The sequence below is a fragment of the Rhinoderma darwinii genome, chromosome 8 (genome assembly GCF_050947455.1).
Source record: "Rhinoderma darwinii isolate aRhiDar2 chromosome 8, aRhiDar2.hap1, whole genome shotgun sequence".
Lineage (NCBI taxonomy): Eukaryota > Metazoa > Chordata > Amphibia > Anura > Rhinodermatidae > Rhinoderma > Rhinoderma darwinii.
The window spans coordinates 26,880,993-26,953,081 of NC_134694.1; the positions used below are offsets into that span (position 1 = coordinate 26,880,993).

Here is a 72,089-nt window from a genome sequence, read left to right on the forward strand (position 1 = left end):
TTTGTCCGTAATTGCGGACCGTAATTTCGGTTCACAATTACGGACCAATTTATTTCTATTGACCACGGACACTTGGTTAGAAAGCCTCCGCAAACGATAGGACATGTCCTATCTTTTGTCTTTTTATGGACCGTGTGGGTCGTTGTCCGCGGCTGCCCCTGCCTGTAATCGTGGACCGTGATTACGGGCACGGACGATTGCAGGAGGCCTTAGGCTTCATTTACAATTTCATATGAACAGTCTGCGTGTGAGAGGTATATTTCATGCTGAAAAAGAATTCAAACCCAATCAGCAGAATGCAGAAAAGCATTTGTTTTGTTTTTGTTTTTTTTAAAAGCTTCTATACCTTTCCCCGAACATGATCTGATCCTCTTCTTGAAAGTATACTGTTCCTACAAAGACCAGAATTGGATCTCCTAAATGGGGCTGCCATAGGAAGTAAGTCAGTGAAGATTGAGGCAGTGCCCAGAGTCTGGGTAAAACTCAGTTTTGCACAGGATGGGGGAGATTTATCAAAATTGGTGCAAATGTAAAGTGGAGTAGTTGGCAATAACAACCAGATTTCTCTCATCTTTCAATTACCCCTTGGAAAATTACAACACCGGCCAGATTGGCACTTACTCTACTTTTCCTTTGCACCCATTATCTCCCCATATACACTACCGTTCAAAAGTTTAGGGTCACTTAGAAATTTCCTTATTTTTGAAAGAAAAGCACAGTTTTTTTCCATGAAGATAACATTAAATTAATCAGAAATACACTCTATACATTGTTAATGTTGTAAATGACTATTCTAGCTGAAAAACGTCTGGTTTTTAATGCAATATCTACATAGGTGTATAGAGGCCCATTTCCAGAAACCATCACTCCAGTGTTCTAATTGTACATTGTGTTTGCTAACTGTGTTAGAAGGCTAATGGATGATTAGAAAACACTTGAAAACCCTTGTGCAATTATGTTAGCACCGCTGTAAACAGTTTTGCTGTTTAGAGGAGCTATAAAACTGACCTTCCTTTGAGCTAGTTGAGAATCTGGAGCATTACATTTGTGGGTTCGATTAAACTCTCAAAATGGCTAGAAAAAGAGAGCTTTCATGTGAAACTCGACATTCTATTCTTGTTCTTAGAAATTAAGGCTATTCCATGCGAGAAATTGCAACGGTGTGTACTACTCCCTTCAGAGGACAGCACACACAGGCTCTAACCAGAGTAGAAAGAGAAATGGGAGGCCCCGCTGCACAACTGAGCAACAAGACAAGTACATTAGAGTCTCTAGTTTGAGAAATAGACGCCTCACAGGTCCTCAACTGGCAGCTTCATTAAATAGTACCCGCAAAACGCCAGTGTCAATGTCTACAGTGAAGAGGCGACTCCGGGATGCTGGCCTTCAGGGCAGAGTGACAAAGAAAAAGCCATATCTGAGACTGGCTAATAAAAGGAAAAGATTAATATGGGCAAAAGCACACAGACATTGGACAGAGGAAGATTGGAAAAAAGTGTTATGGACAGACGAATCGAAGTTTGAGGTGTTTGGATCACACAGAAGAACATTTGTGAGATGCAGAACAACTGAAAAGATGCTGGAAGAGTGCCTGACGCCATCTGTCAAGCATGGTGGAGGTAATGTGATGGTCTGGGGTTGCTTTGGTGCTGGTAAAGTGGGAGATTTGTACAAGGTAAAAGGGATTTTGAATAAGGAAGGCTATCACTCCATTTTGCAACGCCATGCCATACCCTGTGGACAGCGCTTGATTGGAGCCAATTTCATCCTACAACAGGACAATGACCTAAAGCACACCTCCAAATTATGCAAGAACTATTTAGGGAAGAAGCAGGCAGCTGGTATTCTATCTGTAATGGAGTGGCCAGCGCAGTCACCAGATCTCAACACCATAGAGCTGTTGTGGGAGCAGCTTGACCGTATGGTACGCAAGAAGTGCCCATCAAGCCAATCCAACTTGTGGGAGGGGCTTCTGGAAGCATGGGGTGAAATTTCTCCCGATTACCTCAGCAAATTAACAGATAGAATGCCAAAGGTCTGCAATGCTGTAATTGCTGCAAATGGAGCATTCTTTGACGAAAGCAAAGTTTGAAGGAGAAAATTATTATTTCAAATAAAAATCATTATTTCTAACCTTGTCAATGTCTTGACTATATTTTTTTGTCATTTTGCAACTCATTTGATAAATATAAGTGTGAGTTTTCATGGAAAACACAAAATTGTCTGGGTGACCCCAAACTTTTGAACGGTAGTGTATTTCTTTAAAGGATAGAATATGCCGTAAATATTCCGTCCCAGTGGTCAAACATTCACAGATCCTGAGTCCTGATGTTCCGTGCCCTCTCTTGCAGAGGTGGACTCCGGACCTAAGTTCTTAGGATCGTTGGGGTCTCAGTGGGCAGACCTTTATTGATCAAACATTTATGGCGTATACCTATGTGCGGAAGACTGCTACACAATTTATATGCATATCTCCAGGTGTCTACCAAGAAAATGTAATGAAGGAGAAGCAAAAAAGTGCAAACCAGTCATATGTGAAAAGGACACAAAGCCAGATCGATACAACTATTAAATGAACTATTGTCATAGTGTGAGAATTTTTGCAATAAAATGCTTTAACGTCTTAACAACTAGTGTTTTGGTCCGTAACCCCTTCCCTCTTTGGCCACTTTTGACCTTCCTGACAGAGTCTCATTTTTCAAATCTGACATGTTTCACTTTATGTGGTGATAACTTCTAAATGCTTTTACCTATCCAAGCGATTCTGAGATTGTTTTCTCGTGACACATTGGACTTTATGTTACTGGCAAAAGTTGCTCGATACATTTAGTATTTAATTGTGAAAAACACAAAAATGTTGCCAAAAATATCAAACATTTTCATTTTTCTAAATTGAAATGTATCTGCTTGTAAGACAGGCAGTTATACCACACAAAATTGTTGCTAATGAACATATTTTTCTAGGACGTTACAAGGCTTAGAACTTTAGCAGCAATTTCTCACATTTTCAAGAATATGTCAAAAGGCTATTTTTACAGGGACCAGTTCAGTTGTGAAGTGGCTTTGAGAGCCTTAACTTTTAGAAACTCCCAATAAGTCACCCCATTTTAAAAACTGCACCCCTCAAAGTATACAAAACAGCATTTAGAAAGTTTCTTAACCCTTTAGACGTTTCACAGGAATTAAAGCAAAGTAGAGGTGAAATGTACAAATTTTTTTTTTTTTTGTAGAAATTCATTTTTAATCAATTATGTAATATTTATTGCCAAGGTTCTGCAGTTTTAGGAAATATCTCACATGTAGCCCTAATGTGATAATGGACTGAAGCACCGGCCTCAGAAGCAAAGGAGCACCTAGTGGATTTTGGGGCGTCCTTTTTATTAGAATATATTTTAGGCACCATGTCGGGTTTGAAGAGCTCTTTCAGTGCCAAAATAGTGGAAACCCCCCCACAAGTGACCCCATTTGCGAAACTACACCCTCAGAGAATGTATCTAGGGCTATAGTGAGCATTTTAACACCACAGTTTTTTTGCAGAAATTATTGGAAGTAGGCAGTGAAAATGAAAATCGACATTTTTTTCAAAGAAAATGTAGGTTTAGCAAATTTTTTTTCATTTTAACAAGGAAATAATTTTTTAACAATTCTTTTTTTCCTTGAGTGGTAAAACATAAAAAACAACTATATAAATAGCACACAGTGAACCCCGTAAAAGAGGAATCACTGTTTTTATCCCACTCCACGTAGTTGTTTATAGTCTGTAACCATGAAAACATCTACATGGGGACTGTGTACACAAAATGGTAGGAGATTTTAAATCAAGACTATTTCGAAAGTTTCTTCATTTTTGTTTTAGATTAATTAGAGCATTACAAAATTGGTTACAAAAATTCATTTTTAAATATTTTTTTTCCCCCTTTTATGATAGGAAGATAAAATTATATGGGATGTATTAAAGGAGCCATGCACTAATAAACGTAGTTCAATCTTTATCTTTACTCACAAGACTTCAATCAGTTGTAAATAGCACAATACAAGATCCTGGAAAGATAGTACAGAATCATGCCTGACTCTTCCCGGCTTCCTCTTTTCTGTAATGCAATTGGGGAAGTTGGATAGCTTCATTTTTTGGGGGCTGAAATAAGGGTAATGATTTCTGCCAAAGATTTGATAAGATGAGCTTTCAATGTGGCTTACAGGTGTGGACGAATCTTCTAATACAATCTTCCATTAGAGCCAGTGGGTGGCAAACTGGGAAACTGCCCGAGACTCCTATTTCCTAGGGAACAACATTTACCATTGACCACTTCACTGCCCTAAGGCTGGGTTCACACGACCATGTTACGTCCGTAATGGACGGAGCGTATTTCGGCCGGAAGTCCCGGACCGAACACAGTGCAGGGAGCCGGGCTCCTAGCATCATAGTTATGTACGACGCTAGGAGTCCCTGCCTCGCTGCCGGACAACTGTCCCATACTGTAATCATGTTTTCAGTACGGGACAGTAGTTCCACGGAGAGGCAGGGACTCCTAGCATCGTACATAACTATGATGCTAGGAGCCCGGCTCCCTGCAGTGTGTTCAGTCCGGGACTTGCGGCCGAAATACGTTCCGTCCATTACGGACGTAACATGGTCGTGTGAACCCAGCCTTAACCACCAGGGAATGTAAAATGGAACCCCTTCACAGCCTTAGATCACCAGGGAATTTACAATTAACCCTTTCCGTACTTTCGTTTTGAAATGAGAAACTGTCTAAATATGCTGAGCGGAGGCTCTACATTGCTTGTTGCGCAGGCCGCCATTTTCTATAAAAGCAGTCCTTTGTTGCATCACAACATGATTTCTCTTTGCAAATACAAAGTCTCACCTATGCCACTTAATAAACACACTACTGAATCATAAAACCCATACAGGGGTGTGCATACCATAGAAACAGGCCATGCAGATGCTATGGAACCCCTAAAAGACAGGGGGCAGCCCTGGTTAGTCCCATCCGCTCTGGGTGGTAAGAACTTTAGCAGGACTCTCTTTTTTAGAGGAATAAGAAGCGGCTGGAGAGGGAGACAAGCACCAGGCCCTTATGCCTGGGGTGGGAAAAACCGGCACCATAATGGGGGATTCATTTTAATCTTTGCTACGAGGTCCCTTCTCTTCTATGTACGTCATTTAAGGTAGCTACGTGTTTATTTCACTCTATGATATGCTAGAATTAAGACATGGAAATCTATCAATGGATGTTAGTGGAGCATCCGGCACTCACTTGTGGGTTGACAGATCTTCTACATAAGTTAATAGATAAGAGGATGTTTCGCCTTTTAAATTCCTATGTACATTGTTGATTTTCTTTTACAGTTTGTCAAGTATAGGTCATTGAATATGGAGCACAATCCTCCCAAGACTCTTCCTCCATCTTTTATTTTTACCAGAGGTTTTTTTTTTTTAACTATTTGACTGTCTTTAACCCTTTAATGACCAGCCTATTTTAAACCTTAATGACCAAGCAATTTTTAAAGTTTTCCCATCGACTCATTCCAAGAGCTATAACTAATTTCATTTTTGCGTCGACATAGCTGTATAAGGACGGACTATTTTTATTTTTGCGTGACAAGTTGTGTTTTCTAATAGCACCATTTTGGGGTACATATAATTTATTGATTAACTTTTCGTAACTTTTTTTGGGGTGTAATAGAAAAAAAACGCAAACACTTTTTGGCGTCCTAAACTTACGCCGTTTACTGTGTGGTATAAATAACACAATAACTTTATTTACCGTGTTGTTACGATTGCAACGATTACAAATTTAGATTTTGTATGTTTATTTACACAGTAAAATCTCTTTTTTTTCAAAATTATTTGTTTTTCTGTCTCCATATTTCAAGAGCCATAACTTTTTTATTGTTCCGCTGATACAGTTGTATGAGGGCGTTCTTTTTGCGGGATGACTTGACGTTTTTATTGATACCATCTTGGAGTACATGCACGTTTTTGATCACTTTTGATCACATTTTTTTAAGGCGTCATTAACAAAAAACAGCAATTTTTCCATTGTTTTTTTTATTTTTTACGGCGTTTGCTGAGCGGGTTATATAATGTAATAACTTTATAGTTGGGGTCGTTACGGACGCGGAGATACCAAATATGTGTAACTTTTTTTTTGTCTTTTAATAATAAAGCAGTTTGTAAGGGGAAAAAGTGGGTTTTTCATTATTTTTTTCACTTTTTAATTTATTTAACTTTTTTTTTTAACTTTTTTTTACCAGTCCCACTAGAGAACTTCATTATGCGATCGTCCGATCGCTATTATAATACACTGCAATACTTCTGTATTGCAGTGTATTACTGCCTGTCCGTGTTAAATAGACAGGCATCTGCTAGGCCATGCCACTGGAGCTTCCTCCCTCTCTCCAAAACGACTAAGATGCGGCGCTCACTATTGAGCGCCGCTTCTGAAGGGTTAAACGAGAGAGAGCAACACTGATATCGATCTCGCCCGTTTCAGCAGGGCTGCTCCCAACCCTCAGCTTCCTCCAGCAGCTGAGAACAGGGAGATTTAACGGCTCCCTGCTCTAATATATTTATTCCGATGCAGCGCCGTAAAAACACTTATATAAACATAAGTAATAAATAATAAAAATAACTACAATCAAAACAAGTGTAATTCAGTCACTAGGGGGGGGCACTTTTTAGCAGACAAAATGGACGTATTCCCTAATTCTTTTAGTGTATTTAATTAAGGCTTTGTTCACCCTGCCATCGGAGGCTCTATTGGCAAGTCCTGGTGGACTTGATGGGAAGAATAGCACTGAATGCATCACTATATTTACCAACAAAACGTCAACACCTAAAATACGTGAGCAGGTGGAATCCGGCAAAGTGTTGTGGCTTCTATTTTGAACGGAGACACAACGCAAATGTGAATTTCCAGAAGGTAAATAAAAAGACTGGCACCGCTCTGACTCTTGGAGCACTAAAAGTCCCAGCACCATACATGTAGCACAGTCCTTACAACAGGTGGTGCTCGGTGGTATTTAGGATAAGAACTGGCAATATAATATAAGCATAGAAATTCCACGCACTCACCATTCAGTAAAATCTTCTTTTATTGAAGCAGATGAAGGGCAGCATGGATGTGTGGCACGAGCAACAACGCAAATGTGAGCATAGCATTAGATGTATAAAAAATGATTAGCATAAGGCTGGAATCACGCATGCAGTTTTGTGGCAGTTTTCTGCACCAAAGCCAGGAGTGGAATAAAAAAAGGATAAGTATAAAGGATATAGATATAAGATATACGTCTCCTCTCTTTCGGATCCACTCCTGTGTTTGGCTCCGAAAACGGTATCAAAAACTCCATACCTCAAAAACTGACAATAAAAACTGCATGTGTGATTCCAGCCTAAGGCCATGTTCAGACGTGGCTTAGTTTTTCCGCTGAAAATGTGGCTGCAGATTCGTTGCAAATTTGCAGCAACATTTGCATATTTCACAGGTAATTCAGACGTTGCAGATATCACAGCAGACTTGCTGCAGATTTCAGTTTTTGCATTGCAAATGCTGAAATCCGCAGTGAAATTCCACAGCTTCTCCGCAGCATAATGTGCATGCTGTGAAGGGAAAATTCTGCACCGCAGCCTAAATTCCGCAGTTATTCCCTGCAACGTCTGAACTAAGTTTCCTAAAAATGTATAGAAACAAATGTAAAAAACGGCTGCTGCAGAATTCTACTGCGGACTGTCCACAGCGGAATTCAACAGCAATTCCGCCACGTCTGAATGTGCCCTAAATGTAAAATATATTTAAAAGATTTTCTAACTTATACAATCTTACAATTTCAAAAGAAAAGTATGTCATGTATGTGTATGTCATTGACATTTCTGTTAGGGCATGACCACACATGGCGGAATTCCTCCGCAACTGTCCGCATCAATGCCGCACCTAATCCGGGTTGCGGATTACGGCTGCGGATCTGCACAAAATGTGCAGAAAATTGATGCGGACTAGCTGCTGCGGACTGCGGGAAAAGTGCTTCCCTTCTCCCTATCAGTGCAGGATAGAGAGAAGGGACAGCACTTTCCCTAGTGAAAGTAAAAGAAATTCATACTTACCGGCCGTTGTCTTTATGACGCGTCCCTCCTTCGGCATCCAGCCCGACCTCCCTGGATGACGCGGCAGTCCATGTGACCGCTGCAGCCTGTGCTTGGCCTGTGATTGGCTGCAGCCGTCACTTACACTGAAACGTCATCCTGGGAGGCCGGACTGGAGACAGAAACAGGGAGTTCTCGGTAAGTACGAACTTCATTTTTTTTTACAGATACATGTATATTGGGATCGGTAGTCACTGTCCCGGGTGCAGAAACAGTTACTGCCGATCGCTTAACTCTTTCAGCACCCTGGACAGTGACTATTTACAGACGTCTCCTAGCAACGCTCCCGTCATTACGGGAGCCCCATTGACTTCCTCAGTCTGGCTGTAGACCTAGAAATACATAGGTCCAGCCAGAATGAAGAAATGTCAAGTAAAAAAAGCAAGACGCATCCGCAGCACACATGACATGTGCATGACAGCTGCGGACTTCATTGCGGAACTTTGAATCTCCATTGAAGTCAATGGAGAAATTCCGCCATGAGTCCGCCACTGCTCCGCAACAGACAGAGCATGCTGCGGACACCAAATTCCGCTCCGCAGCCTATGCTCCGCAGCGGAATTGTACGCATCGTGTAAACGAACACTGCTAAATTAAAGTGAAAGTCAATGTAGAAACGGCTCCGCTGCGGATTAACGCTGCGGAGTGTCCGCAGCGGAATTTAAGTGCAATTCCGCCATGTGTGAACCCGCCCTTACCCCGAACAAATGTATCTGTGGTAACTTTTGTGGAAAAGCCTCCACCTTACAAATGCTGGGAAATAAATTAGTGTTGACGTAAGCCAAAAGGGCATTTGGATTTTTGGGTTCATCCATAAGAAGTTAAAATAAAAGAATAATAATAATAATTTTAAAAAAAACTTCACTGTTTATTATATTCACTGCATTTTCTCAAGAGACGAGAGGTGAAAATTACGGGCGCACAAGCTGGACGATGTCCTGTATGTGTATATACTAAACTATTCTGATTACATTCATGTCTTTTCTAGAATGCATTATGTAATATCCAGCCCTGACAGGACAATGTTTTATAAATGAGAATATGGCATGCTAGTCTGTAATCTGGCATAGTATATTTGGGCCCCTCTGGTAATATGATAATTCCATGCAGATCCTGCGAGCTCCAACATAAAGGACATACATTCAGTAACTTGATATGATGAAGTTTCGAAAATGATGTTCGTTTTTTATTCATTGTGACAACTTAATTGTGCCGTGAACCAGAATCAGATGAAAGCCCTTTTCATAAATAAGATCAAGTTCAGATCATTATCAAGAAAAGTTGCTAACTCTGTTTAAATTAAGAACATCATTTTGTCCCTTGATTTGAAGCTGGCGTTCAGTATTCCAAATTTTATGGGAAAATAAACACTCAAAGGAAAAAAAGATTGTTGATCTATTATGGTGTATTGGAATCCTTTTCATATAAGACAACTGTTACGGTTCTCACCAAAATGGATCTTCGAGCTGCCATCTGTTTGTCACTGGTTAAACTGAGGTGCAGTGTCTAATGGATCTCCCCGTTCTTCACCCTTAACCCCTGCAAAGGGGTATGAGCTCGCTCGATCAGACTTTCAGACTTCCAGGTCGTGGTCCCCAGAGTAGTCAGCGATTGGTGGCAGGTACGCTGCAAGGAACATCTGGATTGGAGGCAAATGCAAAGTCAGGAACCAGGGGTCATCACAGGAGAAAACGGTCGGAATGTGTCAAGCTAGAGGATGCTTAATCAGAAGATGGGCCAGGGGTCGAAGAAGTGGGTCGAACAACAAATTCAAAGGAGTTAGACAAGCGCAGAATCCAGTGACTGGGTCAGAATCAAAAACGCAAGTAAAGTAGCTCAGAAGAATGTAACTTATTCACAGGCAAGGTTGAGCAGCTGGATCCCCTATTTTAAAGAACCCGCTCCGTGATGTCATCAGAATTGGTTGGTTGCCATGGAGATGTGCTGCATCCTGCGGGTGTATTCAAAGCACTGGCGGCCGCGAGCAGGAGAACAGTGCTAGTGGGAGGCAAGGTAACAACAACAATAGAGGTCCAACAAGAAACCCTGTAAGATGAATTAACATAAGCAGTGATTTAAAAGGGATTTCTCATCTCAACAACCCCTTTCCATTTAAACATCATGGTTTAATTGTTGATCCGGTCACATGAGCAGCCAATTATTTGAATAATAACATAACTGTACGTGACAGTGATGGAGTGAGCTCAGAAGCTAGCTCCGATCCTTGTTGATTAATCCCTAGGATGCCGTGGTTAAAAGCAAGCTAGGTAATTTTTAGTCGATCGGCAAACCCGCAACGCACGGTCCAGGGCTCTGTCAAGTTTATTGGAAGATACCGTTAATAGCCGTCTATAAAGTATGGATAATGGTTTAGCCAACGTCTCCTGTGTGACCCAATCCTCCACCAGGGATGTACATAGTCTGACATTATATCCTGCAAATTGTGACCAAAGAGCGTGTCTAAGCTGGAAATAAAGGAACCTGAGATGGGTCGGGATCTTGTGTTTAGCCCTAAGTTGTGCAAAAGTGGCTACTTTATCTTCCACCACCACATCCTCCAAGGTCAATATACCCAGAGTTGCCCACTCACCAAGATTAGGAAGTCTTTGTAACTGTAGCAGAAGCGGGTTATACCAGAGTGGTGTCTTAGGCGACCAGGACCACTCCTCTGAGTTAAAGTGCAGCATCGATCTCTGCCAGACCTTCAGTCTAGTCTGCATCAGAATTGTAAGTATATGTCCTTGGGGGGCCTGTCTATAGAAAGAGTTCACCAGGGCTTTATAGGAACCAAGAAGGGATGCTTCTAGCTCAGTACAGGGATTAAAATGTCTATGGGTAAACCACCATCAAACATACAACAGTTAGCTAGCATGGAAGTAGAGATATCGGTTCGGGTGGGCTTGCCCACACTGCACAGTGGGTAGTTGTAGTGTACCCAGAGCAATTCTAGGAGCAACACCTGCCCAAATAAAAGATCTGAGATCTTTGTTAATATTGGAGTACAGTGATAATGGTAACCATACTGGAGAATTGTGAAAGAGTTATAAAAATCTAGGTAGGGACTTCATTTTGAACAGATTAATTCTGCCTGTAACTGTGAGGGGGAGGTGTACCCATCTACCAAGGTTTATCCTGAGACGTTGTAAAAGAGGAGTGACATTGTCAGGTATAAAACTACCAATATCGGAACGAATCACTATACCTAGATAAGTAATTTTATCTGCCCATTGTATCAGGAAAGGAAGTACAACGCTCCTGGCAGCATTGTCTATCCCCATTACCAAAGATTTTGACCAATTCACACAGAGCCCAGAGAAGGATGTAAATAAATCAAATAGAGATAACGTCGCCTGTAGAGATGGAGCCGAATAATTGAGGAATAGAAGTGTATCATCTGCATAGAGAGAGACACGCTCCTCTCACTCTCCCCATCTTGAAGACCTTTATATTAGGAGAGGCTCTTATAGCAATTGCTAGTGGCTCAATGGCCAGTGCAAAAGGGGAAGGAGATAGCGGGAAACCTTAACTAGTCCCACGGGTTAGCGTAAATGAAGGGGAAATGTGACAATTTGTTTTAATACTTGCCGTAAGTTGGGAGTATAGTAACTGTACCCACCCGATACATCTGGGGCCAAATCCAAATTTGCCTAGCACAGACCACAGATAGGACCACTCCACCGAGTCAAATGCTTTTTCAAAATCCAAAGAGGCAACAACTCTGGTGTCATCTGACTCTATATTAGATGATATGTTGGTAAAGAGTCACAGAAGATTAATATCAGTGGCCTTCCCTGGCATGACGCCAGATTGGTCTGGATGAATAATATGAGATATAATCTTCTGCATACGCTTCGCCAGAATTTTGGCTAATGTTTTAATATCACAATTAAGGAGTAAGATAGGCTGGTATGAGACACAGTCTCGAGGATCCTTTTGGGGCTTGGGGATCAGCACTATAAGAGTGCTCATAGAATGGGGAGGGTAGTACCACCACTAAAATATTGAAAAAGGGTAAGCAAATGAGGGGCAATCAGGTCAACATGCAATTTATACCATTCTATTGGCAGACCATCCAGACCCGGAGTTTTCCTGTTTGGAAAGGAACTAATTGCTTCTGTAATTTCCGCTATGGTCAGCTTCCAAAAAATTGACATCTTCACTATCCAGGGAGGGGAACACAATATTATCTAAGTATGTCTCTAGTTCTGATGGGTTATTTGAAACCTTAGAGGAGTACAAATCAGAGTAGAACTTAGCAAAGACATCATTGATGGCTAAGGGGTCAATGACAGGCATCCCAGTAGACCAGATTATTTCTAAAATAGGATTCGGTATGGCGTCTTTCCTAGCTAAGTAAGCCAGGAAGAGGCCATTCTTATCCCTCTGCTCAAAAACTCTCTGTTGGGAATATAATGTTTTCTTCCTGGTAAAAGCGTATATTTACGTTGCCGTGAAGGCAGTAATGGTCGGAGATATTCCTCCTCCACTACAACTAGTTCAGCTTCCAATCCTATAAGTTGTTTAGCTAGTCCCCTTCTATGTGAGGATATTGCTCATACAACCACCCCTCTGATATATGCTTTGATTGCTGTCAGTCGATCCTAGAAACCAGCAATTTCTTGTTCTAAGGAAGTCGCGACCTCCGTGCAGGAGAGCCATAAGGGACTCAATCTTCTTTTTTTGCGTTTTGCAATTTCAGGGAACACCAGAGTGATCATAAGGGGAGAGTGGTCTGAGATACCCCGAGGGAAGTATTGTGCATCTACCACAAATATACTAGAGAAGCATAATTTTCAAATGCCAGGTCGATCCTGGAAAAGGACCTATAAGCGGAAGAGTGGAGAATGAATAAGATAAGGAATGAGGGTAACGAGTCTGCCAAATTTCCCGCAAATGATAAGTTGCAGCCCAATTAGCTAAAGGGTAACCACACCCCGGGACTCCCCCAGGGTATATCTCCCGACACCTATAACAGTCGAAGACATCGTAGAGGAAAATCCAAGAGCAAGGTTAGGACCATGTTCCACGACAAGGAGTAAGTTCCCTTGTATAGAGTAAGGGTATGTTCACATGCTGAGTCAAAAACGTCTGAAAATACGGAGCTGTTTTCAAGGGAAAACATTTCTCCCTCAGACATTTCTAGGCCTCCATAAACCACTGCCTCCGTTTTTGCACCTCCAACGATTAGTCGGGAAAGATTCTCACATCTTGGTTAGTATGTTTTAGAGGCCTGTTTCCTTGCTGGTTTCAGCACTTTGTCTTTGAAATTCTAAAACTTGGCAATGAAAGTGCGCGACGGCGCCCCAGGTGGAGGAGCTGTAGTCGGGATCTGATGTGCACGTTCCACACAGAACACAGGAGAAAAAGCAGTAACTCCAAATGATGACGAGCCAATTTTCCAAGAACGCCGCAGGGTCAGGTTTTTCCACATTCAGGCAGGCCGATGAAGCGGATGTTACATCTTCACAAACGGTTCTACATGTTATCGAGTTTCGCCCAACACGTGGACTGTTGCGTCTTTAAAGCGTTGACCCTCAATCTCAGGGGAGTCACCACATCTTCCAAATCAGAAATATGCCTCTCAGGCTCAGCAACTCTTTCACGTAGCGTGTGTACATCAGCTCTGAAAAGACCAAAGTCCGTCTCAAGGGCATCAATTTTCTAAGTTAGAACTGTACGAGATTCCCTAATACCCTTCACTATGTCTATCATGGACGGTTGAGGAGGGGAGTCAACAGGAGTGGAAGGAGAGGTGGGAGGTGGAGGCCTTAGAAAGCCACGAAGTGCGAGGCCCGGCTGCAGAACCAGCGGATTTATCCATTATGGCTGTAATTTTAGATTGCTTGGAGGGAGTCATTATTAGAGTACTCCGAATAGCAGAATGGTGTAAGAACGGAGAATCACCTCAGATCAGTCCACAGTCAAACATACGTTTTGTTTTTTTTAATTTTATTTTTCCACAAATATACGTTAGATGATTATAGACATAGGGAACTGGGAAAATTCTCCATGCGTCTCATTGCATCTGTGCAGTATAGGGAGGGACAGTAGGGAGGTCGTAGCGTACCCACAATGTCAGTGGCAACAAGCTGCTAAAGTCACTCACCACTCCCATGTGCAAGATGGCGGCCACGTCTGCAGGTGCTTTTTTTTGTACAAAGTATCCTCTCCTTCTTGCCCCTATGTAGCAGCACGGTGGCAGGGCAGATACTGTAGGGCTGTATGCAGGCCCCAGGCTGTGGAACGGCGGTGTGTCCAGTGCGGAGATCCTTCTGAGCATAGCCCGGCCTCCTGGGATGATGCTGTTGTCCATGTGACTGCTGCAGCAGTCACATGGGATGAAACATCATCCCAGGAAGCCGAACTGCGCTCAGAATAGAGGACTACTGCTGGGGGTAAGTATGAAGCTTTTTTTTTAAATTTTCAAATAAAAAAAATAGCTTGTTTTTTCACTTGCGATTTTTGCAGCGGAATCGCAACTTTTATACTATTTGTTGCGGGTTTTACCTCTCCATTAAATTCAATGGGGATTACCCACAAGAGAAGAGGACATGGCACTTTTTTTCCCCGGAAAATCAATAGAAGGCGATTTCGGTCATTTTTTGGTGCTGATTCCAACGCTGTTTCCATGTCAAAATGCGGAAACCGCATCTGAAACAGCGCTAAAAAATACCCGAAATCGCCTCCCATTGATTTCAATGGGAGGTGGAGGCGTTCTTTTCCCACGCGCGTGAAAAAGAAGCAGCATGCCCTTTTTTAGGGCGTCTCCGACCTTCCATTGACATCGAATACCTATGAAGACATATATAGACAACAATACTAGAAGTGTAAATAACCATAGTACAAGTAAAGAACTAACCAATATCAAAAAAATATCTTTATTTGGAAAATATTTAAAAACATACATAGACCATCAAATATAAAACAACATAATAAAAATGAGGTAGTGCTATCTAGGAGCAACAAATGTATCATATTATTCATCCATGGAATCAAACAGTGTATTGTCAAGGTATTGACAATACTGTACAAGGATAAATCAACAGTTAACGGTATACTAAATATGTACACACTGGACAAAAAATACAAATGACAGAGTCAGAGAGACTGATCCAAGATATAAAAAATATATAGAATCAGGATCAGATCCATGTCAAATACCAACCCATATTCTGCATGTCTGCCCCTAAATGAGTCAACCACAGACCACACCAAGACACCCCAACGTACGTTTCGCCGTCAGCTTTTTCAAGAGGTAATGGTAAGTGAGGAGTCATGAGTACATATATATATATATATATATATATGCCTGCCATGGATCTGATCCTGATTCTATATATTTTTTATATCTTGGATCAGTCTCTCTGACTCTGTCATTTGTATTTTTTGTCCAGTGTGTACATATTTAGTATACCGTTAACTGTTGAGGTATTCTTGTACAGTATCGTCAATACCTTGACAATACACTGTTTGATTCCATGGATGAATAATATGATACATTTGTTGCTCCTAGATAGCACTACCTCATTTTTATTATGTTGTTTTATATTTGATGGTCTATGTATGTTTTTAAATATTTTCCAAATAAAGATATGTTTTTGATATTGGTTAGTGCTTTACTTGTACTATGGCTATTTACACTTCTAGTATTGTTGTCTAGATATGTCTTCATAGGTATTCTATATCCAGTATTGACGTATATGGATGTTATTGCTGAAACAGGTTTTCTGTCTGGCCTGGACTTTATAGGTATTATTTCCATTGACATCAATGGGAGGCAGAGATCGCGTTTGTCGCGGCGGTTTTTGCCTGCAGCACTCAATGGACGTGGGCGAAAAATGCAGTGAAAAACACTGCAAAGGGTCTGGCGGCAGGTCAAAACTGCCTCAAAATTCCTGATGGAATTTTGAGGCAGATTTTTCCATCTGCAAAAAAACTGTGTAAACAGGGCCTTAAACTTACTTAAAGGGCAATTGCTTTATCACTTCGGTCTCTTTCACGCAGTAGTATTTTGTATCAGTATTTGTAAGCCAAAACCTGGAGTTCAAAACAGGGAAGATGTGCTTAACTTTCGGTGAAGGTTCCACTCCTAGTTTTGGCTTCCAAATACTGGACCAAAATACTGCCGTGTGTAAGAGGCCAAAATTAGAGTAAAGGGAGGAATTTAAGAACAGCTTTACGCGCAGCCCAACAGATTTACTATAATTTATGCCAGAAGCTGGTATCAATTATAGCAGAAATCTATGCCAGCTCCTAGCCGGTGTAGCTTTCCCTTTGTGGTGGACGAGCAGCCCGAAATGCGAATAAATTTATTAGGAGGCAGGGGCCTATTAATAAATTAGTTGCATCTTGCTTCTGTGGACTGGTGTATGAAACGCCAATCTTAGTAAATGTTTTCATTTTCCTAGAAAGGTTTTATATTATCCTGTTACTTCATGAGGTTTTTTCAGGCTGTAAATAGGTAATCAGGGAAACATCAGAAAATACAAAAGGAAAAAATATATATTTCTTATATTTGCAAACAAAATAAAAGGACAGTACAACCATCGCTGACAGAAGTCGTACTAAAATATTTATTTCGTTTTTCTAACCAATTACAGTTTTTCTAGGCGCGACACCTTCGTGCTACAGTATAGCAATGCTGTCACTTATTAGGGTAACCTATGAAGAGTGTCACTGGTAAAATAGCGAATACAAAAAACAACAAAGCACCAACCATGTTACGGACTCTTCACTCTCAGCATCAGCCCAAAGATGTACAGCAAAGTAACACAATACTAATAATATACATTAGCTGAAAACGCGATTTCTTGTCTTCACGGACCTTTCCTGTCTAACATTACTGAATTAGGCGGTGTTCACATTTTTGTGAATTTTCTCACCTTTTTTTCATCCAATACTAGGAATAAATCCCAAAAAGTTAAGTATTAGGTTCATACAGTTGATAATTCATGTGCATGGACCCGTAAGTAGCAATGCTTGTAGGGGACAATCCCGCTGTAATCTTACATCTGATACAGCTGAAATGTTTTTTTTTCCTCCACTGAATCGGTGAGGGAAAAACCTTTATGTTCCCGTGTAAAATCTAAAACATGCAGAGGTATAATCACAGGCCCATAGAAATGAATGAGGACTTAGCTTATTTCCAATTGTTTCGTTTGCTGCCAGATGTGACATTTAGTAAAATGTTATTTTCACAGAATGCGTTTTTTTTTTTTAAATGGAACACCACTTATCCATTGCTAAACTCTTGCAGATTTGTTACCATATGGCAATTTAGGCTCCACAAAAACACATGAAAAAATGTAACCAACGCTGCCAAGTGTGGACACAGCCTTAGGCCTCATGCATATGGCTGTGCCCATAATCACGGCCTGAGATTGTGGGCACGGCCGGTCACCGACGGCCCGCATTTTCGGGCCGTGCTCCCATACAAGGTATGGGAGCACGGTACGTAATATACTAAAAGTAGGACATGCTCCATAATTCCCGCCACGGTTCTCCGGCATGGACACCTATCCGTAGCGATACGGAAAGGTGTCCGCGGCCGATAGAACCGGGCGGGTCCGTAATTGCGGACCGTATTATGGTCTGCCATTACAGAGATTTTTTACAGTCGTGTGCATTGGGCCTAAGAGATATTTTTGTATAGACAATAAGACAATTCAGTAAAGGATACATTCTGTGTGACACTAATGGCTATGCAGATCGACTTTTTCCCATCCTCAGACACCTCAGACAGGCTCATTCTCTTTTTTTCTGTGGGAAGGTGGAAAAAGACTCAAATCCAACCAAGGACAACATCTGCATGGAGTTTGTATGTTCTCCCTGTGTTTGCGTGGGATTCCTCCCACACCACAAAAACATACCAATAGGGAATTTAGATTGTGAGCCCCAATGGGGACAGCGCTGGGTAATATGTTGGCGCTATATAAGTAACTGAAATAAATAAAAATACCACTACTCCAAAATAATTAGAGATGTCAGCTCTCCTGGCATTTGCTTTAGTAACTACTATATATCCTATGAAATTACATTACTGTGGAATCTTTTCTTATAACTATGCATTGTGTTGTTCCTCTGTTATTCCTCCTGAAAATAGATGAATAAATTGACCACTGTTCGTTATTATTCCCCTCATCAGTACAGTGTGTCCCTGCACAGTCAACACTGATTGGACAGTTTGAGTGTGTAGGGACTCGCTCCCATTTGACAAGGGGAATAGGAACACCCAGTTGTCAACGTATAAGTAAAGTTTCCAGGAGTAATAATCAGAGGAACGACAGAACACATAATTCCAAGAAAAGATTCTCCAGAATTGTTATTTTATAGGCAATGCAAGACAAGCTGACAGGTCCTCTTCGAGAATCTTATGGTAGATACTGAGCCTATCTGTTTGGCCTCTCTTCACACACGACCTGATTGTCTCCTAAATATTGGACTGTGTGCGTCCAATAACACAGCAAACTTTTACCTTTGAAAGATCTTTATTTCACGTAGTGCAAAACAGTCCAATCTATGGCATTCAAGTGTAGTATCCTATTATCAGACACAAAACTGGCCAATCTGGTTAAAAAATAATAAATAATAGTGTTTTACAGTATCATGTTTAGGAAACAGAAAAGTCTATATTTTGCAGTGCAAGGCAATTTACATTACATTTTTCAATGTAGAGAAAACATAAAATAGAAGTTTTAAAGAAATTCTATACATAAATACAGGGAGATTAGCAAGTGACAGGGCCAAACTGTTTAACCACAGTCACAAACTACCCAGATATAGGTTTGTGTGTGGAGATCGGAGCCTATAGTCATATGGATGTACATACGTACAAACTACTCCATACAGCATGGTCCCTGAGAACTTTCTCGCTGTCCAACAGACCTATTGGAAGCAGCATGAAAGCTTCAGCACTTGTCAGCGTGGAGTCAAGAAAACACCTTTGAGGGATCACTCCAAGGAAAAGTGATCCACTGTGCAGGGCCCGAAGGGGCGGTATATGACACGGATTCTAGATGGTGTTCTTAGAATCCATGTGCCATACACTGACCCTTCCGTTCCTGAACTAGGCAGCATAACACACTGAAGAAGCTTTGACCAGAGCGTTCCCTTAAAAAGAATTGGTAAGAGAGATTGGTGGGTTCTAAGAAGATTGTGTGTCTTCTATGTGCATATCATTTGCCACCTCCCCAGATTAAAAGTACTGCTGGGCCTAACACAAGACGCCCTAAAGGGGCTGTCCGACTGGTTAATAGTCTTTTAGAACAGCTGAAAATGTCCTAAAAGAAAAAGAGAATCACCTATTGGTTCCCCTGGCCATCCAGTGCTAAATGCTCTGGCATTCCTCCCGTTTTGTTTACATGAAAGCAGCATTTGACCACTGCAGCCAATCAGAGGCCTCAGCAGGGACGTGTCTTATTCCTGGTATGAATGCTCAGCGATGGGTACCATAGTGCCTGGAATTTAACATGTACCCGCTAAGGCCTCTGATTGGCTGCAGCGGTCTCATGCTATTCACGTGTAAACAAAAACCAGAAGGACCCCCTGAGGGGTCAGCGCTGAATCGCCGGAGAAAGAATAGGTGAGTAACGAGTCTTCGTTTAGGACATTTGCAGCAGTTGCAAAAATATTTAACAAGTTGGAAAATCCCTTTAAATTAAAAATTCACTCTGGTGACAGATGCTCTTTAATGGCGCATTCACATAATACGCCCTCAGGCAACTTGAAAAAAAATAAATCAAAAATAATTAGCTAAAAGTATTTAACGCGTCAGTACCGGTTAATGAAAATTCATGAATGCAATGTGAGCCTTCGCAGTAATTTGGACGTGTCATGCAGTTTCCTTACGGCTCTTTGCTCACGCGTTCGTATATACAGATATGTGTGCGAATACTGCATGAAACGGCGAATTCAGTCCCAGTTTCCAGCCACTTGCAAATTTTCTGGGAATCCTTCAGGAAGTTCATTCATATAAGACTCTGTTCACACCAGTGTCACGTCTTCCGTTCATAACAGTCCCAAAGCAGCTAAGGCTGATCCTTTTTTTTTTTTTTCTTAAGAGAATCCCAACAAATGTATGAAGTCATAATATGATCAGCAAGGGATTTGCTATTTTTGACAGTAAGAATAACGCTGCAGACTGCGCTACTGTTGCCATAGAAAATACAAGTACCCCTAACGGAAAGGGAAAACAACCTAGTGTGAACAGAGATTAACATCTTGTACTTTACGGTCATTTTTTTTTTTTATGCATAAAATAAAAAACACACAACAAATATTTATACATAGAAACACACGTACAGAGAATGCAAAACCAGCAACTATCCAAACTCTGAAAAGTTCAAGTCTGCAAGGAAAAGGTTTCATGAGGTCTGTGTTATCGTATATAACATTATTACAGGGTCTATACATGGAGAGGATGTGCTCAGAGTCTGTGAAGCTCCTTAGGAATCCTGGAGGAACAGTGATGTCATCTCTTAGTTTTCCACGAAGTTCTGGAATACGGTGTGCTCCTTTTCTTCTCAGAAGCCTTAAAATAAGAATAGGCTGGTTGCCCAGGTAAGTCATGGTCTGGATTCTCGGCCATCATCTTCAACTTTGCTTCGATTGCTTTGATCTTAGCACTGACACTGTACAAAGGGGGGAAATAAAAAAAAATAAAAAAATAAAGTTTAATTATTATTAATTGTAGGTTAGAGAAAAAAAAAAAAAAAAAAAAAAGGTTTCAAATGGTAGAGAAGGACTGCAGCACCCGACTACACACAGGGTTTGTTTGAGTCTGTAACCATGGAGACACACAAGCCCGCATAGGAACTGTTTCCCCAAAATGGTATATTATTTTTTTTAAAAAAGATATGCAAAGTAGCTTAATATTTTTATTTAGATGAATTGGAGGAATAAAACTTATGGTATGAACACACGCAGAGTAAACACTGGGGATTTTCTGCAACAGAATCATTGCGGAAAGTCCGCAGCGTAATACAGCAGCAGCAGTGTGGGTGAGATTTCAACAAGTCTCGGCCCCACACTGCGGTAAAATGTCGCCGAATATAACCGCACGTAATTTGACCTGCGGTGCGGTTTCTTCAACTGAAGCATGTAAATTAATGCTGCGTAATCTAAGCTCTTTCGTTGCGGGTTTTACCCATAGAATTCAATGGGGTGCTTAAATCCGCAACTAAGTGGTGTGTGTTGCGACATTTGCGGCAGAATCACAACGATTCCACTGAAAAAAATAAAAAAATAAAAGTTGTTACAAACCCAGAGTTCCCCGCTTCTTCTCCAGTCTGGCCTCCCTGGATGACGTTGCAGGCCATTTGACCGCTGTAGCCAATCACTGGCTGCAGCGGTCACATGGCCTGCAATGTCACCCAGGGAGGCTGCAGTGTACGTCGAGGGAGGGGGTAAGTATGTGCGATAATTTACACCCGAAAAACGCACAACAACGTGGTGCGGGATTTTGGACCCCATTCCCTGCAGTGTTCAGGGCGGATACGCTGCGCGGCTTCACACAGTGCATCTGCCCCGAACACGCGGTGTGTGTTCCCACCCTAAAGCAGCAGATATTTAAATTCAGTATGTAAATGAGAATTTGACAATTCAATTGAATACGGGGACTAATAAATTACGGAATTTATTTTCACAACCCAAAATTTTTTTTAGAAGCGAAACGGTAACATTTCCATATTGTGCAGAAGTTTATTTTTTCATCTCGTTGCGACACTTTAAAGTCCATTAAGAATACAGAACTTCGACATGAAATAGAACTCAGCACGAGCAGACAACAAGATATTCACTTTTTATCCTTGATTGTTCAACGTCTGACCTTTGTATTCTAGCCCTTCAGTTCATTGCTGCTCCCTGGAGTAAATCAGCTTCCTGTTAAAGCAACAGCGCTCAAATCAGCGCTCAATCAATCAGTTTAACCTCTCGTGGCCCAGCCTGCAGCCCCAGGCTAGTAGACTACATTTGCCCTTCCATTTCCTGACCACTTAGAAACACACAGGTTGTTTGATCAGTGCATTACCCATGTGCCTGACAGGACCAGCAGAGAGACTGAAGCACTTGTTTGTTTAAGGACCTCCCGCTAATTGAAGAGCCTCTCTACACTCGAGTGTACTCCACATTATATATTATTTAGTAATACCAGTGCAGACAAAACTAAATAAAAAAGGTGACACATTTTTCTGTTCATTTTAAATCAATGGGTATATACGGTGTATGTTACACAAAGGTATAGGTTTGGCCATGTGCACACATGGATTTCAGAGACTCTCAAAATCAGCCTTGTATTTTTCAGCCGTTAACAAGTCGTGTGAACGTAGTCTTGGGTTTGTCCCTTTTTGCAACCGACAGCAAATCTGCTATTTTTTACCAAAACCGTGCGCAATGTAGTTTAAGTAATCGGTTATATATTTATTTATTTTTTAGGATTGTGGCGATACCATATGTTAATTTTTTTTTTACCATTTTTAAAAAGTTGTTTTTTTTGTAGGGACAGACTTCTTTTGTTGTCTTATTGAACTCAATTTAATTATTTTTTTTCAATTTGTTCTGCTAGGGGACTAGAAGCTGCAATCCATTGATTTCTTACATAATGCTTTGGAATACTTAGTACTCCAAAGCATTTTTGCCTGTGTCTAGTAGGAATATGCCTCTGGCACACCTGGGGGCCTTTGTCAGGCCCCTGGCTGCCATTAAAAATAATAGTCACCCCGCCATCGTGCTGCATGGTGCCGATAGACTGGCAGAGGATTGCCCTTCCCATTCTTGTGCATGGACAGCCAAAGACACACGCTCCACCTAATAAATTTGTTGCATCTTACTCCTGCGGGTTTTAAGCCAACACTGGTGTATGAGAAGTCAGTCTTCGTGAATTTCAATTCTTCACCATGTTCAAAATCGGTTTGGTCAGTGAATGGAAACTTTTTTTTGGCTGAAAACCAGTACAGACCAAACACTTTTCACAGATATGTTTACTACAATTGTATCCAGTATAGTCAATTCTTTGTGAGCTAAATACATAGGCAGTGCAAATCTCTCTCCTGTCCCATCCTTTTAGTTGATACAATGTATAAGAGTGGACAAATGTATCAGTCCAGTCCGCTATCCAGGCGGTTTCAGAGGACTGCCTGGACTGGATACAACGGTGCAAAGTCTTCAGCTATTAGAAGTATTAGGTCTTCAGTGCAGCATCTGGAAAGTTGGTTCCTATTCACTAAAATCACACCGAGATCTTGAAAATGCAGAGAAATTGATGCACAAAGTAAATTAGAAAGTTGCTGTTCATTATCGGCAAACACCCTTTATTTGCACAAAAGTGGAAAATGTTAGCTGCTCACCACAGAATATGGAGGATATGGACGTTACATGCACAACATTTCTGCTTCGAAAAAAAGAGCCCATCACCACCCTCCAGGAAACAGAGATAGATCAGATACATGAATAGATATGCTACATGCAACACAAAATAGTCACCTTAAAGTGGACTGAGTTGGTTCTGTGCTCGAAGATGGCTCCAAACTGATCGGCAAGACTTTTTCACTTTTATAATTATCGTATCGCTAGAAAAGATGACAAACGGATCACAATTAACCCGGTTTGGTGACATGAGGATTAGGGTCATAACGTGGCGTTAAAAAGCGTTTCCAGGGAATATACATCGATGGCCTAGAGAAGGGACCATGCCCGTGTTTACCCAGGCACAGCGGCTCATCCCAACGTGCCGCTGTGCCTGGTACTGTAGCTCAGCCCCATTCACAGTAACATTTGTATGTATTTTTTTTTAACTATTCTTAAAACAGATTTACTTTATCAATAAATAAAATATCACTGAAAAGCAAAGCCATGCAATGTTCAATTACTCCAGATATGGCGAAAAGAGCCGTATCCAAATAGAAGATGTAATATTCAGACTTTACACCAAAGCAAGTTGGCACCCCATTGGCGGTCAGTTCCAAGTGTCCTGCATCCAATGACGTGTCCTTAAAAAGCAAACACAAGGGCAATTACCAGAGTGGCATCAGCTGTATTGAGGGATGTTACCTTAATCTGTGCATGTGCCCATCTCACAACCAACTTCTTAGACAGGGCCATTTTCCCATTAAGACACTGAATAGCCTTTTCTGCTTCCTGTAAAATAAAGAAATATTTCTATTTTCAGTTGATTACATGCGTGTACTGTACTGCAGAAAGCACGTGCCATGGTATCATGCCTCTCGCCCAAGGGAGCATATATCGCATGCCCTCTGGATGGCGCTGTATGCTACTATGTAATAACCACATAAGTCACAAAACATGCTAAACAGCATTGGGAATGGGATTGTAGAAGGAAACATTTGGGCCGACACTATGAAAACCTACAACACCGTGACGGGGTCACAAGCTTCTGTCTGTTGTGTACATGCAGTAACAAGAAAGAGACAATGAGAGAGTCTAGATATTATTAATCATGAGTGTAACCGGAGATCAGAAACATTGAACCGTGCCACATAGCGACATGCCACGACAGAACTCATTCTTAGGGCTATTCCATTTAGAGCAGTGAATGAGTCGATCCGGTTTGTTCGGCGTAAGATTAAACAAGTATATTGCTCTATGGATTATACAGAAGGGTGTCTCTCTCCGCACCCTGACATTATGACACGCCGTTCTCCAACCTATTACAATATTCTCTCTGCATTGGGATCTTCCAGTTGCCTAGCCCATGCAGTCCGGTTCCAAAAGCAAGTCTCTTATCCATTTTAATCTGGATCACCTCATTATTCATGTTTACCAAGCGGGAGTTATAGAATTTTTCAATTTGCGCATACTGTATGCTTTAGACTGGTTGTAAGCCATACGTGGAGAGAAGATCATCTATAGTGTGCCAATGGGGATCAGTGGTGTGCAGTGTTACCGCACTGTTGGGATGCCCTTCTTCTGCCACTCACGGAAGAGTACACAACCCAGGATGATTCCATAGAGGTAAATGTTTAGAAATCTGAAAGGATAGCTGGAGATTTTTTGTGTAACGCCTTCCACGTCATGATCGTATTCCTAAGTACTATTAATATTTTCATTTCAGGGGAAGTCAATCCAATCCATCACTGACCCAATCCCGATCCAGAACTTTGTCTTAATTTCATTACCCTACCAAGCGCCAGTGACATGTCCCACCTCTGCCAAAAACGTAATGACAAAGATGTGCCCCTTGACTCCGAACTATAAAACCACAAGTATTTTTGTTCAGAATTCATTTAATTGTTTAAACCAGCTTCAATAAAGGGGTTTTACAGTGAGCAGAACTTGATGGGGTGGGGGGTGATCAGTGGGGGTCCAACAAGCATCATGGCCCCTTCAAAACAGCTGATCAGCGTGAGTGCCGAGAGGCGGACCCCCATTGATCAGATATTGTAATGCCATCAGTTTCTTCTCACTGGAAAACCCCTTTAGGTTACAAAAGGGGATAGGAGGGGTAAGAAGTTTTTTTAAAAGACGATGAACCCATGGTTAATTTTGCAGCGCCGCTGCTTTATGACCCCCAGAACTTCATGCATTTACAATGACAGGATTGAAGCTTTTACCCATAAAATTTTTTTGAAAAATAAAGAATAAACTTCCCCAGTAACAGAGCAGATTTCCATTGGTTGGAACAGATTTTTAGTATCATAGACCCAACAATTATCATTAAAGATTATTATACAGTTGGGATTGTAGACAAGAAAATAATTTTTATTATGTCTACAATCAGCTTTACTTCCCACAGGTTCCCGGTTTCTGAGTTCAGTGGGGGAAGGGTTTACACCCCTCAGCCTGCCAATCACAGGAACCGGGGCTTCCAGAGAGAAGTCACATCCCAGCCCAAAACTAATGCAACATTTTCAGAAGTCAAGGTGTCGTGCGCTGCATTTTCTCAATATGTTTAGGCGCTGTAGTAAAAAAACACTTACCAGTTTTGTCTCAAAATTAACAAAACAGTAGCCCCGAGGTTGCCCTTCCAGTGGCCCAGATTTGTGAAACAGGAAATCAAATTGTTTCACGTTGCCAAATTTCTGTAGTAATTTTAACAGATGATACCTGAATGATGGAACAAATAGATTCTTCATTAGCGTGAAAAAAATAAAATAAACGTGAAGTAAAAACAGAAAAAATGTCATAAAGATGTATTACAAAGACGCTCGAGTTCATATATTTGACTCACTCAGTAATTTTAGGGTCAAGATTCCCAATCCATAAGCGATGTCCATCCTGAAGTGAACCCTCTGACAGGATTGATGCGTTCTCAAGAGGCAATGATTTTAATTCTTCCTCCATCGATGTGTCCTAGAAACAGAACTGGGAATAAAGGAGTTCTGGGGTTATTCCCTTTCTAATCCATTCTATAGTAAAGCTTGTTCACTTTAGACAATCCCCCTTTATCGGCGGCGTCCCCCGACAGTTAACTGATTATATGGTCTCTTGGGACCACAGCGATCAGCTGTAATCTCGGAGGGAACCTGGCAACAAAAGTTCAATTCCCCTGCAACGCCACCACTCGAGAAATGAAAAATGACAGTGAAATAAATAAATGGACGTGCCAGGTCCTCCACAGCGAGAGAAGCTCTTAGTAACTGCTCTCCGCTCTGGTTAATAAAGAAGGATCCTAAAAGGGGGACCCCCCCCAATAGGTTACTTGAAAACGGGTTTTCTAAATACCAATATACACCTGATCAATTGCTACATTTATATCCAGTCTAGGTTATGTACGCTAAACCCATCAGCAACATAATTCTCTGTAGGAAGAATTCTAAGCCTGAAGTCTGGAATGTTTAGCTCACACAGGATTGCCTAGGTCAGGCCTGGCTAAATCTTGAAGCCATCAAAGGCGCATTCAGAAGAGACCAGAAGACCGAGGTCACGTAACGCAATGTTGCGGTGCAATTGGCACATATTTTTTTCATTAAAACTCAGTTCAAAATTACAGGAATGATAACAACCTTTATACCACTCTTCCCCATTGGGCATATATAAATGAGCAAAAAAAATCAAAGATCTGCTACTGGGATTTGTAAATATTACACGTTATTTGCACCACAGTGGTCAGAGCAACAGGAACAACTGCCCCCTCATAGTCACAGCAGGATGCCCTTTCTCCCACAACAGAGGCACCCTTTCCCAGAGGTTACAGCAATGCCCTTCCACAATGGTAGTTATACTAGGTCTTCCAAACTTCTTCTTGTAGTACTTTCTTTCCACAGCAGTGACAATGTCCCCTTCCCTCAGTATCACAGTGGATTTCCCCACTTAGCGGTCACAGCTGTACCCGCCAACAATAGTTACAGCAGTGTTCTCCTTCTCCCTTGTACTCACAGTGGTGCCCACTACTCCCAGTAGTCACAGCAGCACCACTTTTCCCTAGTAGTCACAGCAGTGCCACCGCCTCTCCCTCCCATAGCAGACACAACCGCAAAGCACCCTTTGTGGCATTAAAGTACATGTCAACAGGGGGGCAAGGCTTGACTGAGGATGTGAGCAGAAGCGCTGTACCTTCACTCCAGCTGCCTAGTATCCTGATCACTTATCTTGGTGCCTCCTAAGCCATTTATCGTAGCTAACCAGCTCCAAATGGCCTGTGGGAAAAACGGTAAAGATAGGGCCATCATCTGCCACCCAGACCCAGGTCCAAAATGGCACAGAATCAAATGTGGCATCCAGAAAATCCTGACTAGGCCTCTGGTTCAAGCTAACCTGAACCGACTCCACAACCGGTATCAACACAGCTCCTGACCGCCATATCCTCTTGCCAGGTCACCCGGACTGGAAAAATGTAAGAGGTGTGCAAAGATCTAGGCCTCCCGCGCCATGACGTGCAGGCACTCCAGGAGCGCAACACTGAAGTTAAGACTCATGTCTCTGATGTGGAGGATAAGGTTAGGCCTCTGTCATCTCGGATAGAAAAAAATGGAGATTCAATCTGTCTTAGACCTTAGAAGCGGAAGATCTGGAAAACCGCCTACACCACAACAATGTGAGAAATGTCAGCCTAAAATAAAAAACAATATCCTGAACGTTTTGCTGAACGTGGTTTCCAACAGCTTTTTGGTGTGGATTTATTCTCAGCGGACTTTGTGGTTAAACCGACCCATCATGTACCCATGAAACCCCTGCCACCTGCCCCTCCCCCACTTCTGGCACGGCAGAAAGAAGGCATCACACAGGATAATGTGAATATATCCTTCTTTTCCAATTTCTCGGTGGAACTTCAGAAAAGGCGAAGGAATCATGATAGAGGTATCTCCTATACTCTGGCCTTCCTGGCAAGACTTCGAGTCCAGTGAGAGGGAAAGGCGCACTTCTCTGAGACTCCTGCTGAGGCTTCGACCTGGTTGGATGGGCGACTCAGAGGCTGAGCACGAATACCTCGATTCTTCACGATTTCCTTTACTACCTGGAGGCAACACCCTGCAGGTTATGCTGTCCGTTGATGAAGAGAGATCTACCCTCTTTGAATGACCCCTTATTTTAAAAAAATTCATGGTGTCGAATGTGCGGGGAATCAACAGCCGTCTGAAAAGGAACATGGTGTTCTCCTTTGTAAAGAATTATGGCCCAGACGTTCTATACCTTCTAGAAACCCTCCACATGCCCCAGCTGGTTTAGAACCCTAAAGGACACTGGGTTGGCTGGATCCAACATTCAAGTCATTCCACCTATTCCAGCGGGGTTGTGCTCTTGGTAGGCAAAACGTTGCGTTTTGTAGTCACCAAGAGGAGGTCCGATCCTGAAGTCCGATTTATATTCCAAAGGGTATGCGCACATACAAAATCAAAAACGTCTGAAAATACGGAGCGGTTTTCAAGGGAAAACAGCTCCTGATTCAGACATTTTTTTAAGCCACTCGCGTTTTTCGCTGCATTTTTTTAGCTGTTTTTTGGAAAACAAAGCGTAAAAAAACACCCCATCGGAACAGAATGGCGTATTTCCCATTAAAATCCATGGGCAGATGTTTGTAGGCGTTCTGCTTCCGTTTTTTCAAGCGTTTCCCGAGGTGTAAGCGCCCCGAAATACACCTGAAAACACTACATGTGCACTTCTGAAACAGGCCATGTTATTTGCTTTCGATTTCCCTGACCACATGCTCATAGTCCCGGCTGACTTTTTATAGGATTAATAATCCTACCCTGGCCCTGGATAAATTATCTAGGAGGACCGCAATCTAATGGCCCAAGAAGTCTAACTGTACTAAAGAGATGAATAGATGAGATCGGATGACGGGATCTGTGGAGACATATTAACCCTAATGCTAAAACATACTCCCGATATTCTCCTACCCAAAGATCCCTCTCCAGGATTAATAATATGTTTTGCTCTGCCCACAATCTCCTCCAATCCATGACTTGCAATATCTCCCAAGGGGCATATCTGACCGCTGGCCGATGCTCTTGACCGTAGACATTTCTCTACTTCCAGATTCTGGCAATTGGAGGTTTCATCCTTTCTGGCTGTAGCAATTTCCAACCTCAGATAGCATTAGGCACCAATTGACAGAATTTTTTCGCTATTAACCCTTCCCCATCCAAGCAAGTATTATGGAAACTCAAGGGAGTCGGAAACGAAAGTCAGCGAACAGAACCTAAGATGAGCTCTTCTACAGTGTGTCGGGGCACAGAGCAGCGCCAGCCACGTATATCAGATTCCGTGTGATATATCCACTTTTCGGTCTGGTATGTATCAGTGTCTCTCCATGTATCTCACTCTTAGATTAGCTAGGATTCCTGCGAGACAGTAAATGAGAATCACAGCCAAGAATTGGCCAGCGAGACAAACCATTCAACTCCAATCAATACGGAGAATTCACTGTTCAACTTCACGTAGAAACACCAAGTGCAGTATCTGCCGGAGGTATCATCAGGACAAAGACGCTAAGAAGTGTGGGCAAAATTAACTAGTTCTCTGCAAAAATAACGAGCCTTAGAAAAACGGGTAACCAGATTTCTCGCACAACTGATACAAACAGGGGACGTACTTGTTATAGTATGGCTTGGAAAAAAAAACAAAACAGACCTTGCATATAGGAGTATAATGTATGTTTTACAAAGGTAAAATACTACCGTACGCCTTAGGAGGTCCTTTGATTTCTAGCCGGGCAATCTAAACTACAATTATTAAATCAATGTGTTTTGTGATTTTAAGCATTTTTATAAATGACAACACAGTCTTTATGTATCCTGTATAGCCATAGAAGCTGTATCCTTCTCTCAGCCGACTCCATCAGTGGAGCTGTACTGACGGCTTGCCTGAGTGCAGCTCCTACGTGTCTCTGACACAGGATCCAGCTAATATCGATCATTAAATTATTTCTTTTTTTAATAAGTCAATTTAAAAAGTGCTTAAAATCACAAAACACATTGCTTTAATAATAATAAAACATTTCAAAGGCGTACACAGCCGATCAGCGCTCTTCACACTAGCTTCGTGGCATCAGTTTATAACAGAAGTCATGATGGATCTGCCGTACCATGCAGGAAACATGAACTCTCACATACATATATAGTATATACACTCATTACAGACGTACACTGTATGTGTTTATTAGACTAGGGCTCCATCGTCACATGACAAAAATAAGGTATGCGATTTGATGTTTTCTTGAAGTCGCATGACCTCGGGCGCATTTTTTATCCTAATCCTATTTCATAACCTGTTGCACACGATTTACATTGTTGCCTATGCAAAACCTGTCGAAAGTGGCCCAAAAACCAGCAAGTTTGGATTGTTGGCGAAGATCACAATAAAACCACATAGGCAATCGTCAGCTGCAACGCTGCAAGCGAAATGGCGACTTTCTTATCGTACAACACATGAAAAAAAAACTAAAAACGGCAATCACATTGATCATAGAAACGCTCATTATATATGGGACCTGCAGAAGTTGGAGAGAATAATGTGGAGTTGCTGGGAATTACATCAAGAAGTTTATTATTGTTCTGTTTGAGCCCCCCACCAAATACCTGTATACGGGGAGGGGTGAATATGTCTCATGTCTACGGCAAGTATTGGTGTGGTGATCTGCTGACGCCGCCTTCTGGTCTATAGATGGAACTGCACGTTATTATTAGATCACGCTCACTAACAATAATAACATTACGGTAATTGCTAGTTATGTAATCATTACACTTGTCAAAGCCTGAGCCTTAGTAACAGCGGCCTATAAATGTTACTTGTCCACCCTAAGTTACCGGCTGTGTAGAGAGTCAGACCTGTCCGGTGCCGTCCAGCCGGTGGACAGTAGATCACAGGCCGTCAGGAGGCCGCCGTGCGGCTTCTCATCCTTCCCGGTTTTTATAAGTCCTCCATACGCAGTCCATCAATACACAGCCCACAGTGTCATCCGTGCATCTGTCCTATATTTACCCGGAAACGTCCGCTCGGTTTCAGGCTCACGATCATCCTACCACCTCTGACGTCAGCGAGCGGCGACGCAACTTGCCTGCGTCGCATCGTGATGACGTAAGCGCTCCAGTCAAGCTCCATAGATCCACTGAGAGGTAAAGTAGTGAGGGGCAGGTGCTGTGTGCAGGATTTCTATATATGTTTATATGTCTTGTTCACATTGACGATCTCTTCACATCTTACAATTTACTCGTGACATTTGTGAATTGATCCCTAGAACACTTCTTTCTCCATGTGATTTTGATCATTGCAGGTCATGTGATTTTTTTTTTGTATACATAGAATGTAACAATTTTTGTACAATACAAACTTTATTAAGTCTTCATAACAATAATCATTGCACTTCTGTTAAATCGGATGAGGTAAATGTGAAGGGATTGCTTCCTCGTACATTGATGGCATATTCTCGCAGTATGTCCAGTTATACTCTGGTGGCCGAGCCAACATCTGGCGTGGAGAGACGCTGGTTGCTATGGCAACTGCACGATGCCCTGGAGAGTATCGCACACGAGTCCAATTAATAAGGATTGGACCTGTGCACGATACTCTCCGGCCGTCGTACGGTTGGCACAGCAATGGTACTGCCCAGCGTGCAGGAGCTTCTTATCACGCCCGATGTTAGTTTGGGCAGGAGCGTATAACCGGACTGACACTTTAACGGCTTATTTAAGGGAACGGTCTAACGAAAAAGATTGTCGAAAGTGGACAATGAAAACGAACACCTCCCTTTCCCATATGAAATAAATATTACAGAGTGAACGGGTCCTTTCGTCAATGCTAAGGGTAATCGCTTCACATTTTATAAATAGTTCTCTGCCTCAAAATCTGTCCTGAGTAAATACCATTATTTGTCACGTGGTGCCTTTTAGCCAATAACATGACAAATAAGAAACCCTGTGTCTCTTGTGATTGGCTAAAAGCATGACCTATAGCTGGCAATTCCTAAAATGATAAACGGTAACCCCCCCCCCCTAGTATTGTCTAGAGGGGTCCTAAACCCACACTATGTTACATAAGGGAAAATCTGACACATTGTAACAAAACATGATAGCGCTATAACGGGGTCATGTCTGATCATCGCACATTACAGTGATTGTCCGAGGCCCCATAGGGATCCAGTTAATTTTGTTCATCGGCTGTTTATTCTTTTGTCGGTCATCTTTCGCCAGATGTTCTTTGTAAATGTAGCAGAGCTGAAGTTGCGCTTTTCCTTTCTGCAGGTGAAGCTTGATTCAGTCATGGCACTAAAGTGTTTAGGAAGGCTTAGGCCTGTTCTGCAGCAGCTCAGGACCACCACTACACCGTGTATATGGAAGACCGCCCCGATTATCCAACAGCAGGATCATCATATGACTCTTCTTAGCAGACATCTTGCTACAAAAAGCAGTAAAGGTATGAGAAATTATCCCTGGACTATTATTTATGTGTTTGTTCTAAGTGGCTCGTCATTTACTCTGCAAATTACTATGATAGGACCGTTTTCCTAAACGACCATATGTAGGAATTGTATAAGCAGCAATTCAGTACAGTATTTAATTTGAAGAAAATTAAACATAAGCCTATTATATTCTTTGAATGTATAAGTATTTATGGTCTACACATATGATGTGAACAGCCATGGTACGAAGTTATCAAAATTATATTTTACACTTGGCATATAAAGTGCATTGTGGTAAAAATGACAGAGCGTACAAGGTTGCACAGGTCGGCTGCTCAGCTTCTCACTTTCTCCAGCAAGTTTCTCTGTAAGCTCTTCCAACATATATTGGACTATCTTTATTAAGCAATAAAAAAAATGGGTGTGGGGGAGGGTATAAGTTGGCAACGTCCTTATATCCTTATCGGGGTTGCCTAGTTTGGAGAATCCAAAATTAAACGCTTTTCGCCTCGTTCACCCACATATTATAACTGTTTTCTAGGGTACCAGCAGCAGGGCACTCTGTGATTAGCTTATTGTCATCCCAAAAATGGATTGTCCAAAGCAGACAGCGCCTTTTAACAGTTCGGTGACATAACTATGCAAAGCGTTAATGTTTACAGTTATATTTTTGAGACTACATCAGTCGAATAGCATTATGTTAGTTACATTAGAAGTAAAGGGTTAAGTTCCTTTTGTGGAGCTGGTGTGCCCGTAGATTTTAAGGCAATCCCCTAGTTATCTGCTGGTTGAGGGACTGTAAAACTTTTATTTACATCTGAAGAGCAGGGCATAATAGGGATGAAATTAACCCTCTGCAACACCCACAATATAGACCCATCCATAATGAAACTTTTAGCTGTCTAGCTGTAGACATAAGGTTTTAAACATTTTCTGTTTTAGAAGAATAATTGTAATGATAGGGGTAGGGAAACGGACAAGTGAGCCCTAATCTACCCGCCACTCTGTCCCTGCCTACTTGCAACGACCCGCCCTAGGCGACGGGGTACAACTGGGCGGCGGTCCCTACGCTCAGTAAGTGCACGAGACAAAACATACAAGGGAATATAAAGCAAAGGGAAAGGGGCAGTTGCCCACGGCAACACCGTGAGCAACAGAGTGGTGAACGAGCCAAGTCAAACCAGGAGAGCACGAGGTACCAAACGCAGAGCAGAAGAGTAGTCAGAAAGCCAGGGTCAGAATGGAGCAGGATCAAATTGTTAGGAGCTGTAGCTGGGCCAGGAAACCACACGGAAAGAATCACAAGCAAGGAGGAAAAGGAAAGGCAGGTATAAATAGACAGAGGGCGGGAGCTAGCTGAGTCTGGCCAGGCTGCGATAGGCTCTCCCACTCCTAAGCCTGCCAGCCTGAGTGGTGGAAGCTGGAGTCAGTCTCCGAGAGATAGACTCAGGTGAAGACTGATTACCTGAGGAAGTTAACCCCGAAGCTGTGCCTGGCAGATGCTTTACAATAATTAATAAAGGTTAAATTTTAGTGTTCATTTTTCTATGGGTTGAAAATCCGCTACTTAGAGGATAGTCATTTCACAGTTTACACATCGCCTGCAGCGTCTCAGAACTTGTCTCCCATCGAGCACATCTGGGACGTCATTGATCGGCAATCGCAAAGGGAGCTGCCAGCAGCCAATCTGAGTTGCGCGCCCAAGTACGTTCAGCATGGCATAACATTAATCAGACAACCATTAATAACCTCATTGATCGCATGCTAAGGCGTGTAAGTGCGTGTATTTCCGTGCGCGGCGCTCGTACTCTATACTAAATAAATCAAGATATTTGGAATATTTTTTTTTTTTCCATTTTTATACATGTCTATCGATCTAGTGAATTCCACAATTCCAAAACGTTTCCTTCTTGGTGTTGCAATTTCAGTGTTACAGTTATTGCAGATATGTTGTGATTCATGCCCCTTTAACAACCAGCTTCATAACTTCAGTAGTAGGAACATCTGGCTGAAAATCTCTCATTTTAGCTTTTAAAGATTATGAACATTGTTGCACTGAATTGATCTTTTTTTATTGGGGAGGAGTTTGTACACGACAGATCAGAGTGTGGAGAGAGGAAAAGCATTCAAGTGTTCAGGGAGGGCATATCACACAAGCTGTACTGTGTCAGCGTAGATAATACATAAAGCACAACAGGGGGGGGAATCATATAGGCTATGTATCAATGTGGAGAGAGAGAAGAAGAGCAACTGACTGTGCAGGGGTAGGGAACATGAAGTCACACTCTTCAGCATCAATGTCTGTTAGCAATAGATAGAAGAGATCCCTCAGGAGCTGTAGAAGGAAAAATCAGTACAGAAATGAGGCTGTGCTGATACATAAGTGCTAGTGAAGGCAGCAGCATTCTGGAGTCACAGACCTCCCATGTATTACTGGTAGGGACATAAGAAAAGTCTGAAACTGGAAGCAGGTTGCAAACAGAGAATATCAGCAGGTCTTTAAATTAATGAAGGAATGGAGATTGCAGCCTGAAACTTAGTGCAACCTTTTAAACTAAAGGTAACCGCTAACATATGTAAAAATTATCTCTTTCATGTCACAGGTATCCATAGTCTATAACTTTCCTCTTTTGTGGCTTTTGAGAATTGGATATATTTGTAGTTTGTGTATTTGATTGTTTTGTTCTTAGGAAAAACTAAAGGGCAAGCCAATTCTCGGGTAAATATAAATACTGCTTTAGTTGAAGACATTATCAACTTGAAAGATGTTGAACAAGATATGAAAAATTTAATTGACAGCCTTAAGGAAGACTTCAACAAAAACCTATCAATCAGAACATCTTCAGGTGAGTAAAAATCTGCAAACTACTGCATGTCCGTTACTTTTAGGTTAGGAACACATTGTGCTTATACACTGCGGATTTTCTGCAACTAATTTCATTGCGGAAAATCCGCTGTGTGGTACAGTAGCAGCAGTGTGGATGAGATTTTAATGAATCTCATTCACACACAGCGGAAAAAATCCGCAGAGAAACCGTTCCTAAATTGACCTGCGGTGCGTTTTTTTAAGCCGCAGCATGTCAATTTATGCTTCGGAATTGCTGCTCTTCTCTTGCTGGTTTTCCCTTTTGAATTCAATGGGGTGGTAATTCCTGCAACAAAGAGCTATGTATTGCGACTTTTGTGGCAGAAGCGCTGTGCCGAAAAAAATGCAAAGCAGAAAAAGAAGAGTTTTTTTGAGTTAAAATGAATAAAACAAAGCTTATACTTACCCTGGCCGTTGTCCTAGTGACCCGATCCTCTGTTCTGAGTGCAGCCCGGCCTCCTGGGATAACATTTCATCCCATGTGATGCTGCAGCCAATCAAAGGCTCTCCGTCTGCTTGTGGTGACCAGCGGTTGCCTAACCAGGCGCAACTGGGTTGGCGGACCCTCATTCAGAAGATAAGTTTGGGTCTTAGAGGTGGGAGCTCCAACTATCAGATATATATTGCATATCCTGTGGATATGCAATAAATGTCTACGATGGAAATACCCCTTTATTTCAGTACATGATGGATAAACATGTGATTTCACAATCATTAACCCCTTCGCGCTCAGGTCAGTAATAGTACGTCCTGCTAAGTAGAACGTTCGCGCTCAGGTCAGTACTATTACTGACCTGAGTAAACACGGCGCCATCTTTCCCCGGCGCGTGTCTGAGCTGTGATACCTGCTGTTTCCGACAGCAGGCTATCACAGCTTAGTGTGCAGGGACCGATCGCGGTGGTCCCCGCCGATTAACCCCTTAGAAGCCGCGTTCAATAGCGATCGCGGCTTCTTAGGGGTTAAGCTGCCATCGCTGGCCTGCTACACGATAGCGGGCCGTGATGGCTACTATGGCAACCAGAATCCTAACAATGGACTCTGGCTACGCCATCGACGGAAGCCTAGTGGGTCCCGACAAAATCAGGACCCACTATGCTTGCTGTCAGCGAACAGCTGACAGCTCTAATACACTGCACTACGCATGTAGTGCAGTGTATTAGAATAGCGATCAGAGCCTCCTGCTCTCATGTCCCCTAGTGGGACAAAGTAAAAAAAGTGTGAAAAAGTAAAAAAAAGTTGTGTAAAAATAAGAAAATAAAAGATTTAAAAGTAATAAAAGTAAAAGTCCCCCTTTTTCCCTTATCAGTTCTTTATTATTAATAAAAATATATAAATAAACAAATAAACTATACATAATTGGTATCGCCGCGTCCGTAACGTCCTGAACTACAAAACGATGTCATTATTTATCCCGCGCGGTGAACGCCGTAAGAGAAAATAATAATAAACCGTACCACAATCACAATTCTTTGGTCACTTCACCTCCCAAAAAATGGAATAAAAAGAGATCAAAAAGTCGAATGTACCTAAAAATTGTACTGATCGAAACTACAGTTCGTTACGCAAAAAATAAGTCCTCGCACGGCTTTCCTGATGGAAAAATAAAACAGTTATGGCTCTTAGAATAAGGGAACACAAAAAATAAATTATATTTTACAAAATGTATTTTATTGTGCAAACGACATAAGACATAAAAAAAAACTATAAACATCTGGTATCGCCGTAATCGTATCGCCCCGCAGAATAAAGTGAATATGTCATTTATAGCGCACGGTGAACGCTGTAAAAAAAATTGAATAAAAAACAATAGTAAAATTGCTGTTTTTTTAGTCACCACGCCACCTAAAAATAGAATAAAAACTGATCAAAAAGCCGCATGCACCCCATGAAAACTACAATGGATTCCTCAAGGGGTCTAGTTTCCAAAAAGGGGTCACTTTTGGGGGGTTTCCACTGTTTTAGCACCACAAGACCTCTTCAAACCGGACATGGTGCCTAATAAATTAAATTAAATTAATTAAATGTCACCTCTACTTTGCTCTAAATTCCTGTGAAACGCCTAAAGGGTTAATAAACTTTTTAAATGCTGTTGTGAATACTTTGAGGGGTCTAGTTTCTGAAATGGGGTGTTTGATAAGGGTGTCTAATATATGGGCCCCTCAAAGCAACTTCAGAACTGAGCTGGAAACTAAAAAATAAAATAAAAATGAGGCAATACTTCGCTTCTTACATTATACTGATAATGAGCCGTGCCCACCCCGAGATGACCCCAGTTTTGACCGTTTGTATAAACGGAGACCCCTATTAGACCGTTTCAGTGCCCGGTTTTCCCAGCATTCACCCCCGAGAAGTGTATTTCTATAGATGAATCCCTGGTACATTTGAAAGGGAGGCTTCAATTCCGCGAGTACCTGCCGTGTAAGAGGGCAAGGTATGGCGTGAAGATGTATAAGCTGCGAGAGTGCATCAGGGTATACCTACAAATTTAGGATATATGAAGGGAAGGACACCAGTTCTCAGCCCCCAGAATGCCCCCCCTTACTGGGAGTTAATACAAAAATTGTGTGGGATTTGGTGCACCCACTGCTGGACCAGGGTTACCACCTCTACCTGGATAATTTTTATACCAGCGTCCCACTCTTCAACTGCCTCGCTTCCAGAAGTCCTGCGGCATGCGCCACTGCTAGAAGAAATCTGAGAGGCCTCCCTAAGACTCTGCTTGGGCAAACACTCAGAAGGGGTGAGAGCAGGGCACAATCTAGCAGCAACATATTGTGTGTCAAGTACAAGACCAGGGAGATGCCACACCAGTACCCATGTACCTGTACGAGGTACCAGTACAGGGACCCCCAAACTAGACTGCATCCTGGACTACAATAGGTACATGGGAGGGGTGGACTTGTCAGATCAAGTCCTGAAGCCCTACAGTACTTCTGGAAGCGGGGCCACAGGCATCGTACCAGGGCAACACTTTTTAGGAGAAGTTCCCCAAACTGGCAAGAAGGGAAAAAGTCAAAAGAGGTGCAGAGTCTGCTATAAGAGGGGGATAAGGAAGGACACAATATATCAATGTGACACGTGTCCCGAAAAACCAGAGCTCTGTATGAAAGAGTGTTTTCAAATTTATCATCCATCCCTTTATTTTTAATTTACCCCAGTTTTACTCGCTCTGATCCACTTCGCACAGCTTACCCATCCTCATCTTTCCCCTCTGAGCCCTGCTGTATGCCCAGGCAGCTGATAACAGCCACATGTAGGGTATTGCCGTACCCGGGAGAGCCAACATTACAGTTTATGGGGTGTAGGTCTCCGGTGGCACATGCTGGGCACAATATATCGGACACTGACATGGCATATATATAGAAAATTGCAAATCTCACTCTGCACCATCTGCTGCGCATTATCTTTTACACAATACCTGTGGGGTCAAAATGCTCACTACACCTCTAGATGAATTCCTTAAGGGGTGTCGTTTTTAAAACGGGGTCACTTCTCGGGGGTTTCAACTGTACTGATACCTCAGGGGCTTCTGCACACACGACTTAGCACCAGAAAATTCCCAGTAGGCCACATGGTGGTCCTTTCCTTCTGAGCCCTCCCATGGGTCCAAACGGCAGTTTATCACCACAAATAGGGTATTGCCACACTCAGGACAAATTGGGCAACAAAATGCGGTATTTTATTCCTTGTGAAAATAAGAAATTTTGAGCCAAAACTACCTCTTATTGGAAAAAATAATTTTTTTTTTAATTCACAGTCCAATTCAAATAAATTCTGTGAAAAAACTGTGGGGTCTAAATGGTCACAACACCCATAAATAAATTCTTTGAGGGGTGTAGTTTCCAAAATGGGGTGACTTCTGGTGGGTTTCCATTGCTTTGATACCTTTGGGGCTCTGCAAATGCGACATGGCACCCGAAAACCAATCCAGCAAAATCTGGGCTCCAAAGAACACATAGCGCTCCTTTCCTTCTGAGGCCTCCCATGGGCCCAAACGGCAGTTTATCACCACAAATGGGGTATTGCCGCACTCAGGACAAATTGGGCAACAAATTGGGGTATTTTATTCCTTGTGAAAATAAGAAATTTTGAGCCAAAACTACCTCTTATTGGAAAAAATTTAATTTTTTTGAATTCACAGCCCAATTCAAATAAATTCTGTGAAAAAACTGTGGAGTCTAAATGGTCACAACACCCATAAATGAATTCCTTGAGGGGTGTAGTTTCCAAAATGGGGTCACTTCTGGTGGGTTTCCATTGCTTTGATACCTTTGGGGCTCTGCAAATGCGACATGGCACCCGAAAACCAATCCAGCAAAATCTCTGCTCCAAAGAACACATAGCGCTCCTTTCCTTCTAATACCTCCCATGGGCCCAAACGGCAGTTTATGGGCACAAATAGGGTATTGCCGCACTCAGGACAAATTTGGCAACAAAATGGGGTATTTTATTCGTTGTGAAAATAAGACATTTTGAGCCAAAACTACATCTTATTGGAAAAAAGTTTTTCTTTTTAAATTCACAGCCCAATTCAAATAAGTTCTGTGAAAAAACTGTGGGGTCTAAATGGTCACAACACCCATAAATAAATTCCTTGAGGGGTTTTGTTTCCAAAATGGGGTCACTTTTGGTGGGTTTCCATTGCTTTGATACCTCTGAGGCTCTGCAAATGCGACATGGCACCCGAAAACCAATACAGCAAAATCTGGACTCCAACAAACACATAGCGCTCCTTTCCTTCTGAGCCCTCCCATGGGCCCAAACGGCAGTTTATCACCACAAATGGGGTATTGCCGCACTCAGGACAAATTGGGCAACAAAATGGGGCATTTTGTTCCCTGTGAAAATAAGAAATTCTGATCAAAAATGACATCTTATTGGAAAAATTGTCATTCTTTTAATTTCACAGCCCAATTCAAATACGCGCTGTGAAAAAACTACGGGGTCAAAATGGTAACAATAACCATAAATTAATTCCTTGAGGGGTGCAGTTTCCAAAATGGGGTCAGTTTTGGGGGATTCCTACTGTTTTGGCACCTCAACACCTCTCCAAACCTGGCATGCTGCCTAAAATATATGCTAATAAAAAAGCACCACCAAAATGCACTAGGTGCTTCTTTGCTTCTGGGGCTTGTGTTTTATTCCACGAGCGCACTAGAGCCACATGTGGGACATTTCTAAAAACTGAAGAATCTGGACAATACATATTTAGTTGTGTTTCTCTGGTAAAACCTTCTGTGTTACAGAAAAAAAATAGAATAAAATTGAAATTCAGAAATAAAAACGAAATTTGCAAATTTCACCTCCACTTTGCTTTAATTCCTGTGAAATTCCTGAAGGGTTAAAAAACTTTCTAAATGCTGTTTTGAATACTTTGAAGGGTCTAGTTTTTAAAATGGGGTGCTTTATGGGGGTTTCTAATACATAGGCCCCTCAAAGCCACTTCAGAACTGAACAGGTACCTTAAAAAAAAGGCTTTTGAAATTTTCTTAAAAATATGAGAAATTGCTGTTTATGTTCTAAGCCTTGTAACGTCCAAGAAAAATAAAATAATGTTCTAAAAACGATGCTAATCTAAAGTAGACATATGGGAAATGTGAACTAGTAACTATTTTGGGTGGTATAACCGTCTGTTTTTCAAGCAGATGCATTTAAATTCTGAAAAATGCTATTTTTTCTAAATTTTCTCTAAATTTTGCAATTTTTCTCAAATAAAGACTGAATATATCGACCAAATTTTACCACGAACATGAAGCCCAAAGTGTCACGAGAAAACAATCTCGGAATCGCTTGCATAGGTTTAAGCATTCCGACGTTATTACCACATAAAGTGAAATATGTCAGATTTGAAAAATGGGCTCTGAGCCTTAAGGCCCAAACTAGGCTGCGTCCTTAAGGGGTTAAATGGGATGATTGGGAAACTAGTACAAGCCCAAAATAAAACCGCTGCACTGGTGAGAGTTCAGAGAAGGGAGCATAAGACAGGATAACAAGGTGTGAACAGAAGGATTGTAGTAAACAGTTCTTGGATGCTGGAGCTGAGTGGGGGGTTAGACTGATACAGGCAAACAGACGTCCAACAGGGCGTCAAATAACAAATCATCTGAATGAGAGACCAAGTCAGATCTCACCCTCCCAACATACAGTACAATGCCAGACATTGCAACAAATAGTGGCCCAATAAATTATTCAGTAGGTGCGCATAATGGCCACTAAGTGTATGTATAGTTAGGGAATGTTCACACAGTGCTCAAAAAATATGTGTAAACGTGTCAAATATACAAGCATTTCTTGTTACGGGCTTTTTAAAATACAGGCGTTTTTTACGCGTTTTCCATGTGTTTTTTTACCCTGTTTTTGGAGTGTACTATGGACTCTCATTGACTATGAAAACATTTAGGGCGTTTTACGTGCCAAAGAATTGACCTAAACACCACAGAAAAAGGGACATATTTAATTTAAAAAATCACAGAAAAAAAAGAGAGGCCAAACTCACTGATACCAGGGCAGGCCCAATCGCCAGTTCCCAGCAGGATGCAGACAAGCACAATGCTAGACGGAGGAAGGTTACACAGGTGCAAAATACTGATAAACAGCCACTCTCACACCTACTATTCATGAGGGGGTGGGTGCATAGTATTATCATACAGATAAAGCGTATACAAGGGTGCTAGTCACACGGTTACGTGTAGTGCACCATGCCGGCTTGCAGCCTATTAATTACGCCCATTCTATTAGATTAGGCGGACTGCCCAGCATGATCTTGGTGCACCCCACTACCTTCCAGCATTTTAATGCCAAAGAATTGACCTGATGCTTTTTTACGTGACACATTTTTTTTATATACGCTTGTATAAAAAAAACGCGTTGCATGTACTAACGGTGCGCTTTCCCATTGATTTGATTGGGAAACCTAATCAAGCTTTTTTACACATATTTCAGCATGTAATACGAGCCAAAATATGCATCAAATACACGCCGTGTGAATAGGGCCTGATAGGCATGGAAAAACAGAGATCAGTCCATGCATGGCAGCCTGTGTGTTCCTTATGAATGCTGCTGAATAAGCGCTCATTCTTTATAAACAGATCCGTGCGCGTGTACAGAAATACTTCTGGTCTAGCACGGGATGTCACTTTGGGGCATGGCATCATTTTGAGTGTAGGACTGCGTCTGTAGTGTCAGTTGGCTTAAAGAAGCCCTCCCACAAAATGTTTTAGTCTCCGGCCCGTTGGAAAGTCACATTATGTAAATTGTGGTGAAGGTAACCCGTCTTACCGGTGGCCCTTCTGCTCCAGCAATAGGACTCTACCACCGCCACAGCGTCTCATGTGTGGACAGGAAGTCCGTTTCTCCATTCATTCCTATGAGACTCACATCGAGGCTGTGATAGTAATGAATAGAGAAACTGACTTCCTGTCCACACATGAGACGCTGTGGCAGTTGGAGAGTCCCATTGCTGGTCACATGACACGGCTGAGGACCAGAAGGGAGGGGATAACTCACAAATAGTCACCGGTAAGAAGATTATCTTCACCACGATTTACATAATAGCCTTTATAATGGGCCAGTTAATAAAAAGTGTTGTGGGAGTGCTCCTTTAAGGAATGATATGATGTCCGTGTGAATAGCAGGTCAATGGATGTGACATCATTAAGCAGTGTAAATAGCCGGCTCTGACCTATAGCAGCTGTCATGTCTATAAGAACACTGTGTTATGGGGCTTTACAGTCATTGACATTTTAATGGATTACTGGGGCATCTAAAACATTTTGCATGAATCTGCACTGTCAGAGTGGGAGTTTTTATTACCAGAAAGGGAGAGAGAGAACTGTTGCAAAGGATGTCATGTCAAACTTTGTAGCTGGAAGATGCCTTCATGATGGCCCGAGCCATTAAAAATGGAAATATCTGTGCTTGTTTGTGTTTATACCTTTGCCCAGTCTATAACACTATGATGCCCTGTAGACTGACAGTAGGGTGGCATATTTCTCAGTATAGTTATATTATTTCTTTGCTGGGGTGGGAGTCGGATGATAGACCGCAGCTGATTATCAGTGAGACACATATCTATCTGGCTTTGCACATGTGACGGCACATTAGATTCTGTATAAACCTTAGTCTCTGTAGGTTTTATGCAGTCATGTCTATCTGAAATGGTTGGTTAATGTCATTATTTTTAGGTTCGTTCGATCATATAATTGTAAAAACAAATGATGGGAAATTCCCCTTAAGCCATTTAGGACAAATCACCCTCAAGTCTCCCCGGCTGTTTGTAATCAACATGGCAAGTTTTCCAGAGGTAAGTTACGTTGTGATTACAGTTTACCGCTTAATGACCCTTTTCACGGCGGTAATTAAGGGTACTTATGTCGTGGCTAGAACGGGTGTCGGCTGTCTAAAAAAAAAGCCGGACTCATTCTGTAAAGGGCGGGATCAAAGTTCCCTTCAATCCTGCCCAGCAAACCCCTCAACAGCGCATTAGTGGTTTCAGAGCGAGGGGGTTCCCTCTGTTGCCCTATGGGCACCGATGATTTTCATGGCAGCCAGGGGCCTAACAAAGGACCCCAGGCCTTCCTTTAGTGTATGCCTAATATAATGCTTGTCAATTTCTTACTGACAGGCATAGTACACTGCAATACATAAGTAATATTCCAGTGTATTATCAAATGATTGCATAGTAAAGTCCCAAAGTGTGTATGGGGGGGGGGGGGGGATAGTTTAATGAAGTTAATAATAAATTAATTAAAAAATCTCAAGTAAAAAAAAAAAAAAATGAAAAACCCACTTTTTCCCCTTACAAAATGCTTTATTATGAAAAAAAAATAAAATAAATTAAAAAAGCTACACATAATTGGTATCGCCGCATACATAACAACCCGAACTAAAAAATTATTACATTATTTAACCTGCACGGTGAATACAGTAAAAAATAAAATAAAAAACAACCAGAGTTGCTGCTTTCTGTTATTCCTGCCTTCCAAAAAATGCAACAAACTGTCGTACTGATGTAGCCATCTTTAACTTGACTCTGATCATTTGCTGCAGCGTGATATCACACAACAAAAGCCATCAAAATCATTGAAAAAGTCAAGATAAGAGATGTAGCCACTGTTTATTTAATGCGTAAAAGTCAAGGTAAAGGCGGCTACATCTGTATGTACCCCAAAATGGTACCAATAAAAACTTCAAGTCGTCCCGCAATTGAGCTACATTGGCGGAAAAATAAAACCGTTGTGACTCCTGGAATAGGATGACACAAAAAGAATTATCTAAAAAAAAAAATATTGTTCAAAAGTAGAAAAAATAAAAAATGTGTATACCAAAATGGTGCCATTAAAAAATAAAACTTGTCCCGCCGAAAACAAGCCCTCACACAGCACGGAAATTAAAATGTGACGATCAAAAAACGAAAAAAATCGCTCCATCATTAAGGCCCAAAATAGGCTGGTCAATAAAGGGTTATATTACTATATTATTCAGTCATCATGTTTTAACAAGAACTCCCTTTATTAGGTTTACGAGGTTTTCTGATCTTTAAAAATTGTGTGCAGATGGTTTAACGGCAGTAAGATTCATTACTTAGGGCATGCCCCCACGTGGCGGATTTCCTCCGCAACTGTCCGCATCAATGTCGCACAGAATCTGCGTTGCAGATTCTGCGGCGGATCTGCCCAAAATGTGCAGTAAATTGATGCGGACTAGCTGCTGCGGACTGCGGTAAAAGTGCTTCCCTTCTCTCTATCAGTGCAGGATAGAGAGAAGGGCCAGCACTTTCCCTAGTGAAAGTAAACAAATTTCATACTTACCGGCCGTTGTCTTGGTGACGCGTCCCTCTTTCGGCATCCAGCCCGACCTCCCTGGATGACGCGGCAGTCCATGTGACCGCTGCAGCTTGTGATTGGCTGCAGCCGTCACTTAGACTGAAACGTCATCCTGGGAAGCCGGACTGGAGACAGAAGCAGGGAGTTCTCGGTAAGTATGAATTTCTATTTTTTTACAGGTTGCTGTATATTGGGATCGGTAGTCACTATCCAGGGTGCAGAAACAGTTACTGCCGATCGCTTAACTCTTTCAGCACCCTGGACAGTGACTATTTACTGACGTCTCCTAGCAACGCTCCCGTAATTCCGGGAGCCCCATTGACTTCCTCAGTCTGGCTGTAGACCTAGAAATACATAGGTCCAGCCAGAATGAAGAAATGTCATGTCAAAAAAGCAAGACGCATCCGCACCACACATAACATGTGCATGACAGCTGCGGACTTCATTGCGGAATTTAGAATCTCCATTGAAGTCAATGGAGAAATTCCGCCATGAGTCCGCAACCAGTCCGCCACAACTCCGCAACAGCCCTAGCATGCTGCGGACACCAAATTCCGCTCCGCAGCCTATGTTCCGCAGCGGAATTTTACGCATCGTCTAAACGAACACTGCTAAATAAAAGTGGAAGTCAATGGACAAACGGCTCCACTGCGGATTAACGCTGCGGAGTGTCCGCTGCGGAATTCAAGAGGAATTCCGCCACGTGTGGCTTTGCCCTAATAGACAACCTAAAAGCGAACCATAGAAAAGGGACATGACCCTCAAAGAAATAGTATACCAATAATATACAAGAGTACAAAAATCTTTATTAAATATAGTACACAATCACATAATACAGGATAAAAAAGGAACCATACACAGAAGAGTTTATACAGCAGGGTCAGATGGAACAGACCATGAACACACAGAGTCAACCATCCAAAAATGGCTAAAGCACATGCTAAAATAACCCACAGGAGAAAAGATAAACGTGGGCACAGGATAGCCAAGATCCCACATATAATCAAAGATTCATTACTAATGCCTCATGCACACGACTGTGGGCGCCGTCTGGGTCCCGTCAGTGATCTGTGGAAAGATAGGACATGTTTTATCTTTCCACGGATCGGAAAGTCGGGTCAGTTTACAAGGACCCAATTCACCTGCTAAAGTCAATGGGTCCATGAAAACTATCCGGTGCCACTCAGATGCCGTGAAAAACGTGGCACTTGGCCGTGTGCAACGGGCATAAGTAATGTACTTTCTGTAGTTTAAATGTCTCTGTAATAGACCGGCATGCAGGCAGCAATAACTATAGTCAATGGGAAAAATATATCAACTTTCTGGCGTAGAAAATTCGCAAACGGCGTAAAAGTTGCCATTTGCAGTAAAAATGTAGACTTTTGTGCCGTTTTCACCTCCCACGGCATTTAGAAAAAACAAAAACTGGGTGGAGCTTAGCAGAAGGGGGCAGGGGCCACTAGCGGCCCAACAAATTTACCAGAATGTACGCAATTATTCCACTTTTCTGGTGCACGGAAGGCCAGAGATACGCCTAATTTATTAGGAGGTGTGCGCCTCCTAATATATTAGCCACGTTTTACTCTGTATGAAACGCCACTCTTAATAAATTCCTCCCAATGTGTATGGGAGAGGAGAGGAATCATGGGAACTGTAGTCCTTTACATAGTAGTTCCACCCACAACACTGGCGGCATAAAAAAAAGAGGTGCTGTACAGAGCTGGGTAAGATGATTAAAATAAAAAATAACTACCTCTGAGCTATGGTGGCATCACCTGGTGAACATGCAGCGGACAACCTCGGAAAACCCCTTTAAGGGTCATCTGCCTTAATGTATCAGAGGCAATTTCCTGATGATTTTTTTCCCACTGGTAGTTTAGTTGCCTGCAGTTTATTATTATACTGTGGTGTTATAATGTAATTGTATATTGAATACTAAACAAGCTGAGCCGCAGTAGCATTGGGGAGGAGCAGAGCAGCCGTCTGGACCTGATAAGACAAGAGGTGGGTTTTAGACTTCCTTAGGAGTATGGTTTGTACAATGCGGTTAAGGTGGAGTCCTTGATTGTAGCTAATGGAATAGAGCTATCCTCAGGATAGGCCATCAAAACCTGATTGGTGGGGGGTCTGACTCCTGGCACCCGGCCAATCAGCTGTTTTATATGGGCCGCGGAGCTCGTACGAGCGCTGCTTCCCCTAATTCCTGTCACTGCTCATACTGTGAATCGCTGACACAATTGTAGCGGGGGTTCACAGTATTACAGACTTCTCCTATACACTTAAATGTGAGAAGGCTGTAATACTGTGAACCACCACTACAAGTGTGACGGTGATTGACAGCACGAGCAGATAAGCAATAAAGGTTAAGTAGCGCTCGTACGAGTGCTGTGGCCCCTTCAAAACAGCTGATCAGCTGTGGTGCCGGGAGTTGGACCCCCACCGATCAAGTATTAATGGCCTATGCTGAGGATAGGCCATCCATTTCATATGACTGTAGAACCCCTTTAAAAGCCTTTGGACACCTTTTAGGATCTTTTTATTTATTTTTTTATTGGAAAACTTTTATTTAGCTGCAAGAGTGAAACAGAATTTTTTTCTTAATAAAGGTCAATTACAAAACTTGTTTTTTATCACTGAACACATTTTTCCCAATAAAAACAAAACAAAAAAAAGACCCCAAAGGTGTCCATAGTCTTTAAATTAATATAAATACCAGTAGAAGGGAAGGTAGTGACTTACATACCATTTTTTGCTATTGACCACGGCATCTAAAGGGGTTAAATGTCTAGGATCAAAGTTACCTCTAATCCCAACCGTTCCAACAGGATCTCGGCTGTATATTCGAGCGAGCACCTGTACCTGTGCTCGTGCCATTCACTGGACGTACCATTATGTCCTATTGCGGCCAGAAGACCACAATTAGGACGTTATAGTAAGACCAAATGCAGGAAGGGGTTGAAGCAACTGTCGCTACAGGGAGTCTGAGGTAGTCTGAAATCCACCTCCTGTCGCATTATTGGTTCAGCCTTCTGTTCTCACGCTCCCCTACATCCTGGGGGTTTGAAAAGCTGCCAGGGTCATAGGCTGCTCACACAGATGCACAGCTTGTGGACGGGTGTTAGAGCTCTCTGTAGTAATGAGTCCTGCACCCCTTTACCTGCTGCTTTTCTTACATTGTGACAGTTGATAAATACTCTGACATTTCTGATTGCTCTGCTTTGTTTCATGTAGAGCGCTGATGCAGTTGTGAATGCTTTAAGACAAAGTCAGATGAACCTGAACCCAGAACTAGATGGGACGTTAATCCGTGTTCCAGTCCCTCCGTGAGTAATTGTTTGTATTATGAAATAGTAACGATGAGGGCAGAGTGGTGGGATCTCATGCTATTGTCAATGTATCTTGTACACTTGGTCTGATGGTTTGTTCTTATACCTACCTATTTCTGCTCTTAAGGGTAAGTCGAGAGCACAGGGAGAATTTGACAAAACTGGCTAAACAGCTAACAAACAAGTCAAAGGATTCTGTACGAAAGATCCGCACCGGCGCCGTTCAGAACGTCAAGAAATTCAAAGCTACGGTTTCTGAAGACACAATAAAATTGATAGAAAAACAGGTAATATTATAACAATATTTGCGGGGTGTATTTTATGTTATATTTTCAAGTTCTGCTTCCGATTCCGATTTTTCGGGCGTTTAGGCCATGTGAACATACCCTCAGTGTAAAAAATACAGCCAACGCCCGCATCGTATGGAGCAGGTTCACTCCGTGAGCCCGTTCCATACTTCCTCCTACCCGGCTATGACGTATGGATACGTCAAATGTCGGGAAGGGGTTAAGGAGGATCTGTCACTCGTTTAATGCTCCTAACTAATCTAATAGGCGCTTTGCTGCTGATAACAATAGTGTAATTTTTTTTTAATTTTTTTTTAAAACGTTTATTGTTTGCAAAGTTATAAGCATTTTTCTAAATATGCTAATGTGGCTCTAATAGCCAAATAGGAGGTTACTCTTCCTTTTCACTCTGGGCGGTGTAATGTTTTCTGTATGACGCTGTCCAATTAGGATACAGCCCCCCCTCCCCCTACCCTGCCCAGCAATACAGTGTGATCATATAGTATACAGCTTCCATTCCCGACTGTGTATTCAATTGGTGATATTTCTGGTTGTTTCACAGCTAAAACTGCAATCCTGATTAGAATCTAATTTTTCATATGCCACCAGAAACACTGATCTAGGTGGTCCACAGACGGAGATATGGCTATTTGAAGTGATCCCTCCAGCCTCAGTCTCTCACACTGTATGAAGCAGCTTCATGCTGATCGGACAGCGTCAGAGACTGTGACCTCAGGAGAATCGCTGGTGTTGATGCCCACTTGTCTAGTATAGCCTGATTTGCATATTTACAAAAAAGCTCATCGTTTTGGGACACAATTTTCATTGGCATTATCAGTGTGGCAGCGCCTATTAGATTAGTTAGGAGATAGGACATGACTAAACTAGTGACAGATTCTCTTTAACTATTTCTTTGCTGGGTTATGCATTGTTTATCAGAAAAAACTTGAACTTGAACTACTATGTAGATAGATTTTGACCTATCCACTAAAAAATTGGTGTACATTCACTCTGAAAGACATTTGTTGGGTGTATGGACCTTGCTATATAAAGGTGCTTGTATAACATGCCTGTTCCTTACACTATTGTATTATTATAATGTGTTTATTATAGATCCAGCAGATGGCAGATGATATATCAGCAGAAATGGACAAACAACTGGCATCGAAGACAAAGGAGCTTTTAGAGTAGGACTTGTCTGCGCAAAGGTGAACTTTCTGCCATGGTAAAGTGACATGAAGCCGTTCCACATTCCTCCCTATATGCTGCGATGGGACATAACTTGTCTACCATGCTGCATCGGGGAATGGGTGACGCTGAATGTATGAAATTATCACCATCATCATTTGTCTAGAGATACATGACTGTGAATATATAGCAAATAAAAATGAACTGTCATTTCAGTTGAAGAATCAGGTAACATTACGAGACCCCGACCAGGAGAATGAACCTACGTTCTCCGTACTTTGTGACAATTTGCTTATTCAATTATCTTTTCTTTACTTTCAATATTATATCAAATAAAAAACTTTATATAACATGATATCACCTTGACCTTGTAATATCAGGACCTTCACTCTGATTAAGGCCCCCTGCACACTGTCCGTGATTACGGGCACGGCCGACGGCTGCGGACAGCCACCCGCGGGAGCACGGTCCGGAGGCTTTCTATGGCCCGGATACCTTCCCGTAAATATATGGGAAGGTGTCCGTGGGCAATGGAAGTGAATGGGTCAGTAATTACGGTCCGTGATTACGGATGAATTCTTCGGTTGCGTGCATGGGGCCTAAGACTTCTCTTTCACTGGCTACTCTGCTGAATATGGGTTAATCTACCATGGGAATTGAATGAAGTTATATTCACACACAATATGATAAAATCCCATAATCTCTTGCAGCATGTCACACACTTTTTTGAATTTGCCGATCCAGGAACTAGATAGATTATATCATAAGTTGCTGCCTATGCAGCTTGTGTATATATGTAGTATATATTGGGCGGTATCCGCACTATGATACGTAGCAGTCAATTGATGGTTCAGGGAATGAAGTGATGTGTTTTGCAGCCATGCTCCCTGTTCTAGAGTTGAAAGCTCCATGACTTGGAGTGAAGCCGCAGCACAAGACACCTACTCTCTCTCCATTTATAGATTAGTTTTCTAGTATGTCATGTCATCCTAACAAGACCACACAGGGACGTAGGCATACTGGATAGTGACTACTATTATACACATGATTACAGGAGATTTGGTGGTAGTCACTAAAAAACTGACATGGCTGTTAATACAAGAACTAGGAGAAAAGGAGCTGGTGCCAGGGAGACCTCAAAGGTAAGGACACAGCCACATATTCAGAACATAATAAGCAATGTAAATCAATCATCTTGTTAAACTGGTTGTCCGGTTCCAGCAAATTAATGTTAATTTTTCTATAATTAAAAGTTATAAAATTTTCCGATGTATTTTCTGTAGTAATTCTTAGGATTTTCAAAACCTCTGGTTGTTATTCAGTAGGAACATTCATTGTTTACTTCCAGTGGATAAAATTCTGTCCATGGTCATGTGATGGACACACAGGTGCTGGGATCGTTAGGCAACACCACTCTGATACACATACTGTAACGAGCCAATCACCTGTGTGTCCATCACATGAAAATGGACAGAATTGTATTCACTGGAAGTAAATAATAAATGTTCCTACTGAATGACAACAAGCAGAGTTCTTGAAAATCATCAGGAATTAATACAGATAGTATATTGGAAAATTTTATAACTTTTAATTATACAAAAAAAACATTAATTTGCTGAAAGTGGACAGCCCCTTTAAGCTGGCCATATACATTAGATATATGTCGGCCTAACCCACTGATTTTAGCAGGACCGGCCAACTATCTAATGTGTATGGCAGCGTCCTGACTCTCTCCCAACGGCAGGTGTCGGGGGAAAGAAGGGCCGGGCTTGTTGAAAGTATATATCCCCGATCTCAGCATCTCCCCCTCTATCCTATGCTGCCGGCAGACAGATGCATAGGGGCCACTTTAACATCATGTGTATTTTTTGTTATTTAAACACATATGAATACCAGATTATAATTATTTTTTCTCTACTTTCTTTAGACCTTATTCACACGAGCGTGTGCAATTTGCATTTGCAAAATACATTTTTCATCCATATGACTGTCCGTGTTGCATCAGTGTGGTTTTCGTGTGTCATTTGTTTTTCTCGGCCATGTTTCTTCATGGTTTCAGTTTTCTGTGGTGTTTTTTTTCCACCCATCCATAAACTTAAATGGGGGACTAGAATAGGACATGGTATGAGTTTCTCGCAACGGACACACGCCCCATGAAAAAAAACGGATGTGTGAATAGCTCCCTTGACTTGTATGTGTCAGTGTGCTGTCAGTTGCTAAATCCATTTGTGTGAATAAGGCCTTATAGCGAGAAGTTAAGTCCTTATAGTTACCTTTTCTCTTTTTTCCTCCCTCTATATATTTATATAGCGTTATAGACTATTATATGATGTTTTTACACAGTAGGACCAGGAAATCTATTCCTTTTTTTATTTCTAAGATTGACCAAAGAAAAAAAACAAAACATTTTATTTAATATAATTTATAATTGATTATTTGTGTGCAACAAACATATTGGTAGAATTTTTTTATAGAATCCAAAAAAGGAACACAAAATAAGTTGCATGAACCCATGGAAAGCGCAAAGACTCAATATGTTTCTATGTGTGTATAATACTTAGCTGGGCAGTAAGAAGAGGTAATGTTAGTGTGGCAGTATCCCAGTTCCTGAAATCGGTGGGGAAAAAATATTGCAAATCAGCAACTGTAAATGTATAGGGCAGGATGCCATCTTTTTAAAAACTGGACTGCACAGTTTTCTGTCTTGTGTATTAGGGTATGTTCACACGGCCTATTTCCGGCCTTTTTTCGGCCCGTAAACTCCAGAAAGACGGCCAAAAAATCGGAAGCAGAACGCCTCCAAACATCTGCCCATTGATTTCACTGGGAAAAACTGCGTTCTGTTCCGACGGGCCATTTTTTTACGCGGCTGTTTTGAAAAACGGCCGCGTAAAAAAAACGGCTGCGAAAAAGAAGTGCAGGTCACTTCTTGGGACGTTTTTCATTGACTATAGAAAACAGCTCCAAAAACGCAGCGAAAATTGCGAGTTTCTTAAAAAACCTCTGAAAATCAGGAGCTGTTTTCCCTTGAAACCCTCTGTATTTTCAGACGTTTTTTAGATTGCGTGTGAACATACCCTTAGGGTATGTTCACAAGAAGTGTTTTCAGGCCTCAAAATACGCCTCGAAATAAGCCTTGTAAAACGCTAGTGAAACGCAGGCAAACAGCTTCCCATTAAAATCAATGTCAAAACCGCCGTTTAGATCAGTAAAAAACGGTGCATAAAAAGATCATGTCGCTTCTTGAGTCGTTTTTGGAGCTGTTTTTGATAGACATGAAAAACAGTTTCTAAAACTGCTTAAAAAAAGCCTTAAAAAACATTTTCTGCTTCAAAAATGGCTGAAAATCAGAGGCTGATTTTAATTTGTGTGTATGACCATACCCTAAAAGGTACTTCTGCGCACCAATAATGAACATACATGATTGTTGCTGGCCTCTTAGAAATACCGTAATGGAGTCCCATCCTGGTAATGATTCATACCAGTTCACCCCCATCTATCATATAAAGTAGGCCCCAACTTTTATTCACCCCACTCCAACCCCCACCTTTTTCCCATCCCTTGTAGGAAGGAAGAATAGAATGACTCTTTGGCCAGCTCCTCTTCCTAATATTGTGGTCTGTGAGGTTCACAGTGATAATGGAGATAGGAAATCTGGCTAACTCAATCTGTGTTCCTCTCTCTCCATGGGGCCAGTAAACACCCAAGGTTACCTCTGAGCATGTTCAGGGTTATCGCTGTTCTCAATTTCATGGAAGAATAGCTGTTGTAGATTTACCAGCGTTTGGACAAGGCAAACAGGCCAAAATACGTCTCCCCATAATAGTGCCCTTTATATCAGTGGCAACTGCAATGCCTCCCATTAACGCTTTACATATTGCCCATACTTATTTCAGTGATACTGCCAGCCACAATATCCCCACTCTTTCGACACCATTTATAGCGGATGTGATTCTCATTCACTTGTTAAGAGATACATCGCCAACATTAAGTTAATAATCAATCTATGTTCGTAAGAATAATAGCTGCCAACCGAAGAACAACTTTTATGTCACCTGAGTCATCTGCCTCTTTTAGGGAATCTGGGCTACCAATAGAATAGCATAAATGAAAAAATGAGAATGAAATATTGTACAACAATCAACAATTTAGAAGCCCAGAGATATCAGCTACATGAGAAGCCAAAACACAAGCCTCACCCAGTCCTGAATCTGAACTCATTCCCATCAAACTATTTATGGCTCTTCTGTGTACAAAATGTAGACATTTATATGAAAATATTCCAGGGCTTGAGAGAAGCCAAATAACAGATACAGTCCCCAGAGTGCCTCAGTGTTTAACCAATTCTTGATCCTAGAGAAAAAAATACTATCATATAGCTATGCATAATATCCGTTTTTAAGCCCCCCAGTAAATTAGTAACAAGATACTTTAATCCTCTAACCTGCATAAAGCCACAACAACACAAAATCTGAAGACCAGAGGAGAGGAATGAAGACGGCATATAACTTTAAACCTATGCCTCTATTGTGGACAAAAGGACAATTTCCGCATCAAATGTTCTTTTTTAACAGCAAAAATCTAGGGCATAGATAAGACAAAGTGGAGATCACCTTAAAGCGGTATTCCCATCTTCATTTTTTTATAGCATATCCACAGAATATGCCATTAATAGATAGATGCGGGTCTCCGCTCTGGGACTCGTACCTTTACTGGTGCGGCAGCTGTTGGCCGCAGACTCCAGGCTGGTGCTGGTGGAGAGCGAGCCCCCTCTGCATGCCTGAAATCGGCGTCCAATGGCCATCGCACCTGGCTTAATGGGCTACAAATGATCCCCGTTCTTGTTATAGGTGCTTCCCCCTCTCCACTAGCTCCTGCCTGGTATCTGTGGCCAGCGGCCGCTGCACCAGTTAAAGCGGCTTTCAGACCAGTATCTGTCAGACATTTATGGCATATTCTGCTGATATGCCATAAATATCTAAGTTGGGAATACACCTTTAAGCCTGACTCTTCCTTTCCCAGATGATAAAATTCTGGTTCCTGTTATCATGAGTTTCCAAGACCTTCAAGAGACCAGTGTGGCCTTTCTTAAAGAAAGGTCCTTTGTTTAACTTCGGTAAATGGATCATTTTTTCCGGAAGGACATATCTCCCTTCAAACTGTTCCAGTGCGGTATCAAGGGGGGGGGGGGGGTCCTTCATGTTGAAGAGAACTCTATCCTGGTTTTTCAATGTTTTTCTAGTCCCGTGCTCTTGGGATTACCCTGACTCAGACTACACTCTCCTACCATCGACTGGACATCTGGCCAAATTGCTCGCTGGCTTCCAGCACTGCAAACCTGGTCTAAATCGCAAGCGGGAATTACTGCCGGGTCTGCTGTTCTACTACAAGACCTTGAGATGTATTTTCTAAAAAGGCAGAATAGACTATCCCTGCACATTGTCCCTACGATTGTGATATTCAGCTACTTCCAGGTCACACTCCTACCAAGGGGAGAATATCCCTGCCCTCCCTACTAGAGACTGAGGCAATGTCTGTCTATATCAAAGAGAATTTGGAATAAGGGTTTATTCGTTAATGTTCTTACCTGGCGGGAGCTGAGTTCTTCTTCATCAAGAGGCACGAAAACGTGAGGCCGTACATTGTTTATCGTGGGCTGAACAAGATTACTATGAAAACCAGATACCCGTTACAATTGATCTCTGAATTGTTTGACCTCATCAAGGGAGCTTGTTATTTTGCCAAGTTGGATCTGCGGGGGCCCATAATTTGATTCGGATCAAGCAGGAAGATGAGTGGAAAACCGCATTCAACAATGAGTATGGGCAGTATGAATACTAGGTGGTGCCATTAGGGCTGTGCAATGCCCCTGCTGTTTAATAATTTTAAAATGACCTCATTAAGTATGTTCTCAATCAGTATCTCCTGGTCTACCTAGAAATCTTAATCTAATTCCAAGATCTGAAAACGAATCGTTCTACCGTCCGTTCTGTATTCCTATCTGCCAAGTTGGAGAAATGCCTCTTTTAAAAATCAGAACTTCCATTCCTGTGCTATATCATTTCATCTGAGGGCATTTGCAAGGATCCAGTCAAGGTTTCTGCTTTGCCTCAACCTGTGGGTATCAAGGCTCTCCATAGACTCCTGGGCTTTGCAAATTGTTATCATCAATTTATTCAAAATGTCTCTAAAGTGGTCTCTCCACTTACTTCCCTAACCAGAAAGGTGGTTAATAAATGGGATTGGCCAGGTTCTACAGCCTTTTGCCATTTGAAGACACGCTCTTCCTCAACTGTGTGTCTATGTAATCCTGATCCCAATAAGCAGTTCATCTTGGTGGTCGGGGATTCCTCAAATGGAGTTGGAGCAGTTCTCTTCCAATAGTCCGAGGGTAATAAACACATTATATGTGGTTTCTTCTCCAATAAATTCTCTTCTGCCGAGAAATCTATTCCATTGGAGACCGAGAATTGCTGGCAATAAAACTTGCTCTGAAGGAATGTCCTCATCTTTTGAAGGATGCAAAATTTCTTGTCACTAACTTCACTGATTACAATAAATTGGAGTATCTGCAGTCTGCTTGAAGACTCAATCCACGCCAAGTACATTGGGACCTCTTCACGTTTTGATTTTCTCTTGACTTATCGTCCGGCTGACAAGTATAGAACGGATGTATTTTCTAGGTCCTTTGATCCATCCAATTCCCTTCCTGAGGATTTGGCGCATATTATCGACCCAAACTGTATTGTGGCCGCTATTGATATGTCTCCTGAAATTCCTTCCAGAGGATATTCCTTTGTACCTCCTGATCTCTGCCGGAGGGTATTATCTTGGGCTCATTCTTCAGTGTTAACAAAACCTAAAAATTGGAGTCTGACACACCAAGATACAATTAAAACAATGTAATTTTATTAGATCATTGTAAAATGTCACAAATTTAAAAAACAGAGATGATTTCTGCAGTGCGGAAAGACAACCAGATTGTACAAGGGATGTAACTGTATAGATATATGAATGACACTGTGTAACTACAAGAAAACAAAGTTACAGCACATTACACTTGTGTAGTATATTTGTTTATCAATACATGAAAAGGTAAGAGGACCAGCCCAGCACTTCACACATGGGCTACATATCAAAAATAATAAGATGTGAATAAATCTATGATAATATAGTAATTGATATACATAGCAAAATATGCACCATGTCAAACCATTTACATAGTGCACCCAGGATAATGCCTGTGCTCACAGCAAAAGATTGCCTATATAATTTAATCAAAAAAGAAGAGAGTGTGTATATATATATATATATATATATATATATATATATATATATATATATACCCCATATGGGAAGTCTATACTGACAGGGAACTCTTACCCATCATGAAAGTCACCGTCTCTGGCGTCAACCCCGACACGCGTTTCGGCCCGGACGAAGGCTTGGTACAGCCTCAGGTACCTTCTGTTGTGGATATTTGTAGAAATAATCCGAACATGTGGATGGGAGTCTGCAAGAATTTGCTTTCAACTGTGTTTTTATTGAAAGATTTCCAAAATGCATAAAAAACTTAGTCGTACGGGCAGGCCGTACAAACAGAAATGCCAATGAGGCGGATATACGAAATTCAAATCATATTAACAATACAAATATTCACGTGCTACATGGGTTTAAAAGTGCGTAACAAACGGTAGTGGACTAGGTCTCTTCCGGGAGACTGAACCAGACAAGACGGGGGATGGACAATAGGAAGTGAGGGGGTAGCAATAGGCTGAGTGAGGACAGAACCCCCTATGTGGTTGGTCAAGGGTCTATCCCGAGGATAATGGGGGCCAAGATATGTCCCATTGGTCCCAAAGTAATTTAAATCGGTCTAGGGAGTTGGTAAGTGAAGCAGTCATGTGTTCCATAGGGCGGATCTCTCTAATGCTAGTCAGCAAATCAGTGGTAGTGGGAGGTGTGGTTTGTCTCCACTTCCACGCAATCAGGGTTTTAGTTGCTGTGAGGAAGTGTTCAAATAGGCAAGCTAACTGTTTCTCTATTGACCGAGGAGGGACTTTTAGCAAGTAATGTAGGGGATCCAAGAGAATATTCTGCTGTATGATCGAATTTGTCAGATTCCTAACCTCCAACCAGAACTGTTTCACAAGGGGGCATTCCCAAAAAATATGAAACTGGGTACCCATCTTACTTTGGCGTCACCAATAATTTGATTGGATTTTCGTATTGAAGCTATGTAAAAGGACAGGGGTGTGATACCAGAACATAAGGATTTTGTATTGATTTTCTTTGTATGTTGTACAAAGGAAAGTTTTAGCTGCCTTTGACCAGATTATCTGCCACAATGAAGGAGGGATAAGTCTACCTAGTGTGGTTTCCCACTTAGTCATATATCTATGTGCAGGTGAGGGTAGAGTTATCTGGGGAGAGCAATATGGCATAAATGGCAGATATAAGACCCTTAGTTGTGGCAACATAATTTTTCAAAGCTAGTAGGCCCAGTGCATGTAGTGTCTAGTTTACAGATAGTGGAAAAATGCAGAAGAATAGTGGATATTATGGTGCTGTTGGAAGTAAGAAAATGGGTGTAGATCTAGTGTAGGGATTAACCATATCAGCCAGGTGGAAGATACCTGCCCCAGCCCAAAGTCAACCAATCAGTGTGGTGGTTCCCCCTGGTATAGTAGGGGTATATAACATGGAAGGTAAGGTGTTTTTTTTTGCATACCTCCCAGATGTCTCTCTGAAATCGCATGGGGCCCAAGAGAGTAGATGAGGGCAGGACAAGGGGGTCATCCCATAGCAGGGAGTTAGGATGAATTGGAGCCATCCATTGTTTTTCAATTTCGGTCCACTTGGTGTATGCCCGAAGGGACACCCAAAATGGGCTGCAACGGAGATGAGCTGCCCAGTAATACTTCACAATGTTAGGGACTGATAATCCTCCAGTAGATTTATTAGGTATAAGGACAGATTTAGGGATTCTGTGCCTACCGGAGTGCCATATGAGTCAGAGGAGGGAAGACTGCATTGCTCTCAATGCCCTCATGGGTACCGCCACTGGCAGCGTCTTGAAGAAGTATAGCTGTTTAGGGAGCAGGGTCATCTTGACCGCCACTATGCGCCCAAAAAAGGACATGGGGAGAGAGCTCCACCTGGCCATATGGCTACGTAACTCTGCAAAAAGAGGAGGAAAGTTGGCCTTGTAAGTTGAGGTGTTTGAGGAGGTGAGTTGGATCCCTAGGTAAGTCAGGGATAATTGTAGTTTTCTTTCGGTAGTTGGAGGGTACGTGGGGGGGGACAAAGTCCACAAAAATGTGGACGCTGTTGCTGCAAAAGGCTTGGGTCACAAAATTGTTCCTGGAGATAGAGTTTGACAGGCCATGAAGAATACCTGACTAAAAGTTCCATCTTATAAACCTGCTCTTTGTTTCTTTGGGCTACTCCAGATACTACAGTAGATTAACCAAGTTACAATTTGTCTAAAACTGCCACCTTCTCTCTGGATTCTCAATAGTTTTCATATCTGTCCTCTGGTCATCAACAGGTTCTCTGCGAAGGTCTAGGCGTCTTCTGCCTAGCACCAACCGATTTGCAGCTGAGAGTATCCACTTCTCTGGTTAGAAATGTATCAACAAATAGGACCTAAAACTGTGTGCAGCAAATGAAGAATCTTTTAGACACTTTAAAGCGGTCCACTGCTTTGGACAATCCCCATTTGTTATAAGGGTTCTTTGACAATAAGATGATCACGAAGTGTCCCCCTGCTGGGACCCCCAACGATCAGCTATAATTTGTAGGGAAACCTGGCGAAAAGTGTTCAATTTCTCTGCAGTGCCACCACAGGAGAAATTAAAGGGGTTGTTTCATCAGAGACCACCTCTTTCAGAATTCAGCCTCTGGGGCGACCAGCTGATCGCCAAGACCCGCCCCCAGCACCTCGGCAAAAGCTGAGGAACAGCCGTGGCCAGACATATGCCCTAATAGGGCATATGGACAGGAGTTGTTTTCATGAGAGCCCATTCACATCTATAGGTTGTCTGTGTAATGCAGGACAGGACAGGTCCACCAGAGCGAGAGACGCTCATTGTAACCGAACTCCATTCTGATCAAGAGATGATGACCATGAATATGGGTCCCCCCCCCCCTCTCAGAATTCCTAAATAGGGTGTATGGAAATGTAATATTTTTTTAAACTAGACATCACCTTTAATCTTATTGCAGGATAATAACCCTTTATAAACCCGGCAGAGTTAACTACATGTAACAAGTTCATTTCTAATGATCATGGGACATGGACAAAACAAGCTTGCTCTAGTACAGAAAACATCAGGCTTCCAGGGCTGAATGACCTATATGTTAACGTATATAAAGTAGAATTGTTTTTTTATGTATTTGCTCCCTGTAGCATTCCGTTTCTAATAGTTATAATAATAATGGATGTTACAATTCTTATGTAAACATACTTTTGGCTCCGAGATGGTAAAATACACATATTTTGTGTATTGGCCTCACATGTCAACAATTGTTCCACTTAGCGTAACTTGGCTGAACACACAATAGTGTGATTAATGGACACAGGAAAGCAAGAAGCTGAACATTACAGTACATGGGGGGAAGGTTAACTAAAAAGTTTGAAAACTTCTTTTCTTTTCCTATATACAGTGTTTAGCAATGTAGTTTTAACCATTTAATGACTGGAGGGAAACGGAAAAATATGTTTGTGGAGACAGAGCTGAAAATATTTTTTTCTCCTTGTACTGTCATGTCTTGTATATTAACCATAAATATAAATTTAACATTTAGATGTTTCTTTTAATCGTACATACTTGTGGCCATCTGCTGTTGAAAGATAGTATTACATGATTCTACATTACAAGTTTCCTAATGCCCTGCTAGAGAACATAGGGTGTGTATGACATTAGAGAGAAAACATTTTTTCTTTTCCCAGACACAACGCCACTTTTGTAGGTTATGTCTAGTATTGCAGCTCAGAACTGTTCACATTAAAGGGGTTTCCCCATAATTATAATTTATCACCTATACACAGGATAGGTGATAAATGTATGATCGCTGAGGGCCAACTCCACTGAGACCCCCACAGATCTCTTGTTTTAAGAGGATTTTGAGCATTTGCGCTGCAGCTCCATTAAATGTCTATGGGGCCGACGGAGACAAATGACTACATCATCGGCTGTTTCCGTCATTCCTATAGACTTTGAATAAAGGGGCTGCACACATGTGTGACCACCGCCCCATCTAGAGATTGGTGGGGGTCCCAGTGCTGAGGTCCCAAGTGATCATATATTTTTTACCTATTCTGTGGATAAGTGATAAATGTTAATTGTGGGAAAAACCCCGTTAATGGACATACCTGATATGCCCCATAGACCTGAGTTCTGCTGGTTATGGAAGAAAATAAATGCAGGCCTCTTTCTCATACAACCCACTTTTAAAGCCTAATTCTATTTAAAACAGACAGGTCAACTATCCTGACTTATCTGTTTTAGTGAGTACTTGCATTCCCCACATTTTTTCTTAGCATTCTGCATTGTACAGTTACTCTGTAATTCCTCCTAGAAATTAATGAATGGACAACTGGGTGTTACCATTCCCCTTGTCAAAGGGCCATTTCTCTACACAGTTTGGGAGTATGAGCACTTATTGACCATTGCCAGACTGCATAGAGACACACCGTTTTGACAAGGGGAATGGTAAAATTTGTAGGAGGAATAACAGAGGAACGGTGCAATGCAGGGTTTTAAGAAAAGATGCTCCAGAATCTTTAGTTTACTAAAACAGACATGCCGCAAGAGATTACAGATCCTCTTTAACCCCTTCCCGCTCCATGACATACAGTTATGTCATGGGTGGTGAACGGTTCCTGCAAAATTCTGAATACTTCCGACACTTGGGTGTCCTTGGTCTCTCGCTGCAACAGCCGGGATTGGAGCTAGCTTCAATCCTGGCTATTTAACCCCTTAGATGCCACAGTCAAAAGCAACTTTGTGCTCCCTCTGTAACCCCTTTCTCCCGCTATACGTTTGCAGAGTGTTGATGGGTTGAAGCCCAAGGGTATGTGCACACGATGAGAGGCTTTTACGTCTGAAAAGACAGACTGTTTTCAGGAGAAAACAGCTTCGTCGTTTCAGACGTAAATGCCTGTAATGTTGAGCTGCTCTTCATTGACTTCAATGAAGAACGGCTCAAATTACGTTGCAAAGAAGTGTCCTGCACTTCTTTGCCGAGGCAGTCAATTTACGCGTCGTCGTTTGACAGCTGTCAAACGACGACGCGTAAATGACAGGTCGTCTGCACAGTACGTCGGCAAACCCATTCAAATGAATGGGCAGATGTTTGCCGACGTATTGTAGCCCTATTTTCAGGCGTAAATCGAGGCATAATACGCCTCGTTTACGCCTGAAAATAGGTCGTGTGAACCCAGCCTAACAATGGCCTCTTGGTCTTTGGTGTACAGAAGCCTATCAAGCCTGATAGTTATAATACACTCCACAAAATAAGTAGTGCAGTGTATTATACCAGCAATCATAAGTTCAGGACTTCAAGTACCCTAGTAGGACTTAAAAAAAAGTTAAGAAAAGTAAAAAAAAATGTTTTAGAATAATAAATCCTTTATTATTGGGAAAAAATTAAGAAAACTACACATAATTGGTATTGTCGTTTTCGTAACCACCTGAACTATAAAAAGATCACGTTTATTTATCGCGTGCAGTGAATGCTGTAGAACAAAAAAATAATACAACAACGCCAGACCTGCTTATTTTTGGTTACCTAGCCTACAAAAAAATGTAATACAAGTGATCTAAAATTTGTTTGTCCCATAAAATGGTACCAATGAACACTACAGTTTGTCCCGCAAAAAACAAGTTCTCACACTGCTCCATCGACAAAAAAATGCCTCACAATATGATAACACAAAAAAAGTGTTTTTATTGTGGAAAAATAGTAAAATATAAAAAAAACTATATAACTTTAGTATCGCCGTAATCGTACTGACTCACACAATAAAGTTAACATTTCCTTTATACCGAAAAACGAACGCCATCAAAATGAAACTCAAAAAACAATTGCGTAATTGCGTTTTTTTATTTTTTATTCCCCCTCAATAAATAATAAAAGTTACGCACCCCAGAATGATGTTATTAAAAAAATACAACATGTTCGGCAGAAAAACAGCCCTCATACAGCTATGTCGACTGAGACATTAAAACGCTTTGACTCTTGGAAAGCATTGATGCAAAATGATTGCCCATACTAGTTTATAAGCCCAGCAGTTTTTTGGGCGTAAAACCCCACGTGATCATTTGCTAGAATCCACAGGTAGCCCCCGTTGATGCAGCTGGGCTGATGACGTTTTGTGCCGTGTGTTGAATTGGCTAGTGAAGAAGCCAAAGGTTAGGCAATATTGGAGCATAGATATGTTGTACAATACCCCAATTTACCATATAGCCATGTCCCATGGTACAAAAAGTTGGCAGTGCACATCGTACATATGGCATTGTATTTTGCTAACAAGCTTTCCCAATGTGCAGGCCAGATGGGAACATTCCAGTTTTAATAGGTGATTATCAAGGCCCTAATTTTTAGAAATCAGGAAGGCCAGAGCCCAAGCACATCTGCCTCAAATTGCCCTTATCTCCGCTGAAAGCGAGGCCTCCCATATTGTAACAGGGCAACACTTTCCCAGCGGAGTACCCCAAACTGCACTGAAGGTAGGGACCCAGGATAGGTGCAGAGTGTGTTCCAAAAGGGGGATACTAAAGGATACCATTTATCAGTGTGACACCTGCCCCCTGAAAAATCTGGCCTGTGCTATAAAGGATTGCTTCAAAGCGTAGCACATATCCATAGATTAATAATTTTTTTTATTTATTTACCCCATTATTTTACCACCTTATTATGCCCTGATATACCCCGCACAGCTTACATATTTCCCCACATTATAAACTAAAATACCAGTAACCAGCGATATGGTGGTCATTCCGAGCCTGGCAGTGTGCCCAAAATTACGTTTATGACAAGATATTGGGTATTACCATACTCTGGAGAACACGTTTAACAATTTATGGGATGTGTGTCTCCAGTGGCACAAGCTGGGCCCAACATATTTGCCACTAAAATGGTATATCTGTGGTAAAATGGCAATTTTCACTCTGCAACATCCATTGCGCACTAATTTCTGCAAAACACTTGGGGATCTAAATGCTCACTACACCCCTAGATGAATGCCTTGAGGGGTGTAGTTTTTAAAATGGGGACACTTCTTTGGGCTTTCTTTTATTATTTTACCTCAGAGCCTCTGCAATTGTTTGTAATGCTCTGCAAATCACCACACTAGGCCTTAAATGCGCATGGTGCACTTTTACTTTTGAGCCCTGTCATATGTCCGAGCAAAAGATTAGGGCTACATGAAGTGTGTTTCTAAAATCAGGTAACACAGCATAATACTTAAAGAGCTGTCTTTGCACTGAAATGGCACATCTGTGGAAAGATTGCAAACTTCATTCTGCAACATCCATTGCGCACTAATTTCTGCAAAACACCTGTGGGGTCAAAGTGTTCACTGCACTTCTTGAAGAATTCCTTGAGGGGTGTTTTTTCCAAAATGGAATCACTTCTCTTGTGTTTCCATTGTACTGGTTACCTCAGTGGCTTTGCAAATTTGACATTGCGTCGAAAACCATTCCAGCGAAATCTGCACTCTAAAAACCAAATGGCGCTCCTTCCCTTCTGAGTCCTGCGGTGTGTCCAAACAGCAGTTTATTACCAGATATGGGGTATTGCTGTACTTCGTGAAAAACAAATGGTGGGGTTCTTTCTCTCCTATATTCCCTGTAAAAAGGAAATTGAACTTAAACTACATACTTTTGGGGAAACAGTTTTTTTTTTATTTTCACAATGCAATTCTGTGTAATCAAAACGATTACTACACCCTAGATTAATTCCTGGGGGGGGGGGGGGGTAGTTTCCAAAATGGGTCACTTCTGGGGGTTTCCCTTGTACTGTGACCTCAGAGACTATGAAAATGCCATCCAAAAACCATTCCAGCAAAATCTGCGCTTCTAAAGCCAAGTGGCGCACCTTCCCTTTTGATCCCTGTCATATGACCAAATAACCGTTTGCAACCACATATGGTATACTGCCTTACTTTGGAGAAATGGCTCCAAATTTTGGGGTGCTTTTCCTTTTGTATTCCTTGTATAGCTTAAACTACATTTTATTGGAATTTGTTTTATATTTTTTAAACTGATATTAAACATATAAGCCTTATAACGTCCTAAAAAATAAAGTTATCAAAATGATGCATAAATAAAGAAAACATCTGGTAAACCTAACTTGTTTACTAATTTTTGTGGTAAAATTATCCATTTTAAAAGCAGAGGATTTCAAATGTAGGAAAATGGTAATTTAAAAAAATTACTAATTTTTAAAAAAAAATAAATAAAAAAAAAAAAATTAAAAAAAATATCAACCAAAATGTACCACCCAAAGAAAGTATGAGTCATAGAAAAAAAACAATCTCAGAATCACTTGGATAAGTTGAAGAATTCCAAAGTTATTACCACATAAAATGACACATCAGATTTTCAGATTTGAAAAATTGGGCTGCGTCCTGAAGCCCAAAATAGGCAGCCCCTGGATGCCGTGGCCACTGTTGTCATGGCTCCTCCAGGAATGGAATCCCTGGCCAGTTTTGCAGACGGGATTCTGCTTCTAGAGGGAGCCCCTGTATAGGAGGTGTCGTAACTACCGCTGTAGCAGCCCTAGCGGCTGCTATGGAGCCCGTGGCATGAGTGGGCCTGTTCCGCCCGCCGTCACTGGCCCCCCCATGCCCATTGGCCCCGATAGCAGCCGCTATGGCTGCTACAGTGGTAGCGAAGCCAGTCAATAGTATCAGCGTCCTTAGGATGCAGATACTATTGAACGTTTATGGGAGACTACCTACTCTGCCATTTAGCAGGCTACAGACTCCCAGGCAGAGTGCTTTTAGTGCTCTGCCATGAACTTTGGCTCTGGGGTTGCCCCTGACATCACTGTCCGTATATGGACAGTGATGCCAGAAGGAGAGCAGGAGTCCCAGGCAGAGCGCTAGAAGCGACTCTGCTCCGGGACGCCATTTCTAGGGAAGCCCCTGACATCACTGTCCATATATGGACAGCGATGTCAGGACCAGAGTAGTGTCCCAGGCAGAGCGCTAGTAGCGCTCTGCCCAGGACTTTGGCTCTGGAACTGCCCCTGACATCTCTATCGATATATGGACAGTGATGTCAGGAGCAGAGTAGGAGTCCCAGGCAGAGTTCTAGCAGTTCTCTGCTCGGTACTATGGCTCTCGGGTTGCCCCCCACATCACTGTCCATATATGAACAGTGACGTCAGGGGCTCCTCTTGAAGCAGAATCCCTGGCCAGAGCGTCGGCAATGCTCTGGTTGGGGATTCCACTCATAGAGGGAGCCCCAAAGGAGCTACCTACAGGATGGGGGGCTGTGTGGCTGCCTATCAGGGAGGGGGGCATGCTTTGTGGCACTACTTGGGGGGGGGGGGCTGCGTGGCACTACCTGGGAGGGGGGCTGTGTGGCACTACCTGCTAGGTGGGCTGTGTGGCATTACAAGGGAGGAGGGCTGTGTGGCACTACCTGGAAGGAGGGGCTGTGTGGCACTACCAGGGGGGACTGTGTAGCACTATCTACAGTGGGCACTAAATATATGGGTGTATAAACTGTGGGCCTAACTTCTTTATGGGAGCAGAAACAGGGCCTAACGTCTATATGGGGGCATAAAGTGTCGTTTTCTGCCATTTTACTGCCGCCGTAAATTCCCCGCAAAGGGGCCAAATTAGTCTGTGTCGCCTAAGAGCCCACATAAACCTGGAGCCGGCCCTAGCCATTGGCCGCCTCATTAGGCGGGGACAGGGTCGGGGTACCCCATTCTCGAGATAGGTGCAGGTCCCAGAGCTACACCTATCAGACATTTATGGCATATTCCGTGGATGTGCCATAAATCAAGAAATGGGAATACCCCTTTAAATCTATTATTTAGCCTCCTCTATATCATATTCACAAGGATCCAGGAAGCTGAGATATGAGGTGTTCTTTGGTGGGTTCTTTAAAGTCTAAATCCATGTAGCTAATATGCCAGACTCCAACATAGAGAGAAGATACTCCATAGATTTTCATTCCCTGGCTAACAAAATAGTGGTTCTGTTTTTCGTAGGTTAACACTGCGGCTAGATGTTACTTCAAAGCAAATTAATGTTATTTTTTGTATAATTAAAAGTTTTAACATTTTTAAACATACTTTCTGCAGTAATTCCTTGCAGTTTTTAAGATCTGTGCTTGTTGTTATTCAATAGGAACATTCATTATTTACTTCCAGAGGATAAAATTCTGTCCATGGTGATGTCATGGACACACTATAGTTTATAATCCATAGTAAAATATAGAAAATGCATACAAAGGGTTTTCGTTTGTGGCATTTTTTTTTTCTTTTTTCATATTCAAAGTTTTTTATTGGTTTTAATATGAACAGGTACAAACACAGTTAGAGAAAATGTGTCCCCACAATAGAGAGAGCATTACAGATGAGGGCACAGCCCAAACATGAGGGTGAACATCACATCCTATAGAAAGCGCAAAATACCATAGGAGTCTGAGGAAGCATAAGAGAAAGGAGCATTGCTTAAGAAAGAAAATAAAAATACAACAGTTCAGCTTCTCATACGTCCTAAAATGCAATGGCAAAAGTGGGCGAGCGCTCACAGGAAGCCGATGACCACGTAAGACAGACACAAGAAGGGAAGGAGGAGAAGATAGAATGGGAAACAAACAAGGGCAAAGAAGAGACAAGGGGGAGGGTTCATTGTGAACCTGGACTCCGGTTCCGGATTATCTAAGTAGAGAGCGTTTGTAAATGGGCAATGGCATAGGGAACATGAACAAAAGGGCCTCCTCGAGTGAGCTAGGGACCGAGACCCCAGTCACATCTAATTTAATTTGGAGAACCGCCTCCCAGAAACTCCGCCAGGAGGGACAACTCCACCAAATATGAGACAAGTTTCCGCCTGTCGCCCCACAGCGCCAGCACGTGTCGGGTAGCATTTATGCAGGGCAGTGGGCACCCGATACCACCTAGAAATAATTTTATAGCTAGTTTCACATTAACAATTCTTATACTCCAGTCATATCAAGAGCTGAATTCACAATTGTTTTACTACAATAACCTTCAGAGCTGCATTTATAATACCGTCCGTTTTTTTTTCAACTTGATTCTATAATCAGGAAGACGGATAGAATAATTTGTAGCCAAGACCGCCTCAACCAAATGGTTTGCTGTCCCCCTGGTGCCAGGGTTCGGGATGTGGTGGAACGGGTGGATAATTTACTGGGAGGGGCTGGTGGTGATCCAGCTGTCGTGGTCCATGTGGGAACCAACTACAGAATAAATGGTAGGTGGACGAGCCTTAAGAATAATTTTAAAGAACTAGGCTACAAGCTGAAGGGAAGGACCTCCAAGGTTGTATTCTCAGGAATACTGCCTGTGCCGTGCGCATCACAGAAAAGACAGCGGGAGCTCAGGGAGTTAAATACATGGCTTAAGTCTTGGTGTCGAGGAGAAGGCTTTGGGTTCCTAGAGCACCGGCTGACTTTTCATTGGGGTACAAACTGTATTCTGCAGATGATTTTCCTCTAAATGGAAGGGGGTCCGCTGTGCTGGGGGAGAGAATTCTAGCTGGGGTGGCTGAGTATTTGAGCTAGGGCTGAGGAGGGAGGTCAATGTAGAAAATAAAGGGATAGTCAGGTTAGAGAGGGTTTGGACTATACTGGTGGGGGGGGGGGGGAGAAATAGACTGTGGGGAGAGGAATAGGCAACAGGATAAGGAGATCCTTTTGTTACAAAACAGCAATGAAAACAAAAATGCCCAAATATTGTCAAATAATCACATTTCTGACACTGAAAGTGAAAAACTGAAAGGCAAGTTAAGGTGTATGTTCACAAACGCCAGAAGTCTACCAAGCAAAATGGGGGAGCTGGAGGCCTTGGTACTGGAGGAAATTATTGATGAAGTTGGTTTGCTGAAACATGGCCGGACTCTTCACATGACTGGGCTGTAAATCTACAGGGTTTTACACTGTACGCGAGAAGTGATGTGAAGGTGAGTGTTAAAGAGACAATAGTGGGTGGAGATTGTGAGGAGGTTGAAACCTTGTGGGTGGAATTACAAAGGGAGGTAAACACTGAAAAAAATTACCTTTGGTGTAATGTATAGACCCCCCAATATAACTGAGGAGATGGATGATCAGCTATATAAACAAATGGAGCTGGCAGCACCAGGGCCGCCATCAGGGGGGTATTAGGGGTACTGGTGTGAGGGGCCCGGCCAAACCGAATTGAAAGGGGGGCCCGGCAACTGCCGCGACTTGCCATTGGTAGAAAAAAACGGGCCCCTGCAATGGGGCCCGTTTTTTTTCACCACAGAATGTCGTGAGCTGCGGGCCCCCCTCTCGTCATGGGGGCCGTCAAACCGCCCGCCCGCGCGCGCGACCGATCGCGCGCACAAGGAAACTCCCGCGCGTGCGCACTCGCGAGCATCCGCGAGCACGCACCCACGAAAGCCTCCACTCGAGACCGCACGCACCCGCGAAAGCCCGGAAGCGCGCACCCGCGATCGCCAGCACGCGCACCCGCGAACGAAGCGCGCGCAGCCGCGAACGAAGCGCGCGCAGCCGCGGACACACACATGGACACAACTTACCTGGAGCCTGGCTGGAGGTGAAGAACTGGACGTCTGGACCGAAGACATCGCCTGAAGAGGACTGGAGTGGGAGCCAGCAGCTCTTCAGACACAGTGAGTAAAGTGTCTGAAAGTGCTGTTTCTGTATGGCCCTGTTCACACAGAGTATTTTGCAGGCAGAAAAAAATCTGCCTCAAAATTCCTTACAGAATTTTGAGGCAGATTTTGACCTGCCCACACTATCTTGCTGCGTTTTTTTTGCTGCGTTTTTTGCCCGCGGCGATTGAGGGCAGCAGACAAAAAACACAGCGAAAAATGCATTTTCTGCCTCCCATTGATTTCGATGGGAGGTCAGAGGCGGAACCGCGGCAAGAAAGGACGTGCTGCTTTTTCTTTTTTCCGCGACTGGCTCCCATTGATTTCAGATTAAATCAATGGGAGGCGGTTTTGGAAGTTTTTTGGTGCTGATTCTGACGCAGTGTCCGAGTCAATATCAAGGCCCAAAAACTCTGTGAACTGGGCCTTATTGTTAGGGCTTATTCAGACGAACGTGTAATACATCCGTGCAACGTGCGTGATTTTCACGCGCCTCGCACGGACCTATGTTACTCTATGGGTCCGTGCAGACTGTCCGTGATTTTCACGCAGCGTGTGTACGCTGCGTAAAACTCACGACATGTCCGATATTTGTGCATTGTTCGCGCATTACGCACCCATTGAAGTCAATGGGTGCGTGAAAATCACGCCCAGCACTCCCGCAGCAGTATAAACTATGAATGAAAACAGAAAAGCACCACGTGCTACAAACATACAAACAGAGTGTCATAATGATGGCGGCTGCGCGAAACTCACGCAGCCGCGCATCATACGCTGCTGCCACACGGTGCTGTTATGGACCTTTTGCATGCGCAAAACGCCACGTTTTTGCGTGCGCAAAAAGCACACGCTCATGTAAATCCAGCCTTAGGGTAGGAACACACTAGGCATGAACACTGCGGATTTTATGCAACACATTTTATTGTGGAAAATCCGCAGCGTATTACAGTCGCAGCAGAGTGGATGAGATTTGAACAAATCTCATCCACTCGCTGCAAAAAAAATTGACCTGCAGTGTGGCTTTTTAAGCCGCAGCGTGTCAATTTATGCTGCAGAATCGCCGCTCGTCTGTTGCGGAAATGCTGCGGTTCTGCCGCAAAAATCACAAAAGAGAAAAAAAAGGCACTTTTTTAAATTGATAAAAAAGTTTAGACTTGCCCCGGCCGTAGTCCTGGTGACGCGATCCTCTATTCTTAGCGCAGCCCGGCCTCCTGTCATGACGTTTCATACCATGTAACTGCTGCAGCGGTCACACGGTCTACAGCATCATCCCAGGAGGCGGGGCTACGTTCAGAAGAGAGAGATGCGTCACCTAAACTACGGCCGGGGTAAGTCTAAACTTTTTTTTCCCTGCAGGATTCCCGCAGCGGACATGCCTCACGAAACCTGTACCACTATTTGGTGCGGTTTTGCTGGCAGAATTCCCTGCGGCTATCGGGGCGGATAAGCTGTGTAGTTTTACTCAGCATATCCGCCTAGTGTGTCCCTTATGATGTCGCTCCTGGAGCTGCTGCCGGTCTCTAAATAGGCAGTTGGTCCAGTAGAATTTGGAATTATTTTTTTTTGTGAACCAGCTTAAAAAAATACAAAACTTTTGTGTTAGGGCCTGTTCACATCACCGTTCGCTTCCGTCTGAGGTTTCTGTCGGGTGAACCCCGCAACGGAAAGTGAAAGTGACAGCACAGCTTCCGTTTCAGTCATGAAACGCATGTCCGCTGCGGGAATCCTGCAGGGAAAAAAAGTTTAGACTTGCCCCGGCCGTAGTTTAGGTGACGCGTCTCTCTCTTCTGAACGTAGCCCCGCCTCCTGGGA

General features: G+C 42.3%; 2 protein-coding genes across 7 annotated transcripts; one reads left to right on the plus strand and one right to left on the minus strand.

Annotated features, from left to right (window-relative positions):
- Positions 1-18,713: 18,713 nt before the first annotated feature.
- On the minus strand, positions 18,714-31,623 carry RBM18 (RNA binding motif protein 18). Of its 6 annotated transcripts, none has more exons than XM_075835534.1 (7): positions 31,520-31,623; positions 31,117-31,195; positions 26,328-26,461; positions 26,077-26,203; positions 24,191-24,277; positions 23,624-23,709; positions 18,714-20,775 (listed from the first exon to the last, which is right to left on the minus strand). In XM_075835534.1, exons 3-7 carry the CDS (start codon positions 26,438-26,440, stop codon positions 20,616-20,618), a joined length of 573 nt encoding a protein of 190 aa, XP_075691649.1. In that variant the 5' UTR covers positions 26,441-26,461; positions 31,117-31,195; positions 31,520-31,623; the 3' UTR covers positions 18,714-20,615. The 6 variants fall into 6 exon arrangements, with proteins under 6 accessions (XP_075691649.1, XP_075691647.1, XP_075691645.1 ...); XM_075835532.1 differs by having other exon boundaries at positions 31,366-31,612; XM_075835530.1 differs by having other exon boundaries at positions 31,345-31,612.
- Positions 31,552-50,773, plus strand: MRRF (mitochondrial ribosome recycling factor). The gene is made up of 7 exons (XM_075835527.1): positions 31,552-31,653; positions 32,779-32,950; positions 35,627-35,782; positions 43,987-44,105; positions 48,859-48,950; positions 49,081-49,240; positions 50,354-50,773. The coding sequence occupies exons 2-7, from the start codon at positions 32,797-32,799 to the stop codon at positions 50,429-50,431; spliced, it is 759 nt and encodes a 252-aa protein (XP_075691642.1). The 5' UTR covers positions 31,552-31,653; positions 32,779-32,796; the 3' UTR covers positions 50,432-50,773.
- The last annotated feature ends 21,316 nt before the right edge of the window (positions 50,774-72,089 follow it).

Excerpts from the sequence above, each read along its gene's own strand:
- MRRF (XM_075835527.1), top strand. The coding sequence starts at position 32,797 with ATGGCACTAAAGTGTTTAGGAAGGCTTAGGCCTGTTCTGCAGCAGCTC. Across the intron at positions 44,106-48,858 it reads ACATGGCAAGTTTTCCAGAG|AGCGCTGATGCAGTTGTGAA; the intron begins GTAAGTTACGTT and ends TGTTTCATGTAG. Across the intron at positions 48,951-49,080 it reads ATCCGTGTTCCAGTCCCTCC|GGTAAGTCGAGAGCACAGGG; the intron begins GTGAGTAATTGT and ends TCTGCTCTTAAG.
- RBM18 (XM_075835534.1), bottom strand. The coding sequence starts at position 26,440 with ATGGAGGAAGAATTAAAATCATTGCCTCTTGAGAACGCATCAATCCTG. Across the intron at positions 23,710-24,190 it reads GGGCACATGCACAGATTAAG|CGATACGATAATTATAAAAG; the intron begins GTAACATCCCTC and ends CATCTTTTCTAG. Across the intron at positions 20,776-23,623 it reads CCAACTCAGTCCACTTTAAG|TGTCAGTGCTAAGATCAAAG; the intron begins GTGACTATTTTG and ends CCCTTTGTACAG.